The sequence below is a fragment of the Pistacia vera genome, unplaced genomic scaffold (genome assembly GCF_008641045.1).
Source record: "Pistacia vera cultivar Batoury unplaced genomic scaffold, PisVer_v2 Contig275, whole genome shotgun sequence".
Classification (NCBI taxonomy): Eukaryota; Viridiplantae; Streptophyta; class Magnoliopsida; order Sapindales; family Anacardiaceae; genus Pistacia; species Pistacia vera.
Window position 1 is genome coordinate 94,365 of NW_022196085.1, and position 72,089 is coordinate 166,453.

A 72,089-nucleotide genomic window follows, 5' to 3' on the forward strand; every position below is an offset into this window, starting at 1 on the left:
CATGTTGAGTTATGGGAGGACATTAAGTCGGCAGCTAAGAATCATCCATATATGGACTGCTTATGTCAATTAGCTCACAACAATCTGGGACGGCCTTACTCTTGGCGAGACGGGTTAGACTTTTACAAGACTAGAGTAGTGGTGCCACCCAACACACCATTGATTCACCAGTTGCTTACCGAATTCCATGATACAAGAATAGAGGTCACTCAGGTGTTTTACGCACGTTCAAGAGGCTAGCACAACAATTCTATTAGCCTTCCATGTATCGTACAGTCAAGGAATATGTTCAATCTTGTGAAGTTTGCCAAAGAAACAAAACTGATCATCTCTCTCTAGCAGGACTCCTCCAACCACTGCCTATCCCTTGTCAAGTATGGGATGATATTACTATGGATTTCATTGAAGGGTTGCCATCCTCCCATAGTCGAAATACCATTCTGGTGATTGTTGATCGCCTCAGCAAATACACACATTTTCTACCCTTATCTCATCCATTTACAGCAAAGGTGGTGGCGGAAAAGTTTGTTGAAGGCATTGTGAAACTACATGGAATGCCACGGTCTATTGTAAGTGATAGGGACCCTATTTTCATCAGCAAATTATGGCAGGAGTTTTTTAAACTGTCGGGTACACAACTCAAGATGAGTTCTGCCTACCATCCTCAAACGGATGGCCAGTCCGAAGTTGTCAACCGCTGTGTGGAACAATATCTACGCTGCTTCGTCTATCAACAACCACGTCAATGGAGTACATTTTTACCTTGGGCTGAGTTGTGGTACAATACTGCCTATCACTCTTCTACAGGCATGACCCCATTCCAAGCTCTTTACAGACGACGTCCTCCTATTATTCCATTGTATTCGATGGGATCTTCACCCGTTGATGAAGTTGATCATAGCCTAGCCACTAGAGATGCATTGTTGAACATCTCAAAGACAACTTGGCGGCAGCAAGGAATCGAATGAAGCAAATAGCAGATCGTGGCCGAAGGGATGTTACATTTCAAGAAGGCGACCTTGTTTTCCTCAAATTACAGCCTTATCGCCAACAATCAGTTTTTCGACGCGCTCATCAGAAGCTTGCAAGCAAATACTATGGCCCATATCCGATCGAGGAAAGAATGGGAGCCATCGCATATAAACTGAAGCTGCCCGACAGTGTGCGCTTGCACCCAGTTTTTCATGTATCGCTGCTCTGGAAAAAGCTTGGAGATGGTTCCGTGACCAGTTTAGCACTTCCGCCAATTTCAGATGCGGGTACACTTGTGATTGAGCCCGAAGCCATACTAGATACTCGCTGGGTGAAACGTGGGGCTAAGTTTAGTGAAGAAAGTTTAGTTAAGTGGCGTATGCTGGCTGCAGAAGACGCTACGTGGGAAAATACCGACGAGTTGCTGAAGCGGTTTCCAAACTAGGACCTTGAGGACAAGAGTCCACTGGGAGAAGGGAGTAATGATAAGACTTCGGATGGGCCGCGACGTTCGCAACGCAACATCAAAAGAAATCCAAAGTATCATGCATGAAAGAAATCCAAAATATCATGCATGAAGACATGTACGCATTCAGGTGGTTGTGGGATCATTTCATAGTCAAGCTTCTATTATTTAGGAGGGATTAACAACCACTTGCAGAACTAGTCATAAGTAGTGGTAGAAGAGATAAAAGCTGTTGCATTGATTTTCGCTTTCCCCTTTGTAATTTTTTTTTTTTTTGAATTTATTTCATTAGGGTGTTAAGGACCTTTAGCTTCGACAACATATGCTGAAAGTTTGTTAGATTTATTTGTATTTATTGATCGTGGACAGGAATAGAGGATATCAAATATTTTTAACGCAATTTCTTTGTGTGGTCTGTTCTCACCCGAAGAGAACACTGGTAATTAATTGCTGTAGTACACGAATCTTTGATTGGGACCTATCAGGACATTCTAATGAAAATATACAAAATGTTGAAGATTCAACTAAAGTCCTAAAAGTTGTAGACAAAAGAGGTGTTGAAGGTTCATTTGAAGCCTTAGAAGTTATGGGAGATCAAAGTTTTTTGGATATCTAACAAAATGAAGAAAGTAAAATGTCTTTATTGAAGATGAAGAAATCGTCAGATCACTAGAAGAGGATGGACCTTAGCTAGAGGTTAGGCATCCAAAATTGGGTGAATCGACGAAATTGGATGAGTCATATCCGATTTAGAATTTGGAGGTCGTTGAGATCATGAAGAGCAAGATCATGATTCTTGGAAAGGAGATCCCTAAGAACACAGTTGTGATACTTTTGCTCAAGGTTGAAGTAGAATAAGTTCAGAAAAAGTTCTACATGGTTCCAAGGAGAAGATCATGCGAGTGCCTTCAAGAAATAATTTCAACAATCAACAAGATATACTTTGGTGGTTATGGTTATGTCCGTACATGGATAATGTCCTAATGATCTCTAAAGTCTTAGTTTAAGGGAGGTTATTGGAGATTAAACTAAGCTTACTCGATTTTATTAAGATTGTCTAGTTTTGTTATTCTTGTTAAAGTAGGACTTGTTATAGTTTATGATAAATTTAGTATTAGGATTCCTAGTTTGAATAGAATTAGGGTTTGTCTCTTATATAAAGGAGTGTGTTTGTTAATTTGTATCGAGAAAGAATAAAATAATAAAAGTCTCCCTTGTGTTAGCTTGCGTTGTATCATGTTGTTAGTTTAATATTGTTTTATTTTCATATATAAAAGTTACTGAAGCTATCAAAGTTATAGAAGATTGGTTTATAGGAAGAAAAGAAAAAAAAAAAAAAAGCCAAAAACATAAGAAGAAAGCCAAAACCAATTGTTGAAGAAGTTTAAGAAAATGAAATTTAATCTTTCAAAATACAAAAAAGTAGGAGTGGAAAAAAAAAAAACCAAAAACTGAACCAAATTGAAAAATCAAACCGAAAATTCAGTTTTCAGTTTGAAAAATTCATAAACCGATTATTCGGTTTGATTTTCGATTTACTAAGTCTTTTTAAACCGGTAAACCGAAACCAGATTCTAAAAAAAAAAATAAATAAATAAAAACCCTACATATAATTATACTTAACTTCCTAGAGCCCACCGCCACTTTTCTCTTTCATCTTTCTTTTTCATCTTCTGTCTTCTCCTCCACTTTTCTCTTTCATCTTCTTCTCCTCCCTTTCTTCTTTTCACTTTTTTTCGTCTTTTTCTCCATCTCTTCTCCTTCAGTTTTATCTTTCTTTTCCATCTTACCTTCTCTTCCTTTTCTTCTCTCCCATTTTTCTCTTTCTTTTTCGTCTTTTTCTCCAATCTTCAAGTTTATTTGAATTTGTAAAGATTTAAGAAATTTGGATGGTTTAATTTGACTTCTTCGATGAAGAATAACTATATGGGTACTGGGTGGTTTATCACTTTTGGCCTTTCAGGTGTGTTTAATATTTTATTATTTGTATCAAAACTTATTGGTGTAAATTTAAATTTCTCCTAAATTTGGCTAGAATTTGAGAGTAGAAGTTCTGGTGGTCAGTGGCCAAACTTTCTTAGTCAATAGTCATTCGGATTTTGAAAACCGGTTAACCGGTGAACCGAACCGTGTATTTGGTTCGGTTTATAACGGTTAAATCATATAACTGATTCGGTTTTGATTCTAAATACCCCTATAAAATAGTTTAACATGTTTACTTGGTAACAAGTTTAAGACGTGAAAAATGAAGAAAAAAAATACTTAAACAAATACATCTTTAAAAATATAAAATAAATAATAGATAATATACAACATAATGCAAAAACATACTAGCCGGGTCTTCACGAGGAAGAGAATTCTCATTCTCAACTATTTCTTCGGGTGTCTCATTGTTCGATGGAGCTCTTGTATCCCTCACTATTTTATTAGTCAAAATTTAATTATAAATATAATGCTCGTACATAAACAAATTATTTTTCTTTTTATTGCACGAAAACAAAAGTAATTGTTAAAGAAGATTTAAGTGAAAGGATTTATAAAATTGCATCTTAAAAAGTATAAGATAAGATAACATTTAGTTTATAAGCACCACTTCTTGGGATACTATATAAAACAACACATCTTAAAAAAATATATATATATAAAATAAAGTAATATATAATTTACAAGATAATATAAAAACGTACCAGTTTCGTCTTTATGTGAAAGAAATGTCCCATTCTCAACTACTTCTTCGGATGATCCCTTTTTTGATGCAACTATTGCAGTCCTCCCTATTTCATTAGTCGAAAGCTCTTATGAATTAATCTTGTGCGCTTGTATAATACTAGATAAAAGCAATTGATTTTCTTTTGGTTGTAGTAAAAGAAAAGCATTTGTTAAAGAAGTACAAAAATATGGAAGGATGCACAAACATTTAATTTTTATAACACGAACTAGTATAAGATGTAATTTACGCGATAAGAAGTTTAAAGACGTAAAAATTAAAGAATACTAAAAAAAAATGCATCTTTAAATGTATAAAATGAAATACTAGGCTACAAGATAATATTAAACCCCACCAGCTTGGTCTTGAGGAGGAAATGTCTTCTTAATTTTCTCCTGAGCAAATGGTTCATCTTGTGATGCAATTGTTGTATCCCTCACTATTTCATTTGTCAATATTTTGTTACACTAATTATGCACTTATGTAATATAAAATATAATTATAAGATAATAATGAATCATACCATTTTGTTCTTCAAGAGATGTCACAAGCTTATCCTTCTTTTTGTGTAACTCATCATTTTCTAGTGGAATGTCAACCCTTACTTCATCAATCGGCATTTTTGTGGTAAACCCTGTAAGAAACTTCATGTAGGAATTTAATTTGATCAGACGACACAGTTCCAATGAAATTAGTCATGATTTCGTTGAAATTTTGTATCTCTTTTAGGAAATGTTGTTCAAAGAGGGTAGAGTTGATACATGGAACAAGAGTTTTACAAGGAATAGGAGTATGAATCTTATTAATTAGGAATAAAATGGAGATATATATATATATACACTACTCTTGTATCTTTTTTGTTAAAATTACTTCATATTTATGTTGATATAAACACAATTTATACCAAACTATGCCTTTTTGAGTAGTAATATATGTTGATGTTAACGGAAAATGGGTAATTATCGTTTTCAAATTTTTAGAGTTTTAAACTGTCTTTAGGACAAACTTCTGGTGAGAAAATGTAGTTAAGCCAAAAATAAAATTAAAAACCTTGACCCTTGCCGAGCACAATAACTTACAACATTCCCCCGCCGAGAAAAAAAATGGGTAACAGAACCCCGTCCCAACAATCCTCCTAACCCCAATCCATCCAACTCGGCATCATACAAATCTATAATAAATGACATATTAAAACAACGTGATATAATTACACACAAAAAAAAAAAAAAAAAAAAAAAAAAAAACTAACTAAACAACACTAACATCAACGGTAATCTAACACACCACCAAACTCAAGGCCACCGAAAACTTCCCCAATCAACCAACAAAACTATCTTACAGAAGATCAAAGACGCCCACTGAAAATCCCCTCCATACATCACAAATTCAAATTTTAACGACACATGCACTTACCTAACTTTATTTGTTAAAATTCACTACGCTAGTGCCAGTTCTTAAACAGATTGGCGTGAGGGAGGAATGGGGTTCGGTGGTCGTGCTTCTGTAGGGTTAAGATCTCCGCCACACCATTTTGTTTTTCAGAAAAAATATCATTTACCTGAAGCTTGTTAAGGAGTAGAATTCGGCGGAGAGGACTTGGAATTGCGGCTAAGAGGCGACAAGATGAGAGTCGTAGGTGGGATGGGGAAGAAAGAAAAATAGATAAAAAAAGTTGTAATTTTTCAATTTCAGAAAAGATAATGCTAACTCAAATTTCAAGATAAAAATGTCATTTTATTTTGTAATAGAAATTGTAACGGAATGTGACAGAAGGGCGGTATTTGATTAATTAATTTCCAAGGGTCTGTTTGATTTAATATTTTTCCATATTCTATTAATACTATTTCCAAAATACACATGTTTCCCTATTTTGAAAATACTATTATATTTTATTTAACCATTTTAAACCCCCTAAGTTTATTATTTAACTAAACACCTCCCAAAAATTTTTAAAAATTGACAAAAACACGCCTACCCACCCACATTTGCCAGATTTCAACCACTACCGCCAACAACCGAAATATGGTATAATGGTGTACACCGGCTGGATCTATCCGATAGTGCTCCAATCTATCATTTGTTGGCCAGATCCACGATGGATTTGGTCAGAAAAGGCAAGATCTACAACCAAAGATCTGGCCGTTGAAGGCCAAATCTTTGGCTGTAGCTGGTCTTCAACGATGGCCAAGATATGGCTGTCGTTGACGACCAAACATGGCCAGATATGGCCATCAACGACTAGATATGGCCCTAGATCTAGCATTTTCTAGCCAGATCCATGATGAATCTGGCTGGAAAAGGCCATCTTGACACACGACCAGCCAGATCCCATCGATCGTACGCCGATACTGTGACTCTGGCCACCCTCCAACGATGGTGGTCAGCTGCCTGTATTTAATGGGTGGGTGGGAGTGTTTTTATAATTTTTAATGTTTTTATTACATGGGTATTTAGTAAATTACCAAACTTAAGGAGTGTTTTTGTTAATTTTCAAATCCTACCTCGTTGTTCCCACCCAACCCTAAAAATATCAAAAATGTTATCTCAAACACTAAAACAAACGCACCTCAAAATGTTAGAGCTGGTTTTTGTATAAAACACCCAAAACTAGCATCCAGGTTTCACTTGTTAAAACCACAGGGATGGTTGTTGCAATTAAGCCCTTTCTAAAACTATTATTTTAAATTACACAAATTTCTTCTAAAACACAATATAACAATTTTAGGAAAAGATGAGTGTTTAAACATTTTAGATTTTCATTAAATTGCGAGTGAAAAAGGCATCACTCACTACGAGTTCAGGTTCTTACAATCAATAGTGTGTTTTGTTAACTTTTCGTTGAATATATACACTGTGAATTAGATTGAAAAAAAAAAAAAATTGATTGACTTCGAGTTGAAGTTTGACTTGTTATGTCAAGATTAGTGTAGATCTTACAGTTGACATCATCATTTAGTTTGATTTGCTTACAAATCTTAGCTTATTTTTCAATACCATATTGTCTACTATACTTCCAACATGGAAATAAGAATCACAATGTTAGCCGGAAAAAGCATAATTGAGTAATACATGACAATCCCGAAATAGTGATTAAAAAAATTAAGAACTGCGATAAAAGACTAACCTCTTTTGGGGTCTTTTAGGAGATAAATGTAGAAAGAAAGACAATAACTGAATTGACCGGAGGCCAGGAAAGACTGAAGTAACTTACACACACTTCCAAAGACAAGAGGATGGTATTTAACGACTTTCTGATGGCATTGACTGGTAGGAAATTTTACAGTTGAATTATAATATTACTTGACTCAAAATTGGTAGTCTTTATAAAAAAAAAATAAATAATAAATAAATAATAAATAATAAATAAATAAATAAATAAAAAGAAAAGAAAGAAAAGGAAAAGCAAGTGTTAACGGGAGAAAACTAATTCTTCCAACTCATGTATCAATATTGTAAGAGAGTTATATTAAATAATAACAGCGTTCACATGGAGTGAAAGGATAACTTAAATCATATCCATAGATTCTATACTAAATTATATTTAAATTTTTAGTTTGTATAAATATATAATACATTAGTTTTCTAGTTAAGAAAATGCTTAAAAGATGGTTAGGTTTGTCTCATCATGCTAGTAAGTGAGATTGAAAAACCTTCCCTGTTTAGTTCAAGGGAAGATGTTAGTAAAGACTAAAGAGTGAAAGTTAGTTGGTCAGAGAGTCAAAGGTTACTGGTCAAAGTTAGCTGCTGTTAGATTTGAGTACTATTTTGTTAGCTGGTGTTAGATTCTGTTACGCCTAACAGTCAGTTACTGTTCACACTATAAAATTGTTGTCACTGTACTGGAACTATTAAGCTTAATATCATCGAATTTTTCAGACTTTCTTCTCTTTACTTGAAACCTCATATGATATCAAAGCCATCGACAAACATCAAGGATGGTTGATTTTTCCCAAATTTCTCCTAATTAAAACTATTCTGGTCACAAATTGACCACTGAGTCAACTAATTTCGTAAATACTTTATCAATGTCTTCCTCATATTTTCTTATCATTTCCCCTAAATTAACTAGGGATAATTACAGATTCTAGAGGTCACAAGTATTATTCACTATTGGCTCTCATGATTTAGAGGAGCATCTCACTGGATTGGTTTCGTGTCCAGCTCCATTCATCAAAGTTCAAATTGAAGGTTCTGATGGAGCAACGGAAAAGAAACCTAATCCAGAATACAATCACTAGAAGAAGATTGACAAGATGTTGTTAAGTTGGCTTCTTGGATCCATATCTGAATCAATGTTCATTGTAGTTTCGAAGTGTCAATTCTTTGCTGACATGTGGATTGCGCTAGAAAAGGAACTTCTCACTCAATCAAGAACAAAAACTTTGCATGTTAAGAATTTGTTGCAAAATACTAAGAAGGATAAGCTTAGCATTCACGATTATTTTGTTAAAATGAAGGGATTCGCTGAAAGTCTGTCAACTAGTGGGATATTAGTTACTGATGAAGAGCTAATGAATTATATTCTTGATGGCTCGAGTTCNACATGGAGTGAAAGGATAACTTAAATCATATCCATAGATTCTATACTAAATTATATTTAAATTTTTAGTTTGTATAAATATATAATACATTAGTTTTCTAGTTAAGAAAATGCTTAAAAGATGGTTAGGTTTGTCTCATCATGCTAGTAAGTGAGATTGAAAAACCTTCCCTGTTTAGTTCAAGGGAAGATGTTAGTAAAGACTAAAGAGTGAAAGTTAGTTGGTCAGAGAGTCAAAGGTTACTGGTCAAAGTTAGCTGCTGTTAGATTTGAGTACTATTTTGTTAGCTGGTGTTAGATTCTGTTAAGCCTAACAGTCAGTTACTGTTCACACTATAAAAGTGTTGTCACTGTACTGGAACTATTAAGCTTAATATCATCGAATTTTTCAGACTTTCTTCTCTTAGTTTTTACTTGAAACCTCATATGGTATCAAAGCCATCGACAAACATCAAGGATGGTTGATTTTTCCCAAATTTTTCCTAATTAAAACAATTCTGGTCACAAATTGACCACTGAGTCAACTAATTTCGTAAATACTTTATCAATGTCTTCCTCATATTTTCTTATCATTTCCCCTAAATTAACTAGGGATAATTACAGATTCTAGAGGTCACAAGTATTATTCACTATTGGCTCTCATGATTTAGAGGAGCATCTCACTGGATTGGTTTCGTGTCCAGCTCCATTCATCAAAGTTCAAATTGAAGGTTCTGATGGAGCAACGGAAAAGAAACCTAATCCAGAATACAATCACTAGAAGAAGATTGACAAGATGTTGTTAAGTTGGCTTCTTGGATCCATATCTGAATCAATGTTCATTGTAGTTTCGAAGTGTCAATTCTTTGCTGACATGTGGATTGCGCTAGAAAAGGAACTTCTCACTCAATCAAGAACAAAAACTTTGCATGTTAAGAATTTGTTGCAAAATACTAAGAAGGATAAGCTTAGCATTCACGATTATTTTGTTAAAATGAAGGGATTCGCTGAAAGTCTGTCAACTAGTGGGATATTAGTTACTGATGAAGAGCTAATGAATTATATTCTTGATGGCTCGAGTTCCAAATATGATGCTGCTGTAGTAAACATTACTACAAGATTGGAGTCTAGGTTAGATCCACTTTCTATTCAAGACGCACATATTATCTTGCAAAAATATGAATTAAGGTTAGAAAAAGCTAATTTAGCAGTAAACTCAGTTGTTAGCACTAAGTTTCATGGAGGTTCGGTTCATCTTGCTAATCTCACAACTGATGTGATCAATAAGAAATACCAAAGTGAACAACCTTCGTTCAACACTAGACAGTCCCAATTTCAACCTATGCAGACTCTTGATTTTACATCTCATAACTTCAAACCTCACCAATCTGTCATTGCTTCTAATCAATTTATGAATTCCACACCACAAAGTTACCTTTATTCTGCACAATTCACTAGTGGCAAAGGAAGAGGTAGAAGAGCTGGAAGATGCAGGTTCATTTGTCAAGTTTGTGGTAAAACTGGACACCTTGCCTTCAATTGCTATCATAGGTTTGCTACAAGCTTTACAGGAGGAAACAACTCCTTATTTATTAGGAACAATTTTGTTCTAAATTATTCTAGAACACCAGAAACCCTTCAAGGATCACAATACTTTGCTCAGACCTCAACATAGTTTCCTTATAACCCCAATTTAAGCACTCAAATGCCTACTCAAGGTGGTTTTCCATCACCACTCTACTCTAACTCAGGAGCACAAAATCATACTCCAACTAGTTTTTCAACAAGATCTAATCCAACTTCAGGACAGTCTCATATAAACACTAGATCTCACTCATCTGTGCCTTGTGTTCACAATCAAGTGTTCCTGTCCCAAACTCAGTCACAACATTGCTCCAATCTTACTACCAACTACATTACTACACCACCCATAGTGCAGGATGCATCTTAGTACATGGACTCTAGAGCTACAGACCTTGTGACATTAGACTTATCTCAACTTACAGTAAATTCCAACTCCACTGGCAATGAGCAACTTTAGGTTGGAAATGGTGAGTTACTTCCTTATATCTCATACCGATTTCACTTCATTACCTTGTGATTCTAGATCACTTTACCTTAAGCATGTTTAAGTGCACCTTACATTGCTAAAAATTTGTTAAGCATTTCTAAGTTTACTAGAGACAATAGTGTAATTGTTGAGTCCTTTGCTGACCATTGTGTGATTAAGGACAAACAATCCAAATATGTTCTTTTTCAAGGAAGACTTAAGGCTAGTCTTTATCAACTTCAAATTCCAGTCACTCTTTCTACCTCAAACTNACATCTTCCATTGAAACGGTAGCCATGGATGGATCGAATCGGAGCACTTCCTAATTCAAGTTATTTTCAATAATAATTCATACCTGCATGCATGAATTCTTGGTAGTGAAAATAAAGATCCGAATATTAATTTATATGTGACTAGAAGTAATAAAAAGAAAAGAATTTGTGAAGCAGTAAGAAATGAATAATATCAAGAATTCCTGAGTTAGAGTCTTTTCTCGATTACTAATAAGAGTAGTCATTAAAACTTTTACCTGATTGATAATTGCAGAGTTCTGAGAGATTAGTTAAAGTGTGCATAATCTGACATGCAACCCTAATCATAAAAAAATAAATGAATAATATTGCTGCTACATATTAATAGTATCAAATGAATTAATTCTCCTTGGACACAATTTTCTTTTTGAAATTCAGCCTCAAAATATATGGAATCTATTGAAAGTCAAGAATTTGAGATGCTATGGCAGGATTTGACTTTTTGATTCATCCTCTGTCAATATCCAATTTTGAATTATCAATGGTAATCCTTGTTTCTCAAATGAAGATCCTTGAACAAACCATTGGTGGGCTTGGGTTAAGGCAGAGGCCGGTGGCAATGATGAACCCCATGGTCTAATCCACGTTCCAAATGGGCCTCCTGAGGCAAAAATGGAGTTTCATATAAATCAAGACCTACTCGGCATTTTCATTCTTCACAAACGCAATATTGTATGTAGGTTGTTTTATTTATTGTAAGTTATTGTTCTAACGAGGGCTGAAGCTACCAAATTTAAGCCAATGGTGATCATAAGTTATATGAATATTTTGCTTTTTCATTTTTATTAAACTTATAAATTTAAATCAATTTCTTTTACCTCGTGTGTGTGTGAATGGAGTTTGATCTCAAAAGAGTCTTATACAACTTTAGGGGTTTGAAGTAGCTTTATTAATAATATCAATTGCGTACTATAGTCTATAGTAATTGATAGTTATTTTCAAATTGATTTCATGAAAGACGATTCCGAATTATTGAAGGTAAAAGAATTATGAATTTATACAAGGGTTTATCAAAGAAAATATCAAATATTGATTCATAAGGTAACAAAATTTAAACTCAAGAAATATGAGATCTCTAAATTTGGATTCATGGAATAATTATGTATTCTTGTTTTGTAAAGTAAGAAGATTTGACATCCTACAAAGAGTTTCAACCTCCTGCATCTATATAATAATAATAATAAAAAGAACAAATTAATAAAAAACAAGAATCGAAAAAAAAAAAAATTTATTATCTTGAAAATATATGTCAAGAACCTCTCATCATTCTCGGATGGTAAGTTTTTAGTCACTAAGGTTATTTAACACAGGAGCCTGTGTTAGAGTCACAGGTAGGTACCTCACAATACATATTTGTTGCAATTGTGCCCAAATGTCTCAATTATTTTAAAAAAAAAAAAAACTATTTTTTTAATCACATTAGGTTGACATGATAGTAAAAGAGGAAAAGAGCTTTATAAGCTTCTGAGTTAAGTCCTCTAATTAATAGGGGTGGTTAATAGTGTTCTATCATACGACAGTTCTAAACCTCGGAGGATTAGTTAAAGTGTGAGTAAAGGAAAAAGAAAAAGAAAAAAGGAAAATATATGTCAAGAATGAATTATGAAGGTGTGACAGCTAAGGCTAAGCTCTCTGACAAAATAAAAATGTCAAGGATAAAACTCGACGCACTTAAGGATTTTATTCCTTTCAGCAATTATATCAAAGGTTAGAGAAGACAAGATGCTTCTTGGTATTTATTTTGAATTATTGGTTAATAAAGTCTATGATTTAGACAGATCACTACTGAAATAACTAATGGATTTTGAATTGTGGGTTCAAGTACATCCACATTAACACACAAAAGAAATAAAAAAAACAGAGGTCAATTTGCTGAGATAAGATCATACATGAAGACCAAATGAAATAAATTTAAAGTGATGTATGACCATTCACTAATACTTATCACTTGGTATATTGTGATCTTTTATGATTTCTGGACCAAATTACCTTACAGCTACTTATCATAGGGTAAATTTATATCATAGTTATGATTTACCTTAAAACATTAAGTTTATAGGATATTTAGTAGACCCTAAAATTAATTAAAGTACATGTAACCTAACCGAACACCCTGATCAGGAAAAAAATAAAAAAAGTTTAGTGGGTTAGTCAGTTGATACAGAGATAGTCACAATGAAATATATTAGCCATTTATTTATGAATCGGAAACATTAATTATAATTATTTGACACTATACCGAGGACAAACAACACTGCACCAGGTTTTGTTTTTTCTTAACATAAGCATGATGCTTGTAACATTTACAAGTGATTATTTTATTATACCTTTAACATTGGATATTCTTTGGGATAACCATTTATAGAAGTGGTCCAATATCCCATCATGGAAGAGGTGGAATGCTCTGCTCATGCCTAAAGAAATTATGAGGATCAACTTTGGTTTTCACTTTCATCAGTCTCTTGAAGTTACCTTTGAAATACTTCTCGCCCCACACTCTGGTGCGTTAAAATTTGTGTTACATTCTTATTCATTCCCAAATCAAAATCCCTGTAATTAACATACGCCCCTCTGGGGTTGTTTGAAACATATGGAGCCATGTAATCGTATAGCCTCCTAATCATTCAATATGCTTTGTGCATTCTTAATATCACCATTGCCAGCCAGACGAATAAGCGATTTCAAATATGTACCCTTTCTGGAGGGAAAGGAGTTTCGGATTCTGAATCCTGCTCATTATTCCACCGTACGGACTCCATAGCATTATGGGTTATCTTCTTCCACTAACCTTTTCCATGTCCCCCAAGAACTGTTTCACGAATGGGTTATTAACGTAGTCTGATTTTCCTTTGAAGTTCTGAGAATATTCTGTCGTTGAAGTAGAATTTCAGGAGTTGAGTTACTTGGGAAAAGGCCATTAGTAACCACAGACTGGATCCAGGTTGTTTCATTGCAATCTTGCCGTGCCAATCCCAGTTCAGGGAATTTTCCCGCAAAATTTGGAGAGGCTATCAGCACCAACAAGATATAGGCACTGTATGAGGTTGATAACAGTTCTCTTGCCATTTCCGCACCATGACCACTTGTATGAGAACTTAACAAAGAGCCTCATCAAGCGTAGTGCAATTGTTGCCATTTATAGAGGATCTTGTTGGCACCTTGTTCTAGGGTCCTTGCAACTGTAAAATTGTCACAGTTGATGGCACAGGAACCAATTTTATCTTCCATGAAGGATAATTCCAAAGCTTCTCCTCGCCTCCCCTAATTGCCCAAAATAGATCTTACCCGGCTGCTCGGTCAAGAACTCTGCCGCTTGCGTCCACAATTTTAGCATCGAGAACATGTCAGCACCAAGACCATATTTTCGTAACAAGAAACCATAAGCAACTCCAGTGATGTGCCCACACGCCTAAGCTCGTGCAAGCACCCGCAGGAAAAGCATGAATTTTGCTTTCTCCGCAATTCTGTAGTAGACTTCACCAATTGTTGCACCTGCCTCAACCCACGCTGGTATTATCAATATCGATGCTTATGGATCGAAGCTTGGAAAGGTATCAACAAGAAAGGTGTTTCAATTTCGATACATACGAGACACGCTCATAGTCATGGCCTCCGCTTCGAATTCTCATATGAATTCCAAAGTGTTTGGAGCAAATAACGGCTGCTTGGACATGGGATTCATTCAAAGGCGTGAAGATAAACTCAGGCTTTCGTACTGAAGGGCCTGTAAACCTGAGGTTTTGAGCGGTTGATAGAAGGACTGAAGAATAAGAAGAAGTGTGTTGAGACGTAAAGAATGGAAGAAGGGACAGAAAGCTCAGAAATGACAGAAAGGCAATGCAGAAAACTGCTGGAGTTGGAATTGAAATTGTAAATGAAAACAGGAGTGGAAGATATAAAAAAAGTAATAGCGTGAAGACTTCATTGTTGCAGTGTGTGTGAGGTGCTGAATAATAGTTGAGAGTAGAGTAATGGTATATATAATAAGAACCTGAGAAATTATATTCTAATAGTGAAGCAACAAAACTTCACAGATTGGATATTTGATTGATGACTATATTATGAACTTTAATTTGGAAATGGCACCAATTAGGTGATTATCTCATTCTCATCTACCATAATATATATGTAGACTGTGATATATAAAAATCAAATATGTAAGTAGTTGAAGTATAGGTAAGGATTATTTAAACAGAAATACTATGCATACTACTCATTTTTACTGGCGTGTGACGTGTGTTGAAAAATGGCTTTTAGCAAAATCACATGGGGTAGAAATGATAATGGAGAAAGGTTTAGGGACCTTATGTAATAGGCTAAGAAAAGGTTGTTTGTCCACATTGATGTAGGATTGAAAAGTGGGAAACTTTTGGGGCCTATATATAAGGACCCATATCATTGTTATTAAGCATCCCAAGTTGTAATCCATTATACTTTTTTGTTTAGAGTTCTTTCTTTAAGGACCATTTAGTTTGCAAGTTTTGTGTATCTCCCTTTGTTTTGGGGATTTGTGTATTACCCAAATATTTGTAATATGTTTGGAGATAGTGGAGCTTTCTTTTGCCAGCCCGAGGACGTAGGTGTTTAATACCGAACCTCGTTAATTCCTGGTATTCTTTATTTTTGCATTAATTTTGGCAATTTATTATGCTTTACTACTTGTATTATTATTTCAATAAGCTAGCGTTAGAGTTTATGTTTCGTTGCATAACAATTGGTATCAGAGCCTAGGTTTAGGACAGTGAGTAGCTATTGTATGGTTATATGCATGTCTAGGAAAATTCTGTCAAAAAGACGATAAAAGTCTAAGGAGACTGGATTTTAGTGGGGACCATTTGTGACCCTCCATTGTTTCCTGGGAATTTCCTGGTGCGTATTTAATCATTTCAGCACTTACTAACCTAGGGTATTGTTGATTTTAGTTAGCTATTGAATATAATAATTGTGGAGCTTGGTTATTGGGAACTTGTTTACCAAGCCAATTGAGTAAGGCATAAATGGCATCATTGTCCGAGGATTCATCGTCCGAGGCATCACCATCCGCGGCACCACCATCCGCACCAGTAAAGATGATAACGGTTTCAAATACAAAAATTGAGTTGAAAAATTGATGGCCAAAATAATTTTGGCTTGTGGTAGAGTGAGGTAATGGATAGCTTGTATCAGCAGGATCTAGATATCGTTCTGGAGGAGGAAAAACCAGAAGATGTCTATGAGAAAGACTAGGTGAGGTTGAATGTAAAAGCGTGCGGGATGATTCGCTGTGTCTTGTAGAGAGCAAAAATATCCTTCATGAAGAGACTCTGCCAATAAGTTATGGAAGGCACTGGAAAACAAATATATGAAAAGAAGTAATGAGAATCGACTCTATTTGATGAAAGATGTTTCGTCTTCAGTTGAGACCTGGTACGAATATCAGTAGCCATATTGATACATTTACAAGATAATTGCTGATTTGTTAAATTTGGATGAAACATTCAAAGATGAGCATAAGGCTATGTTGTTAATGGATCTCTTCCAGATGAGTTGGACTACTTAGTATTACATTCTTCATGGGAAAGAAAAAATTGTCCTTTGAAGAAGTTGTTCTGCTCTGTCCAATCATGAAATTGAAGAAGGATCAGAAGGAGAATAGAGATGAGTCAGCAGGAGTCTGTTGCAAGAGGGCGGAGTCAAAATCAGAGTCGTAAGAAGGAGAGAAGGGGAAGATCTCGTTCAAAGGGAAAAATCAATAGGGATCAATGTGCTTTTGTCGTGAGAAAGGGCATTGGAAGAAAGATTGTCCGAAGTTGCAAAAGAAAGAGGGCAAAGCTACTTCTGATGCATACGTTGTTGAGCGTGTAGAGGATGAGTCTGATTTCGTTTAGTTAGCCTACCATCCACTCCTGGATCAAAAGAGTGGATTATGGATTCGGTTGTACCTATCATATGTGTCCCACAAGGAGTGGTTCTTTAATTTTGAAGAACTTGATGGTGAGTTGTTTATATGGGCAATGATGATGCTTGTAAAACAACTGGGATAGGTTCAATTCGGTTGAATAATCATGATGGCTCAACTAGAACTCTGACAGATGTTCGGTATGTACGAAGTTGAAAAAGAATCTCATCCTTTGGGAGCCTTGGAATCTAAAGGCCTCACAGTGAATATGCGAGATGGAGATTCTAAAAGTTTCTTCAGGCGCTCTTGTGGTAATGAAAGGCACGAGGAGAAACAACTTGTATTACTATAATGGTAGTACAGTTATTGAAACGACAGCTGCAGTCGTGCAGAAGGATGCAGATTCAGAAATGCTCAAGCTGTGGCATATGCGTTTGGGGCATGCAGGTGAAAAAGCCTTACTTAGTGTTGGTGAATCAAGGCTTATTGAAAGGTGCAAAGACCTGTAAGCTGGACTTCTATGAGCATTGTGTTCTGGGAAAACAAGCAAGAGTGAAATTGGCACCGCAACCATAATACTAAGAGTATTTTGGATTATGTTCATTCTGATGTGTGGGGACTACCAAAACAACATCTTTGGGAGGTATGCACTATTTGTCACTTTTGTAGATGATTTTTCCAGAAGAGTTTGGGTGATGTGATAAAAACTAAAGATAATGTACTTGGTGTTTTCCTTAAATGGAAAAAGATGATTGAGACTCAGACTGGCAGAAAGATCAAGCAGTACGACAGATAATGGTGGGGAGTATCGTAGTGATCCGTTTTTGAAAGTTTGCCAAGATGAAGGAATAGTACGTCACTTTACAGTAAGAAATACACACAGCAGAATAGGGTGGCAGAACGATGAATCGAACTATACTGGAGAAAGTTCGATGTATGTTGTCCAATTCTGGGTTGGGCAAAGAGTTTGGGCTGAGGCAGTTATATATGCGTGTCATCTCATCAATCGTTTACCATCAACTGCAATTGAAGGCAAGACGCCGATTGAGGTATGGTCTGGAAAAACTCGTTTCTGATTATGACTCTTACGTGTTTTTGGTTCCACTGCTTATTATTGTGAAAGAGTCTAAGTTAGACCTAGAGCAAAGAAAGCAGTATTATGGGGATTACCTCAGGTGTGAAAGGATACCGTCTTTGGTGTCCAAGTTCGAAGAAAAATACTGTTTAGGGATGTGACATTTGATGAGTCTTCTATGTTAGAAAAGAAAACAGGAAGCCATATGAAGGTTTTCAGTACTCCGCAACAGGTGGAGCATACTCAGCAGCAGGTGGAGTTTGAAACAACATCAGTTAGCCCAGCTGGAAATGGAGATCCTATGATAGAGGAGTTCATTGGAGATGAAGAAGAGGATTCTCCCTAAGAACTCAACAAGAATCCATTGCTGTTAATAGGCCAAGACGAGAAATTCGCAAGCCTGCTCGTTTTGCTGATACGGTGGCCTATGCACTCCCAATTGAAGGGTGAAGTTCTTCCACTTATAATGAAGTAGCTAGCAGTTCCGAAAATGGTAAGTGGAGGAAAGCCATGAAAGAAGAGATGCAGTCTCTCATAAGAATGAAACTTGGGAGGTTGTTCAATTACCAAAGAATCAGAAGGCAATTGGATGCAAATGGGTATATGCAAAGAAAGAAGGATTTCCGAATTTGAAAGACATCCGATACAAGGCAAGGTTGGTGGCGAAAGGCTACGCTCAGAAGGAAGGAATAGATTTCAATGAGGTATTTTCTCCAGTTGTAAAGCATTCTTCATTAGAATTTTATTGGCCTTGGTTGCTCAGATGAATCTTGAACTTGTTAACTTGATGTGAAAACGCGTTTCTACATGGTGATTTGGAAGAGGAAATCTATAGACTCAGCCAGAAGGATTTAGGAGTATTGGGAAGGAAGATTGGGTTTGTAAATTGAAAAGATCGCTTTATGGTTTGAAAACATCTCTGAGGCAGTGGTACAAGCGATTTGATAGGTTTATGATGGGTCAGGAGTACACAAGAAGTAAATTTGACAACTGTGTGTATTTCAAAGGCTACAAGGTGATACTCTCATTATCTACTCTTATAGTTGATGATATGTTGATTGCTTCAAAGAATGTAGAAGAAATTGAGAAGTTAAAGGCTCAACTAAATCAAGAATTTGAGATGAAGGATTTAGGGGAAGCCAGAAGATTCTGGTATGGAGATATTGAGATAGAGGAAATGCAAGGTTTGTTTGACACAAAAGCAGTATCTAAAGAAGGTCTTACAACGTTTTGGTTAACTGAAAGTACAAAACCTGTAAGTACTCCACTTGCTCATATAAAGCTTAGTGCGTCATTATCTCAAGTACGCATGAAGAACGAGAGTATAGTCAAAGTTCCGTATTCAAAAGCGGTTGGTAGCTTGATGTATTCAATGGTGTGTACTAGGCCCGACATTTCACATGCAATTGGAATTGTGAGCAGGTATATGCATGATCCTGGTAAAGGATATTGGCAAGTGTGAAGTGGATTTTACGGTATATTATAGGTACTGTAACATTGGTTTGGTTTTTGAGCGGGATGAAAATCTTAGTCAATTTGCTGTTGCTATGTTGATTCTGATTATGCTGGTGATTTGGACAAGCGTCAGTCAACTACTGGATATGTATTTACTCTTGCTAGAGCTCCAGAAGTTGGAAATCTTCTTTGCAGTCTACAGTTGCTTTGTTCTACAGAGGCAGAATACATGGCAGTTACAGAGGCTGTGAAGGAAGCTATTTGGTTACAAGGGATTGGATGAATTGAAAATTAGTCAGAAGAAGATCACTATATTCTGACAGTCAGAGTGCTATTCACTTAGCAAAGAATCAGTATTCCACTTTCGCACACAAGCATATAGATGTTCGTTACCACTTTGTGTGGGAAATTATTTCTGAAGGAAGAATCTTATTAGAGAAGATGGGACTGCTGAGAATCCTGCAGATGTCTAACAAAAGTAGTGACAATGATCAAGTTCAATCATGTTTGAACTGATCAACATCCTGCGAGCTTGATTGTGCTTTTTGGCATATTGGAGGCGTTGCAAAATTTGACAGAAGAATACAAGACTGTGAAGGTTTGCTAATTCGCCAAGGTGGAGATTTGTTGAAAAAGGCTTTTAGCAAAATCACATGGGGTAGAAATGATAAGGAGAAAGGTTAGTGGACTTATATGTAATAGGCTAAGAAAAGGTTGTTTGTCCCACATTGATTAGGATTGAAAAGTGGGAAACTTTTGGGGCCTATATATAAGGACCCATATCATTGTTATTAAGCATCCCAAGTTGTAATTTCATTAGACTTCTTTTGTTTAGGGTTCTTTCTTTAATGACCCTTTAATTTGCAAGTTTTATTGTATCTCCCCTTTGTTTTGAGTATTTGTTGTATTGTCCAAATATTTGTAATATTGTTTGGAGATAGTGGAGCTTTCTTTTGCAGCGCCCAAGGACTGTAGGTTTTAATACCGAACCTCGTTAATTCCTGGTATTCTTTATTTTTGCATTTAATTTTGGCAATTTATTTATGCTTTACTACTTGTATTATTATATTCAATAAGCTAGCATTAGAGTTTATGTTTCCGTTGCATAACAACGTGGTGATGCCAATTCATCTGCCACGCCAGATAGTTTTTAAAAAAAAAATTCCCCCAAAAAAATTCCCGCTGACGAATTTCTCCTTCCCCCCTAAATCACCAACCACCACTACAGCACTGAAAATAAACTCCGGCACCACCTTTCACTTCACCGGCCTCCCTTGACCAAAACCCCTATCATCCGCACCAAAGATCACCCACCAATCGCCGGTCGCCGCTCATCTAGGGTTCGCCATCTTCAAACCAATTTTCGGTCGATTTCGACATCGGAAATCTACCCCAACGCCACCTTTCACCTCACTGGCCTCTCCTGACAAAAACCCCTATCATCTCCACCGAAGATCACCCACCAATGCAATGTTTGAACTTGTTTTCTAGGTTTGTGATTGTTTCAATTAACTGCTGTGTTTTTTTTTTCATTTTTCTTTTTGGTTTACAGCTCCATGGATCAGTTCTGTTCGTCAATTGAATCAATTCTTGGTTCCATCAAATGCTGGAACTTCTTTTGGAAAACAATGCTTTGTAAAACCAATTTGTGCAGAACTAAGGAGCGACTCGGGGGTTCCTCTTGCAGTTGGTGTGGTTATATGGATATGAATCATGGTAACTGTCTGTGGAAATCTTGAACCACCTTCTTGTCTACGCTTGAAAAATTTCTTTAGACAACATGAGATGCACATTTTGTGCTGCTGTAGCCATGTGTAGCATTTTTTCCTTGAAGCAGTTGTGGCAGAGATTAGTTGGCCGATGAAGTTTATTAAATGATGTTTCCTTAATTCCAAATTAGTGGTCGACAGTTTTTGAATATCTTAATATTTCTGTAAATGCTTTCTGTAAAGTTGATCACACATAACAGGACTTGAGAGAGCTTTTTAAGTAACATGTTATGTGTTTCAGGTGGTTTTTGAATGGTAATGGAGAACAACAAATTCATGGATCACGCACAGTAGAATTCCCCTGAAGAAATTCCATCACTCCTCCAGTTCTTATCATCAAATGAAGTTGAGAGCTTTGACATTGTTGGAGGAAAAAAAGGCTTAAATAATCAGAGTCAACCAAGTGAAATTAAACCTCTGAATTCATCAACTATGGTAAGAATACATTCTATTTTNACGAATAAGCGATTTCAAATATGTTACCCTTTCTGTGAGGGAAAGGAGTTTCGGATTCTGAAATCCTGCTCATTATTCCACCGTACGGACTCCATAGCATTATTGGGTTATCTTCTTCCAATAACCTTTTCCATAGTCCCCCAAGAACTGTTTCACGAATGGGTTCATTAACGTAGTCTGATTTTCCTTTGAAATAGTTTCTGAGAATATTCTGTCGTTGAAGTAGAATTTCAGGAGTTGAGTTACTTGGGAAAAGGCCATTAGTAACCACAGACTGGATCCAGGTTGTTTCATTGCAATCTTGCCGTGCCAATCCCAGTTCAGGGAATTTTTCCCGCAAAATTTGGAGGAGGCTATCAGCACCACCAAGATATAGAGCACTGTATGAGGTTGATACAGTTCTCTTGCCATTTCCGCCACCATTGACCACTTGTATGAGAACTCTAACAAAGAGATCCTCATCAAGCGTATGTGCAACTTGTTGCCATTTATAGAGGATCTTCGTGGCACCTTGTTCTAGGGTCCTTGCAACTGTAAAAATTGTCACAGTTGATGGCACAGGAACCAATTTTATCTTCCATGAAAGGATAATTCCAAAGCTTCCTCCTCCGCCTCCCCTAATTGCCCAAAATAGATCTTCACCCATGGCTGCTCGGTCAAGAACTCTGCCGCTTGCGTCTACAATTTTAGCATCGAGGACATTGTCAGCACCAAGACCATATTTTCGTAACAAGAAACCATAAGCACCTCCAGTGATGTGCCCACCAACGCCTAAGCTCGTGCAAGCACCCGCAGGAAAAGCATGAATTTTGCTTTTCTCCGCAATTCTGTAGTAGACTTCACCAATTGTTGCACCTGCCTCAACCCACGCGTTGTTATTATCAATATCGATGCTTATGGATCGAAGCTTGGAAAGGTCTACAACAATGAAAGGTGTTTCAATTTCTGATACATACGAGACCGCCTCATAGTCATGGCCTCGTCTTCGAATTCTCATATGAATTCCAAAGTGTTTGGAGCAAATAACGGCTGCTTGGACATGGGATTCATTCAAGGCGTGAAGTAAACTCAGGCTTTCGTACTGAAGGCCTGTAAACCTGAGGTTTTGAGCGGTTGATAGAAGGACTGAAGAATAAGAAGAGTGTTTGAGACGTAAAGAATGGAAGAAGGGACAGAAAGCTAGAAATGACAGAAAGGCAATGCAGAAAACTGTCTGGAGTTGGAATTGAAATGTAAATGAAAAAGGAGGGGAAGATATAAAAGAAAGTAATAGCGTGAAGACTTCATTGTTGCAGTGTGTGTAGGTGCTGAATAATAGTGAGAGTAGAGTAATGGTATATATAATAAGAACGAGAAAATTATATTCTAATAGTGAAGCAACATAACTTCACAGATTGGATATTTGATTGATGACATATTATGAACTTAATTTGGAAATGGCAACAATTAGGTGATTATCTCATTCTCATCTACCTATAATATATGTAGACTGGATATATAAAAATCAAATATGTAAGTAGTTGAAGTATAGGTAAGGATTATTAAACAGAAATCTATGCATACTACTCATTTTTACTGGCGTGTGACGGTGTGTGAAAAAAAGGCTTTTAGCAAAAAACATGGGGTAGAAATGATAATGGAGAAAGGTTTAGGGACCTATATGTAATAGGCTAAGAAAAGGTTGTTTGTCCCACATTGATTAGGATTGAAAAGTGGGAAACTTTTGGGGCCTATATATAAGGACCCATATCATTGTTATTAAGCATCCCAAGTTGTAATTCCATTATACTTTTTTGTTTAGAGTTCTTTCTTTAAGGACCATTTAGTTTGCAAGTTTTGTTGTATCTCCCCCTTGTTTTGGGTATTGTTGTATTACCCAAATATTTGTAATATGTTTGGAGATAGTGGAGCTTTCTTTGCAGCGCCCGAGGACTGTAGGTTTTAATACCGAACCTCGTTAATTCCTGGTATTCTTTATTTTTGCATTAATTTTGGCAATTTATTTATGCTTTACTACTTGTATTATTATATTCAAAAGCAGCGTTAGAGTTTATGTTTCCGTTGCATAACAATTGGTATCAGAGCCTAGGTTAGGACAGTGAGTAGCTATTGTATGGTTATATGCATGTCTAGGAAAATTCTGTCAAAAAGACGTAAAAGTCTAAGGAGACTGGATTTAAGTGGGACCATTTGTGACCCCTCCATGTTTCCTGGGAATTTCCTGGTGCGTATTTAATCAATTCAGCATACTATACCAGGGCTATGTTGATTTGTTAGTTAGCTATTGAATATAATAATTTGTGGAGCTTGGTTATTGGGAACTTGTTTACCAAGCCAATTGAGTAAGGCATAAATGGCATCATTGTCCGAGGATTCATCGTCCGAGGCATCACCATCGCGGGCACCACCATCCGCACCAGTAAAGATGATAACGGTTTCAAATACAAAAATTGATGTTGAAAAATTTGATGGCCAAAATAATTTTGGCTTGTGGTAGAGTGAGGTAATGGATAGCTTGTATCAGCAGGATCTAGATATAGTCTGGAGGAGGAAAAAACAGAAGATGTCTATGAGAAAGACTAGGTGAGGTTGAATGTAAAAGCGTGCGGGATGATTCGCTCGTGTCTTTGTAGAGAGCAAAAATACCATTCATGAAAGAGACTCTGCCAATAAGTTATGGAAGGCACGGAAAACAAATATATGAAAAGAAGTAATGAGAATCGACTCTATTTGATGAAAAGATTTCGTCTTCAGTTGAGACCTGGTACGAATATAGTAGCCATATTGATACATTTAACAGATTAATTGTGATTGTGTAAATTGGATGAAACATTCAAAGATGAGCATGGCTATGTTGTTAATTGGATCTCTTCCAGATGGTTGGACTATTTAGTATTACACTTCTTCATGGGAAAGAAAAATGTCCTGAAGAAGTTTGTTCTGCTCTGTCCAATCATGAAATTCGGAAGAAGGATCAGAAGGAGAATAGAGATGAGTCAGCAGGAGCTCTTGTGCAAGAGGGCGGAGTCCAATCAGAGTCGTAAGAAGGAGAGAAGGGGAAGATCTCGTTCAAAGGGAAAACTCAATAGGGATCAATGTGCCTTTTGTCGTGAGAAAGGGCATTGGAAGAAAGATTGTCCGAGTTGCAAAAGAAAGAGGGCAAAGTACTTCTGATGCATACGTTGTTGAGCGTGTAGAGGATGAGTCTGATTTCTGTTAGTTAGCCTACCATCCACCTCTGGATCAAAAGAGTGGATTATGGATTCAGGTTGTACCTATCATATGTGTCCCCACAAGGAGTGGTTCTTAATTTTGAAGAACTTGATGGTGGAGTTGTTATATGGGCAATGATGATGCTTGTAAAACAACTGGGATAGGTTCAATTCGGTTGAATAATCATGATGGCTCAACTAGAACTGACAGATGGTCGGTATGTACCGAAGTTGAAAAAGAATCTCATCTCTTTGGGAGCCTTGGAATCTAAAGGGTTCACAGTGAATGCGAGATGGAATTCTAAAGTTTCTTCAGGCGCTCTTGTGGTAATGAAAGGCACGAGGAGAAACAACTTGTATTACTATAATGGTAGTACAGTTATTGAAACGACAGCTGCAGTCGTCAGAAGGATGGATTCAGAAATGTCAGCTGTGGCATGCGTTTGGGGCATGCGGTGGAAAAAGCCTTACTAGTTGGGGAATCAAGGCTTATTGAAAGGTGCAAGACCTGTAAGCTGGACTTCTATGAGCATTGTGTTTGGGAAAACAAGCAAGAGTGAAAATCGAGCACCGCAACCATAATACTAAGAGTATTTTGGATTATGTATTCTGATGTGTGGGCCATACAAAACATCTTTGGGGTAGGTACTATTTTGTCACTTTTGTAGATGATTTTTCCAGAAGAGTTTGGGGTATGTGATAAAAACTAAAGATAATGTACTTGGTGTTTTCCTTAAATGGAAAAAGATGATTGAGACTCAGACTGGCAGAAAGATCAAGCAGCTACGTACAGATAATGGTGGGGAGTATGTAGTGATCCGTTTTTGAAAGTTTGCCAAGATGAAGGAATAGTACGTCAATTTACAGTAGAAATACACCACAGCGAATAGGGTGGCAGAACGCATGAATCGAACTATACTGGAGAAAGTTCGATGTATGTTGTCCAATTCTGGGTTGGGCAAGAGTTTTGGGCTGAGGCGTAGATATGCGTGTCATCTCATCAATCGTTTACCATCAACTGCAATTGAAGGCAAGACGCCGATTGAGGTATGGTCGGAAAACCTGTTTCTGATTATGACTCTTTACGTGTTTTTGTTCCACTGCTTATTATCATGTGAAAGAGTCTAAGTTAGATCCTAGAGCAAAGAAAGCAGTATTATGGGGATTACCTCAGGTGTGAAAGGATACCGTTCTTGGTGTCCAAGTTCGAAGAATACTGTTAGTAGGGATGTACATTTGATGAGTCTTCTATGTTAGAAAAGAAAACAGGAAGCCATATGAAGGTTTCAGTACTCCGCAACAGGTGGAGCATACTCAGCAGCAGGTGGAGTTTGAAACAACATCAGTTAGCCCAGCTGGAAATGAGACTCCTATGATAGAGGAGTTCATTGGAGATGAAGAAGAGGATTCTCCCTAAGAACCTCAACAAGAATCCTATGCTGTTAATAGGCCAAGACGAGAAATTCGCAAGCCTGCTCGTTTGCTGATACGGTGGCCTATGCACTCCAATTGAAGATGGTGAAGTTCCTTCACTTAAATGAAGTAGCTAGCAGTTCCGAAAATGGTAAGTGGAGGAAAGCCATGAAAGAAGAGATGCGTCTCTCCATAAGAATGAAACTTGGGAGGTTGTTCAATTACCAAAGAATCAGAAGGCAATTGGATGCAAATGGGTATATGCAAAGAAAGAAGGATTTCCGAATTTGAAAGACATCCGTACAAGGCAAGGTGGTGGCGAAAGGCTACGCTCAGAAGGAAGGAATAGATTTCAATGAGGTATTTCTCCAGTTGTAAAGCATTCTTCCATTAGAATTTTATTGGCCTGGTTGCTCAGATGAATCTTGAACTTGTTCAACTGATGTGAAAACCGCGTTTCTACATGGTGATTTGGAAGAGGAAATTATATGACTCAGCCAGAAGGATTTAGGAGTATTGGGAAGGAAGATGGGTTGTAAATTGAAAAGATCGCTTTAGGTTTGAAACAATCTCTGAGGCAGGGTACAAGCGATTTGATAGGTGATGGGTCAGGAGTACACAGAAGTAAATTTGACAACTGTGTGTATTTCAAAGGCTACAAGGTGATACTCTCATTTATCTACTCTTATATGTTGATGTATGTTGATTGCTTCAAAGAATGTAGAAGAAATTGAAAGTTAAAGGCTAACTAAACAAGAATTTGAGATGAAGGATTTAGGGAAGCCAAGAAGATTCTCGGTATGGAGATAATTAGAGATAGGGAAATGCAAGGTTTGTTTGACCAAAAGCATATCTAAGAAGGTCTCAACACGTTTTGGTATAACTGAAAGTACAAACCTGTAGTACTCACTTGCTCCTCATATAAAGCTTAGTGCGTCATTATCTCCAAGTACGCATGAAGAACGAGAGTATATGTCAAAGTTCGTATTCAAATGCGGTTGGTAGCTTGATGTATTCAATGGTGTGTACTAGGGCCGACATTTCACATGCAATTGGAATTGTGAGCAGGTATATGCATGATCCTGGTAAAGGATTGGCAAGCTGTGAAGTGGATTTTACGGTATTATAGGTACTGTAAACATTGGTTTGGTTTTTGAGCGGGATGAAAATCTTAGTCAATTGCTGTTGGCTATGTTGATTCTGATTATGCTGGTGATTTGGACAAGCGTCAGTCAACTAATGGATATGTATTACTTCTTGCTAGAGCTCAGTAAGTTGGAAATCTTCTTTGCAGTCTACGTTGCTTTGTCTACTACAGAGGCAGAATACATGGCAGTTACAGAGGCTGTGAAGGAAGCTATTTGGTTACAAGGGCTATTGGATGAATTGAAAATTAGTCAGAAGAAGATCACTATCTATTCTGACAGTCAGAGTGCTATTCAATTAGCAAAGAATCCAGTATTCCACTTTCGCACCAAGCATATAGATGTTCGTTACCACTTTGTGTGGGAAATTATTTCTGAAGGAAGAATCTTATTAGAGAAGATTGGGACTGCTGAGAATCCTGCAGATGTCTTAACAAAAGTAGTGACAATGATCAAGTCAATCACTGTTTGAACTTGATCAACATCCTGCGAGCTTGATTGTGCTTGGCATATGGAGGCGTTGCAAAATTGACAGAAGAATACAAGACTGTGAAGGTTTGCTAATGCCAAGGTGGAGATTTTGTGAAAAATGGCTTTTAGCAAATCACATGGGTAGAAATGATAATGGAGAAGGTTTGGGACTTATATGTAATAGGCTAAGAAAAGGTTGTTGTCCCACATTGATTAGGATTGAAAAGTGGGAAAATTTTGGGGCCTATATATAAGGACCCATCGTTATTAAGCTCCCAGTTGTAATTCATTAGACTTCTTTTGTTTGGGTTCTTTCTTTAATGACCTTTAATTTGTTGCGATATCTCCCTTTGTTTGAGTATTGGCAATAGATCGCACCAGACCTTTGATGTTGACGATAAGGGAGTTGGGGCAAGTGTACCAAATATTAGATGTACTACTTGAATGGTTGGGACAACAGATAGGAGGGAAGACACGTTGCTTGATGACATTGCACACGGCGCCCGAGCGGGACTGATTAGGTGAATTAATACGCACCTTCTTTACTATTGCCATTGGATGATTCTTTAAATTTTGCATGAGGAGTTTGGCAAAGATACAATAAACGCACGGTAGCGGGAGAGGCCAACATGTATCGGACCCGACGATACACCCGAATAGAGTGTATGTTTGATAAAAGAAAAAAGGTCCTATTCCCCGCGCAAGGACAGGCCAGGATAGCAGAAGACCAAAACAAAACAACAATAACAGCCAGACTGGGGAACAAAAAGAATACAGACCTCCGAGAAGAGGCGGGAGTAGCGGGCACAGCGCAGGACTTTATACAGAATCATTCAACCGGGCCTCCGTGAGACGCACACCGCACAAGAAAAGCCACCTACTCGCGGAGGTCGACCGACGCCAAAAGCCAAGGAGAGCAATAGGGTCGAACCGGCGTCATCTAGGAGGGGTTCACGGCACAGTGAAACGTAGGTCAACGGACCAAGTTCGAGGGTCGATCTTCGAAACATCAGGAAAGAGATGCTAACGACGCACCAGCAGGGACCAGAGCGATAAGCCCCCACCGGTTTCAACACCTGCACCGGCTAGGCCACTTCTACCTGTGTACGGAAATAAAACAACCCATCTCATCATCCACCCAGAGGAGACACGGCAAGCAAGAGGGCAACAGTGTTTAGAGCAAACCTGAGTTTAGCTAAGAGAGGTGAAGGGGTAGCTTGTGTTCTCGCAAGTGATGTATAAAGCGTGTTTGTTTTTTGTTATGCGGGCAGATCTATTATCAGACTTTTGCAACGGGAAGAGATGGACAAGCAGTGCCAATGGAAAGAATATCAGTCTGTCTACGGGGAGATTCGTGCAAAACTTGGAACATATCGCGCTATTTACACTTAGGTATCAATCCCAAGAAAGGAGCAGTGGAACATTCGATGTTGGGGAGGGGAACAGGAGACACAATGCTTGTGACCGACAACCACACATTACTGGCATGCAAGATCAAGAGCTATAGTGAGCGAAGGCAATCAAGTGGTAGCAACTGTCTAGTGGAATCGTGAAACCACCTGATCTTGTCTAACGCTTGAAAGAAGATTTTCTGTCTAGACAAACCCATCATGGATGCACATTGGTATGTGCAGCTGGCAGGTAGCTGTGGTATAGCAGTTTGTTCCTGAACGAGTGGGAGGGCTAGAGATAGTTGACCAGATGAAGTTTATTAAATGATGTTTCCTTAGTTCCAAATTAGTGGTCGACAGATTTTGAATATCTTAATATTTCTAATAAATGCTTTCGTGTAAAAGTTGATCACACATAACGGGACTTGAAAGAGTTTTTTAAGTAAACATGTTTGTGTTCAGGTGGGTTTTTGAAATGGTAATGGAGAACAAAAATTCATGGACACGCAAAGCAGAATTCCCCTGAAGAAATTCCATCACTCCTCCAGTTCTTATCAAATGAAGTTGAGGGCTTTGACATTGTTGGAGGAAAAAAAGGCTTAAATAATAGAGTCAACAAGTGAAGATTAAATGAATTCATCAACTATGGTAAGAAGAACTTATATTTGGTGCCTCTAGAAAAGAAGAGTGAACAGGCACTGCACAGTACAGTTGTTAGATAAGCAGTTACTAGAGGTTGTTGAATTAAACTGAAGTGTTGTGGTAGCTATTTCAAGTTTGCTATTTTTATTGTATTGTTATGGTGGTTGTTACACTTGCCATTTTTCCAGTAGACTGTTTTTAGTTTTTGTTAAATGCTTAAAAACCCAGTTTCTGGAATATTTTCTGAGGTGGGTTAATGACATAGTGCTATTTAATGGAGGGGAAAAGACCAAATTTATGTATTTCTATATATCATAATGTTTTCTGATTCATCTTTGATAGGTTACTGACACTGCTGATGTGCAAAGCCAGAGCAAAGAATCTCATCATCACAGGAAGGATTCTGTTTCTATTAGCATGCCATCTCTTCAGGTACAATTAAAATTATGAACCCTGCAAATGCGATTTCTAAAATAAATTGAAGTTGAAAAAATTACATATAACATGTGGAAAATAAGAAACAGGCAGTGACATTTAGTAGATTTCTTAAGAAAATGTTGAAAACCAAATCGAAAAGAAATTTTTTGGCTGAAGGTGGATTTGGTTCTGTGCACTGGGGTGTAATTAATTTACTGTAAATTTCTTAAAAAGTGTGTAAATAATTTACTCAAATTGTTTTTCATGTAAACAGTTTCTTTCTTAAGAAGAGTCTTGAATTGGTTTTGAAATTTGGACTGTATTTTGTATGGTTATAGTGTGCCTTGAATATTCTTTTTGTGGCCAAGCAAGTTAATAGCAGAATTGTATTGATTAATGCTTTTGACTGCAATAATTTCTGGAACCAGAAGTTCATTTCAGAACTTGTGAATTGATTGTCTGCTCATGGATACTTGTAAAAGATTGATGCTTTTCAATATTTTGTGTGATAGTGAATTGCATATATGCCACGGTTTTGATTACTATTTATTCATGAATTTATATGGGTTCTGAAGTATATTCGTTGATATATATAATTTGCAATATTGTTGAGTAATCTGGTATATCTTGGCTACAATGCTTTTTGGGTCACTTTTGTTGAGTTATAAGTTGGGTGCTAGTTGAAAGAAGTATTATATGTTATAATATGTTGAATTAGTCTTGGTTGATTAAGAAATCTCAATGGCATTCAGGTTGCAATTAGAGCTCCCACCACATTATGGCATTTGCTACACATACCATGCTGCACATAGCCGGGTAGAACATAATGAGATAGGTGACATAATAGAAGTACCAATGATGATGTCTTATAGTTCATTTTTCATGCATAAACATGACCTAATATCGTAAACTCACTTGTACATGATATCTCCACCAGGTGCCTGCTTCCTGCAAATCCAATCTGGAACTATTTTTTCAAGATGCTCAATCTGATCTTCAACCTCTCCTGCAAAGAAGAGAAAACCAATTCAGTAACTACCAAGTCATAAGAGTAGGATTTAAAGCGTGAACTACTACGACAACTCAATTAATACATACTTCTCTCAATGATATCGAAATTATTCATAATTATCTTGTGTACAAGTTCCTGTTTTGTGATTGAAGCACGGTTGACTGACTGAAAGATCTGGTGAATCACAGCAACCAGGTCAGCCAGACAAACAGATATTTGCTGGTCTACTGCTAAACCTGTTTGACTCATTTTGCAATCCCCAACATTTTCTATTTCATTATTTGTTCGATTTTCATGTAGGCAAAAGAGGCATTTGAATTTATGGTACAAGCTATGTCAAATTCTCTGAATGAATGGAGTCGGTTACAGCTGATGAAAGTAGCTGGTGTATTGGCGTGCATGTTTTTGATTATTCCATCAGCTGGTGCTGTTGATGCTCTCAAAACATGTACTTGCTTATTGAGGGAGTGCAGGTACTCCATCCTAAATGGCTAAACCGCTTCATGTATTTAGTAATTGACACCAACTTCAAAAGAGAACTAAACAAAACTAAATCTTATTTCAACCAACTTCATAACTAAACTTATTTAAACTTTGGAATCCTTATTCTATTTGCTTGTACTTTTGCAGATTAAATGTGGAGACTTGTTTGAAATAGAGTTGGAATGGTCTGCAAGTTAATTAATATTAGTTATTGAGTAAAGAGTAAAGCAGAAGTTGAGAGAGAGTTCTAAAATTTCAGAATTCTCATTAACTCAAATATGTTTCGAAGTGCTGGTGCTCATACTAAATGTTGTGGTTTGGCTTACGGGAGGAATGGATGGTGGGAATGGCAGCTTGATTGGCATATTTGTTTTGGAGTTTTTTTGAAACCAAAACCAAGGAATAAGCAAGCAAGCGCCTGCGCGCGCAAGCAGCTCCCAGCGCATGTGTGTCTCCTCCCAACGCCCCAAACCACCTTTCTTGGCCTTGCCCAACCTACATTTCACCAACCTAACACCACCAACACCCCTGCAACCACCTGCAGCCATTGCCCACCACACACTACCCCCTTTTTCTGTCCACTATAGTTCCTTCCCAGCCATCACCCATCACCCACCACCACACACTACCCCCCTTTACTGCAGTCTCTTCCCAGCCATCCCCCGCCACCACAGCTGCCCCCCACTGTACCCAAGCCACCATGCCCTCCCCGTGCCCCAACCACCTTTCTTGGCCTTGCCCAACCCAGATTTCACCAACCTAACACCCCCAACCCCCCTGCAACCACCCGCAGCCATCAAGAAAATCACATAAATTGATTGTTCAGAATCAAGAAGTCAGCTCATTGGACTCAACTTGTTTAAAGAGAACCATATTTTTGCAACTCACTGATGTAATTTATTGCTTCTAATTTAGTTTTTCAAATGCTTCTAATTGATTGTTCAGAATCAAGAAGTTAGTCAATGTTATGTTGTGGGGTCATGTTTTGTTTTGGTAAAAATATTGTACAAGAAATAGCTAATACCAGCAATTGTATTAATAAAGTATTTTTTTGCTTATAGTAAATCTTGCATCTTTTAAATTGATGCCTTGCATGTACAAAATATTATACAAGAACAAAATATATTGTTCATGATACAAGGGTAAGAAACTATGCATAATATATGATACAAGAACAAAATATTATCCAAGAACAGCATGATATCTTTAGCTTGGATTATAAACGAACAAAAATAAATTATATAATACAACTTTACGATATAACATCTTCAAACTGTCTATTCTTTTCACCATGGTCTTCACCTATTATTCTTCATTCACAAGTTTGAATCTGCTGGATACGGCCTATAAGCGACTGACCTTTCACTGCAATTCTGGAAAATATAAAAAAAAAAAAAAGCTGAAGAAATTAATTGTACACCAAAAAGAAAAGGGCATAAAATTAATGAATCATACCTGACTTAATATATGAACTCCTTTTTCACATCCTTGGAAGTTAATTGCATCTTGAAAAGGTTCATTTGCTTGCTTGGTTTCTTGGGAACCCCCATCATACAATCGATTTAGGGATGTCGCAACACACACTTTTTCATGAAATTTCTTTCGTTTAACTTTATGTACATTTTGATCGAGCTTCGATTACTTCCTTTTGAATGGAGGTCGACCTTTGCAACGAACAACTCGGGGAGTTAAAATTTTATTAGTTGCCTCTGTGGAAGTAGCATGAACACTATCAAAATTTGATCCACTGTGACATGACATGTCACCATGTCTATCAATCCTGCCAGCACGTTCATTTGATAATAATTTCTTCTTCATGTCAGTAATCATATGCATCACCATATTACTATCATCAATATTGGTTGAGGCTAAATCAGCCACCTCAGAAAATGAATTAGACAGCTGATCAAACCGTTCTCCTTTAGCAGTCGTGCTCCAGCTATTATAACTAACTCTAATCTTCGTGTGACATCTATATACATTTTTCCTCCACCTTCTTAAAATGAACTTTTCAGGTATATGATAAATCTCTTTATGAAGCAACACCGCTATTGCATGTCGACAAATAATCCCTCTAAACTCAAACAATCAACAGTTGCAACGAACATCACAACCACGGTCATCATAGCAAACCACAAAAAACACACTACGACATGTCTCCCCAACCATGACAACTTCCTTTACAATATATTCTATTTCAGATTCAGTGGCCCGGAAAGAAGATATCTCACAATGCAACTTAGCAGTAAGCTCTTGCTGAAACTCTTTGAATTTTGCGGTCGTGTATGCCTCCTGAAATTGTTTCTCCATTGGATAACCAATTATGCAAGGAATCCATGATTTCCATGATCTAAAATCAGCCTCCTTTTCTTTTTCTACTTTATCACACAGTGCGTTCTCATACTGTTCTACAAACTATTTCAAAGTGGTTTTAGAATTTACATACCCATCAAAGAATGCATGCATACTTTCACTCCGTTGAGTGGTAGACATACCTGTCCAAAAGGTGTCTTTTACAAACGTTGGCATCCAACATTGTCTTTCATTATACAGTCCAAGTAACCACTCATTGTTGTAAAGGTTGTATTTATCAATGAATCCAGTCCAATGTTGTTCGAACTCCTCACGTGTCAATGAATCATACACAGCATTTTGCAAAGCAAACTTAATATGTTTGTATTCGCTGTAACCCCTTAACTTTTCTGGCAATTTCTTCATTATATGCCACAAACACCATCTATGCCGTGTACCGGGAAACACAATCTCAATTGCATTTTGCATCGCCTTGTCTTGATCAGTGATTATTGCATTTGGAGCACAATTCCACATACATGCAAGCCAAGATTCAAAAAGCCAAACAAAAGTCTCCGTGTCCTCATGGGAGATTAACCCACAACCTAAGAGTGTTGAATGCCCATGATGGTCAACACCAACAAACGCCGCAAATGGCATATCATACTTGTTGGTCAAGTATGTAGTGTCAAATGTGACAACGTCGCCAAATTCCTTAAATGCAGTCCTACTTCTTGCATCCACCCATATAACATTATGTAATCGACCCTCCTCATCTAAATCCATCATGTAAAAGAAATTTGCATTATCTTTTTGCATCTTCAAAAAATATTTTTGGATTGCATAAGCGTCCCCAGCACCAAGTCGCATCCTCCTAACTTTTTCAATATAGTTCCTACAATTTTTTTGCAAGAAAGTCAAATTCTCAGGACCGCCTGCTTCAACTAACATGGAATTGAAATTTTTATTTGGCCTAATCCTGACTCTATCATTTACTGCAAGTCTCCTTTTTCACGTATGGTTGTATACCACGATTGCTCCTGAAATATCTAGTTTTCGTTGGGCTACTGAGCTCATGGTTATGATTCAACCCCACTAAACATATTTGCCATTTTCCATTACCACGTACGGCTGCACCAACCCGAGCCTTACAATCCGTCTTTGTCACTGGGTACAATTTAAAATTCATTTCGGATGTTACTACTCGACTTCCCAGTACAAGAACAAGCCAGTGTTGCGTTTGTCACCTCTCCATCATCTTCTTTCCTTAAGGATCTTATAATAACTTCAAACCCCATTCCATTCCCATAACTTCTATAGTATTGGAGAAGATTATCAAGTGAATCAAAAACCATCCCAGGCTTCGGCTCTCATTCCTCCTCTGCACTTCCTCTATCTTCAACTTCTTCAAATTGATTATCCTGATTCATTTATATTATAATACCCAGAATTAGAATATTATAAGATAACAAACATGATAGAAACAAAACCATCAATTTTTTTTTTTTTTTTTTTAAAACTACATTAACTTGTGCGTATACAAAAATTTATCATTTATCATACAAACATGGGTACTCATTGGTACATAATAATAACTTCGTTTCATTACAATGCTTACCCTTTCAGTATTAGAAACTGAAGCCTTTAACTGTTCATTTATCTCCTCCATTGTCTACTCCTGCATGTTATCAGCCTCTGTTTCTGCCTCCTCTGCAAAACCCTTAACAACTTAAATTCATTTTGAATGCAATGAACTAAACTAAACTTGTGTATTAATAATTAAGAAAAAACAATTAATAATTATAGTTAAATCAGGAAGATAATCTATTACATTTATGTAGAAAGTTCTATTTAACACTCATGTTTCAGTACACGGGTACTCTCTATGATTCCCATTTATCCACATGCAGCAACTATATGGAAAGACACAATAACCCAAACCATATAAGCTAGCACATCAAATCAAAGTAGTAACAACTAACCTCCTAGTTGTAAGAACTAAATGTTTTGTAAGATACCAAGGAACATCTCTCCTAGATGTATAACAAGAAACTAATTTTTAACAAGAAGGTAGAAAACAGGAAGAAACATCCTTATGAAATAAGGGGCAAAAAGACAAGTGCCTTTACAGCAGGATATTTGCTACGGTTAGCTAAATCTAAGGAAACAAAAATGGCAGAACAAAGATATTTCTTGTGTGCACTTGAAAATTGGGGAAAGTCCAAATGGTTACTTTAGCCATTATGATTATATGATTATGATAACTAATATAAAAGATTTCTAAGTTTCTTGTTGAAAGCTACATTATTAGTCCTCAAGAAAAAGGTTCCAGGCGCTACTAAAACCAGTCACCAAGTCATCCGATTTTCATCTTTTCTTCCCCAAATTGTGCAGTTCCCTTTCACCGTTTTACATTTGCACAAAATTTCCTCAATTTATTGGATTTACAAAGGTCCTTTTACTATAATATTGTTTATCATAAAATTTATACACACTTATACTTGGTTTTCAACTCAAAAGCACAAGCAAGTGTTGTGTTCCACTTCTCTCACCAGTAGCAAGTAAGTAAGAGAGACCATTGAGTGAGAAAGCTCTTACCACTCAAAAGGAACTCTCACTGGTCAGCAACAGAGACAAATGCGACGACGACAATGGATGTCACAGCCGGCAGTTCAATTGCTCAAATTCGGATGGGTGATTTGGGTTTTGAGTATGATTTAATTTGGGAGAAGATTTAGGCTATTAAGATTGGGATTTGAGAGACAAGATTTAGGTTATTAAGATTGGGATTTGGGAGAGAAGATTTTAATTTATTAAGATTGAGATTACAGAGGCAAAGTTTTTGGAGGCAAAAATCCATTATGTAAACCCAGCGCAAAATTTTTTCAGAATTTTTTTTTAAACTATCTAACGTGGCAAGTGACCGACATGGTAGATGAATTGGCACTGCCACGTCAAATGCCATGTCATGTTGTAGGTTTGTTAGTAAAAATCAGCAGTATGCATAGTATTTCTGTTATTTAAATGGATTGAGAAGGATAACATTTCAAACTCATTGAAATTAATAAAATACTCAATGCATAAATAGTATCCTCAAGATCTTTATTGGAGAAAAACATAAACAAGACTAGTCAAAATACACAATTAATTGAAATAACATCAATTATCACATCATTTTATAACTTCAACAACTATATAACATCAACAAAAATATCATATAAATTTAATTGCTTCACATATAAATTTATTATTTTTTTCTTCTAAATATTGGTAGATATTTTAATTTATGTATTTTTAAGTTTTGTTTAACTGTATTATGTTATTAGGGGTTTTAAGGATTTTTTTTAGCTTTAATTTTTTTTTAAAATTTTATTTAGTTATCTAAAATTTTATTTTAAAAATAATGATGGTAGGGATATACAGTATAAGTGAAGAGAATGAAATATTAACTTTTTAGAAATATATATAAAAAATTGGAATGATGGGCATCCGTGGAATTTATAGGGTGTTATATGAAAATATTTAATTTTAAAACTTTGAAACTAGGTGCCTTAAGAAATGGAGCTTTTTTAGTTCATTAGTGGGATACCAATGGCTCCACTCTAAAATCTTATATTGTGGCTATTAGCTAATATCTATTGCATATTATAGTAATTAGTAGTTATTTTCAAAAGGGATTTCATGAAAGACAATTCAAAATTACTAAAGGTGATACGCCTACAAGTTCTAAAACATTTGTAAACATAAGTAGACAAGGAATTATAAGTTCTAAAACACTTGCTAATTCGGTTGGATTGAAGAATTTCAATCCAAGTCTTAAAACACTTGGATTCTGGAATGCAATTGATGAAATTTAGCCCAAACAAGTTCCAAGGAGAGAGAGAGTCTAAACATTTCGGCACAAACCATTCCAAGCCCAAGCTCAACAAGGGAAACTCAAGCCCACCAAGAAAGAAGCCCAAGTGTTGAAGTTGTCTAATCCGGCCCAAGTTTCATTCCAAAGGGGAAGATCCACATGAACCCCTTATTGGATCCATTTGCAAGATTTTCAAGGCCCAAACTTTTACGCTCTTATTAGTAGACTTAATTAGGATCATTGATCAAGTTTTGATCTAATAATGTGAGCTATTTCAACTAAAGGAGTGATTAAAGATATAGATCATAGAATTAGGGAATCATGTCTCTTTTGCATGAAATAGACATGACCTTGCTTTTTGAATGAATGACTTGTAATATTAGTTAATTTTATTTCATTTTAATGTATTTGTCAATTACTTGTTTGTCCTTGTATTTGCCTATATAAAGACAACTATTTCTATTGTAACATTTAGTTTATGAAATATATTGAAATTTAATTTATCCATTTGATAGAACTTGTTTTTTTTTGAGTGTGCATTCTTTATCAAATTCTTGACAAGAGGATTTTGTGGTGAATCAATTCAAGTTGGTGGAGTAATCCTTTATGCTTAAAGTGTTTCTATTGTCTTGGTCCGAAAATTGCAAGTAAGTGACTTTAACTCCAATATTTGTGTTGGCTGATTTAGTTTGGATTTGTGTTGTGTTGTGTTGGAATTGGATCAGAAGGTAAAAGAATTATGAATTTATACAAGGGTTTATCAAAGATAAAATCAAATATTGATTCATAAGGTAACAAAATTCAAATTCAAGAAATATGAGATCTCTATATTTTGATTCATGGAATAATTATGTTTTCGTAGAGTAAGAAGATTTTGACATCCTCCAGAAGAGTTTCAACCACCTGCAGAATGATAATAATAATAATAATAATAATAATAATTAAATAATGAAACAAGAGTAGGAAGGCATTACGAAAGAAACAAAACTTGTCCCGAACATATATGTCAACAATGAATTTTGAAGGTGTGACAGCTAAGCTCTCTGAAAAAAAAAAAAAAAAAAATCTGTCAAGAAAAGCCGACGCATTTCCAGCAAATATATCAAAGTATTCAAGGTTAGACAAGACAAGATTGCTTCTTGATATTGTTTTGAATTAGAGGAACCTATATATTCCCACACAAGGTTCAGTGAAATCCTGAATTAGTACCCTTAGTTTCAAAAATTCTAGATTCCGACCTTTAAATGGACATTTTTTTAATAAATTGTTAAAGGTTAAATTGGTCATTTCAAAATAAATTAAAAGGTCAAAATAACCCACAAATGTCAAATTTGCGACCTATATTTTTGGGCGACTCCTCTTCTTCTCGGCCAGTTTTTGGGCGATTTTGTCATCAGAAATCTACGCCAACACCACCATTCGATCATTAATTAACTTATCTTCAAAACCCATATCACCACGTCGCCAGATCACTCACCATTTATCGGAAAAGCCCACTGCTTTTTTGCACAAATAACAACTTTTCACCAAAATTTTTGTAGGCAGGCTCACGTTAGCCAGAAACAACTCATGTTAGCATTGTCAAAGCCAACGGTTTTTTTGGCTTTTTCGACCAATCTCGACCTCCAAAATAATTTTTGTGACCACCATTGGACTCCCCACAACCTCTTTTACAAAGACCATAACACCACTTGTCATCATCACTCAACGTTTCCGACCACCCCTCTTGCCTCCTTGGAAAGTTGGGTAACTTCCCAACTTTTTTATTTACTGATTGGTGAGCAACCAGGCCCAACCATTTAAATCGCTTGCATCTTTGTTTGTTGTTATTTGTGGTGGTGTGTTTTTTGACAGTTGTCGACATCCCGATTGTCTAATTTTGGAGCCTAAAATCTTGCCCACCACTTGCTCATTGAAAATCCCAAGCCACTTACCTGCTTGCATCCAGCGCGCATGCCAGCGCGACTAGAAAAACGGCTGCAAAGTGACCATTTGCACAAAACAACTGTGGGCTTTTCTGGCAAACGGTGGATGATCAAGCAACATGGTGATATGGGTTTTGAATAGGCATGGCAATGTTCTCTGGAATTTCGGGGACCCGTCCCACCTCACCCCATATGGGGTGGGGAAGCCTCGGTTTTTTCAGGGATTGGGGCGGGGGTGGGGGCATTTGAATCAAAGTCACTTGGGGTGGGTGATGTCTTTCCCCTGCCCGTATATATATATATAATATATAATATATATATATATTATATATAACTTTTCACTAATACCCCTATATTATCTATTAATACACATTGTCCTACCTATATAACACACATTTCCCAATTCCTTACCATAAGCAATGAACAAGAGCAAACCCAATCCTATTATGCAAAACTAAATATGTTTAAATAGTAATTTAAGTGTTTGTCATGTATATATATATATACTTTTCACTAATACCCCTATATTTTATCTAATTACACAATTATCCTACCTATATAAACACATATTTTCCCAATTTCCTTACCTAAGCAAATGAACAAGAGAAACCCATATCCTTATTTATGCAAAATAAATATGTTTAAAAGTAATAAGTGTTTGTCATGTGGCGAGAATTAACGATTGTGTTGGTAATGCTCATATTAATTTATATGTAAAATTAATAGGGCGAGGGATGGTCAACAATCCCCTGTGGCGCAGGGAAGGAGAATTCTGTCATCCCCATAACGGGATGGGGTGGGGAGTGATTTTGACAATGAGGATGGGTACGGTGAATGAGATCCCCGCCTCGCCCTGCCAGCCCGCCCCATTGCCATGCCTAGTTTTGAAGAGAAGATGATGAGGGATCGAACGGTGGTGGTGGTGTAGATTTCCAATGACAAAAAGCCTGGAAACTGGCCGAGAAGAAAGGGAGGTGCCCAAAAATGCAAGGCGCAAATTGAGATGTGGGGTTATTTTGACTTTTTAATTTAATTTGAAATGACCAATTTAACATTTAACTATTAAAAAAAAAAAAAAAAAAAAGGGTATTCATTTAAAGGTGTGATCTTGAATTTATTAAACCAAGGGTATTAAATTGGAATCCGCTAAACCTTGGGTGGGATATGTCGTTTACTCTTTGAATTATTAGGCTAACCGAGTCATATGATTTAGACAGATAACTTGTTAGAGTAATGCAATGGATTTTAACTTGTGGGTTCAAGCCGAAATGATCATTTAACACGCCAAAAGAAAGAAAAAAAGTCAAATTTGTTGAGATAAGATCATACATGAAGAAGAAATAAATTATCATGCTTTATTTATTATGCCTTTAACATTGGCTATTCTCTGGGTTAACGATTTAATACAATTAATCACGAATGGTCCAACATCCAATCATGGAAGAGGTGGAATGCTCTGTCAGCCTAAAGAAATTATGAGGATCAACTTTGGTTTTCACTCTCACCAGTCTTGAAGTTATCTTTGAAAACTTCTCGCCCCACTCTCTGGCTTCGTTGAAATTTGTGTTACTTTTCTTGTTCATCCAGATCAAAATCCCTGTAATTAACATACGCACCTCTGGGGTTCTTTGAAACATATGGAGCCAGTATTCGTATAGCCTCCTAATCCATTCAATATGCTTTGATGCATTCCTGTATCACCATCTTGCCAGCACCAAATAAGAGATTCGAATATGTACCCTTTCTGTGAGGGAAAGGAGTTTCAGATCTGAAATCCTGCTCATTATTCCATACGGACTCCATAGCATTATTGGGTTACCTTCTTCCAATCACCTTTCCATAGCCCTCAGAACTGTTTCAGAAGGGTCTTTAACGTAGTTGATTTTCCTTTGAAATAGTTTCTGAAATATTCTGTCGTTGAAGTAGAATTTCAGGAGTCGAGTTACTTGGGAAAAGGCCTATAACCACAGACTGGATCCAGGTGTTTCATTGCAATCTTGCCGTGTCAATCCCAGTTCAGGGAATTTTTCCTGCATAATTTGAAGGAGGCTATCAGCACCACCAAGATATAGAGCACCGTATGAGGTTGATACAGTTCTCTTGCCATTTGGCACCATGGCCACTGTATGAGAACTTAACAAAGAGATCCTCATCCAGCGTATGTGCAACTTGTTGCCATTTATAGAGGATCTTCGTGGCACCTCTTCTAGGGCCTTGCAACTGTAAAAATTGTCACAGTTGATGGCACAGGAACCAATTTTATCTTCCATGAAGGATAATTCCAAAGCTTCCTCCCCCGTCCACTAATTGCCAAAATAGATCTTCACCCATGGCTGCTCGGTCAAGAACTCTGCGCGTGCGTCTACAATTTTAGCATCGAGGACATTGTCAGCCACAAGACCATATTTTCTAACAAGAAACCATAAGCACCTCCAGTGATGTGCCCACCAACGCCAAGCTCGTGCAAGCACCCGCAGGAAAACATGAATTTTGCTCTTCTCCGCATTGAGTAACTTCACCAATTGTTGCACCTGCCTCAACCCCGCGCTGATTATCAATATCGATGCTTATGGATCGAAGCTTGGAAAGGTCTACAACTATGAAAGTGTTTCATTTTCTGATACATAAGAGACCCCCTCATAGTCATGGCCTCCGCTCGGTTACATATGAATTCGAAGTGTTTGGAGCAAATAACGGCTGCTTGGACATGGGATTCATTCAAAGGCGTGAGATAAACTCTGGTTTGGGACTGAAGGCCCTGTAAACCTGAGGTTTTGAGCAGTTGATTAGAATGATGAGAATATGAAGAAGGGTTTGAGACGTAAAGAATGGAGGAAGGGACAGAAAGCTCAGTTTGGCAGGAGAGAGGCATGCAGAAAACTTTCTTGAATTTGAATTGAAATTGTCATGAAGAAGCTAATAACATCACTGAAAGAAGAAAAGAAAGTAATGCATGAAGCTATCATTTTTCAGTTGTTGCTTCTGTTCAACCATTCAGAAGTGAGTTTTGGCTGTAGACGACTGTGTATATATAAATTTTAAGAATAAACATACTCATTAAAGTATAAAATTTCAAAACTCGCAGTGTCTCACCGTGCCTGCTTTCTGAAAAACAATTGAATGGAGTCGTGATTCTGAAGATATATTTGGGATTTTCAATTGAAGTGCTAAAATAAGTGAAGACAACTGTTTGTTACCTACTGCATGAACTGGTGTCGAAGATGCTCATAATCGAAACTCGAAGATGTAATCGAACTCAAGATGTCACTCAGCAACAATTGTTAGGGACTTTTTTGGGCCAAGGAATCCTTATATATATAATTAGAATAAAAGAAACTTATTTAATAAAATTTTATGATATAAATTATCTTTATATTAAATATATATTTTATTTTAAGTTCTTATTTTTTATAAATACTCTCGACCTTACTATTATCTCATAAATCTTAATTTTCTTTATATTATTCAAATTTTCTTAGAAATAAATGATAGTTTAATGGAATAAAAAGTTTTGTAATGGTATATCAATCAAGTAATACAAAATTTAAGTTTTTAATTGCTTCACATATAAAATATTTTTTTTCTTAAAGTATTGAGAGCTATTTTAATCTTATATTCTTTAGTGTTGTAAATATATTATGTTCTTAGGATTTTGTAAGAAATTTTTATTTAGCTTTACTTGGGCTTGTTTTGATTTAAAAGGATACGAAAATTATTCTTGTAGAACAAGTTACAGGATTTCAATCCCCTTACTAAATGTATCCTTTAAGAGCTCGCCAAGAAGATTATACTTGAACCTGCAAATAAAAAATACTAAAAAAATTGTGGTATACTTGAAACATTAGGGTATAAGGTGTTAATGGTCCCGAAGATTATTGAGGTGTACGTTAAATGGTTTAAACACCACCTTATTAAAAAAAGATAAAAATAACAATTTGCCTTTGGAGGTCAAGAGCATGGATAAAACTTTAGCTTAAAGTTTTGAAGCAAAAATATGGAAGAAGAAGAATAATAAAAATTTCGACCATAATTATATCCTTACTTAAAATTGAAGATGGGTGGTTAAAGATAAAAGTAGTGGAGGTTAAAAATCATTTCTCAATTTGGAAACGTATTTACGAGTATTTTCTTGGGCCAAAGTGGGGATCGCTGAATTCCTGCAGGGACCTGATCCCCGATTTAAAAAATAAAAATTATTCTCTTTTATTTTAATATTTTATAGTGTCAAATTTGAAAGTGTATTTTATTTAATATTTAGTATATGGAGAATTCAAACCACATCAAAAATATTATCATTCTACTTTCAAAGAAGTATTAGCAGTAAAAAATGTCATTGAAAGGTTTGAATTCCATCTTGTTGGACATCACTTCTTTGTCGAAACGGATATAGAGTCTTTTGATCAAATGCTCCGATTCAACAAGAAAAAGGTTCAACATTAACAACTACTTCGATGCGCAGAATAGTTCAACAAATATTCTTTCACCGTTCAACACATCAAAGGTCACATCAATACCATTGCAGATTATCTATTTTGGCCTAAAACTAAACAAGTCAGTTTCATGTACCTTAGATCCAAACCACTTCCCTGTTTCATGTTCCAACCATTAACCCAGTCTAGTTCATGTTCATCATCTTCTTCACCAAACCATATTCCAGACGTACCTCTTGAATTTGATGACCTTGTTTGAACTCGTACCATTGATGAAAATGCTACCATCCTCATGTTTTCTTATCAGATTCAATGCATTGAAAAATGTGGGCAATCCATGTATGATATGTTAGGTGTCCATCTAGATTACCCCTTTTCAAAAATCTTTTGTTTACGTCCAAGACTAGATATCTTATTTCTAGAAGAATTATTATGGTTCTTTTGGTATATGTTACACTAGTACCACATTGCCATTCAATTCTCTGTCCATCATATGTTGAAAATAATTTCCTAATACCAGTCATTCCCAACCTTTGAGTTACACTCTTTGACGACTTTTCTCAAATGGTTCAAAATCCTAGAAAAATTGAAATTTGTGTTTGCTCATCAGCTTACTCGATACAAATGTCCTATGTCCACTAAAATGACATGGTTTATCATGTTTTTTCATAGATATCATTCCATCAGATTTGATGGCCTATATTTTTCACAGCATCAAATCACATTTCATCGGCCTTATCCATATGATCTCGTCCATAATACGCCTACAAAAACAACTAGTGGTTCTAAAATACAAAAGATTTGACTTCTAAACTAGTAGTTGATGAAGTCTATTACAAAATTGCCGAGAAGAGCAATATTCATGCCTTTCTGGCCGGTGCTTGCACATGCGTAGGCATTGGTGGGCACATCATTGGTGGTGCTTATGGTTTTTGTATGGGCAAAAATTTGTAGTAAGGCCTTGATAGGCCCATTAACTAATGGTTCTGTGCCAAGGCCCAACTTCGCTTCCAAAGCTCATCATACAAACTGGCTCTATTTCAGAGTACACAAAATTACGGCCCCATGTTCACGACACAACTCCAGTTGGCCTCATACCAGTCCCATTCCTTGGAAGGCCCACTCTACGAGCCAGTCCACTTCGTGAGCTAGGCTACTCTACGTGCCAGACTTCTTTACAATCTGGGTTGTTCTATTCATAAAAATCCATCCACGAGTCAAGACCAGCCCTCATGACGATTCTAGGTCTCATGAGGACTCTTCAGTCCTTATGACTCGAAATCCCATGCGAATAAAGACTTCGAGTTCTACACGATTCATACAAACTCCTAGTCTTATGTGAATTCTAACTCCTACTTCTAAAAGGACTCGGATCACTTTGGCTCCCTATAAATTCAGAGCTCAAGCCTCTCAGAATTCATTCACATACAATCCCTCTTCTTGCTTTCCTTGTTCGTGTTCTCTCAAGAACCACCTATCATCGCCGTGGAGTCGAGTTCTGACCACTCTATGTTGATAGTCGCTCCACGCTCACAGTAAACCCCATATTGCCTCACTAAATTTCCCTCACAACTGTGCCAAGTCTTCACATTCACTCTTTCATTTCTCTGTCTGCAGGTCTGCAAGATTGTCAGTGGTCTCTTCGCCACAGGATCATCCTCACGAGACTCGCCGTAGATTCTGACCTTCTATAGTTTCCTGTTAAGAAAATATGATCTTGGTGCCACAATGTCCTCGATGCCAAAATTGTGGATGCAAGCGGCAGAGTTCTTGACCGAGCAGCCATGGGTGAAGATCTATTTTGGGCAATAAGAGGAGGTGGAGAAGGAAGCTTTGGAATTATTGTTTCATGGGAGATAAAACTGGTTCAAGTGCCAGCAAACTGTGACAATGTTTACAGTTGCAAGGACTTTCGAAAAAGGTGCAACAAAGATCCCCATAAATGGCAGAAAGTTGCACATACGCTTGATGAGGATCTCTTTCTTAGAGTTCTCATACAACTGGACAATGGTGGCCGAAATGGCGAGAGAGCTGTGTTAACCACATACAGTGCTCTATATCTTGGTGATGCTGATTGTCTTCTTCAAATAATGAAAGAGAGATTCCCTGAGCTGGGTTTGGGCCGAAAAGATTGCAATGAAACGACCTGGATCCTGTCTGTGGTTACTAATGCCTTTTCCCAAGTAACTCCACAACTGAAATTCTACTTCACCGAAAGAATTTATTCAGAAACTATTTCAAAGGCAAATCAGACTACGTTAAACAATCCATACCTGAAACAGTTCTTGAGGGGCTATAGAATAACCCAACATTGCTATGGAGTCCGTATGGTGGAATAATGAGCAGCATTTCAGAATCTGAAACTCCATTCCCTCACAGAAAGGGAAACATCTTTGAAATCTCTTATTTGGCTGGATGGCAAGATGGTGATATTAAGAATATTGAGTGGATTAGGAAGCCATACGACTACTTGACTCCTTATGTATCAAAGAACCCCAGAGGTGAATATGTTAATTACAGGAATTTTGATTTGGGCATCAACAAGAAGAGTAACACAAGTTTCAACAAGGCCAGAGTGTGGGGCGAGAATTATTTCAATGGTAACTTCGAGAGATTGGTGAGAGTGAAAACCCAAGCCGATCCTGATAATTTCTTCAGGCATGAACAGAGCATTCCACCTCCTCCTTCAATTGGACCAATTCGTGATTGAAAATTCGTATTAAATTGTCAACGTAATAGATGTGCAATATTAAATGGATTATATAATAATCACTTGTAAATGTTACAGGCATGATGTTTATGTAATAAAAAGAACCCCTGTTGCAGTGTTGTAAAAAAAAAAAAAAAAAAATCTAATTTTATGTTTCCACATCGGTTATGAGGATTAATTTATAAAATTTTGGGTAAAGTTGTGTAATACAGTGAAGTTAACATGTTTAGTGGGTCATAATTCTGTAGGAATAGAACTCACAACCTTACCAACTATATCAATAGTCGAATCTGTCCAAATTAATGAAAGTATAATTAATGACCATCCAATTGTTGAGTGGGCAATTAAGACTCTTTGATGTATTACTCAAAAAGTCTTGAGTTCGATTTACCACAGTCCTTAATAAAGGTGATCACTAGAGGCTTTATCCAATCATTAACTTCAAGGCTCTGAAAAATTAGTTGAAGTACGTGCAAATTGGCCCAAACACTTATAAGGTCCGTTTGTTTTATTATTTTGAATAGGATTTTGGGAATAATATTGGATAGTTAAATAAAGTGAGTATTACGAGGTAAAATTTAAAAATTAACAAAAAAAAAAAAACCACTAAGTTTGTTAATTTAACTAAACACCCCGATATATATAAATTTTATAAAATGACAAAAACACCCCCACCCACCCACAGTGCCAGATTCTGACCACCACCTTCGAAATCTGGCCGAATGCAGACCGGTTGGATCCGGAGGGTAGGGCGTCGATATGGCCTTTTCTGGTCAGATCCACCACGGATCTGACAGGTTAAAGGCCAGATCTATGGCCAAATCTAGTTGTTGACGGCCGCAAAAGTCTAGATCCCAAATCGATGACTTGCTGGCCAGTTCTGATCATTTGTAGGCCGTTGTAATAGATTCCGGCTACCACCGACGGTGGTTGTCGGAATCTGGTAACTATGGGTGGGTGGGGATGTTTTAGTTAATTTTTAAACTTTTTTTTGGGTATTTAATGAAATTAATAAACTTAAGGGGTCTAAAAGTAATTAAAAAAATATATTAATATTTCCTAAATAATTAAACAAACAAATATTTTGGGAATAGGATTGGGGATATGGATAAGAATATTAAACCAAACGTACCCTAATTATTCAAAGTGATAAAACTAATTTCCTTTCTTTATGCATCAAATTTTAAAAAGGACATACATCAAGGTCAAAAAGAGAGATTGAATTATCTCGTCCCCAATTAATACATTAGAAAATCTCAAGTGCATAAACATAGGAGATTGTTACCCCAATTATTAAATGGGATTACTATACAAGTAATTATTCCTAAAAATAATTAGAGAAAATATGCGATTAAGTATTATTAAATGGAAATAAACGCCTATACTACAAAAGCAAGTCGTCATTGTTGCCCCTTTTTAAATTTGATGCATAAATGGAAATAAACGTCTATCTCATTTGTCTTCGCTCTTAATTATCTTATCTTAAACTAATTTGACCCACTTCTTTATTTTCTGGATTTTTTTTTTCTTTTTGGTGTGATGTAGATTTACTTGAACCCACGGTTTGAAAATCCATATCCTTACTCGAAGTTTTATTTATTTATTTATTAATTATTAGTCTAAATCACATCTATGATTGTATTCTCCTAATAATTCAAAACAATATAAAAACTAATCAATTATGTTGGGTGATAAAATTAGGGCTGTGCAAAAAAAACCGGTAACCGAATCGAACCGAACCCGGATTTTTGGGTACCCAAAAATTCAACTCGGTTTCGGATAGTTTTTATAAGATACCCGAATTTTCGGTTCGGGTATCGGTTATTTAATTTTAGAAAACCGGGTACTCGGTATCTGGTTTTTATTAAAAAAAAAAAAAAAAAAAAGACGTCAGACTAAAACCCAAAAAGAATCCCCAAATCTGAAAATTTCAGATGCCCTAAAACTAAAACCCGTCACTCTCCAGTCTCCACTCCCACTGCGTAAACTTCCAGTCTCAGTCTTCCACTCTTTGTCAGTTCGTCTCTTCACTCTCTTCCAGTACTCAAGTCCTGCAAGACCTGCACACAGCCGCACTCAAACTCGTCTCTCACTCTCAAATTCAGATTCTCGCCGTACACAGTCATTAGAAGTTTTGTGCTAATTTCTTGAGTCTGTATATTAATGGCAGTCTGTTAAGTTGTGAAGCCTGCTCTTGTTTGATTGTTATGTTTAGTTGTTGAGTTGGTGCTGATGCAGAGTTGATTAGCTGAAGTTGCAATTGAAAATGCAAAGTTGTTAAACTGAGAAATGCAGTTTGCAGTTTGTATATTAATGGCAGTCTGTTAAGTTGTGAAGCCTGCTCTTGTTTGATTGTTATAGTTATGCAGTTTGTTGTTGCTAATGCAGAGTTGACTAGCTGAAGTTGCAACTGAAATTGTAGAACTAAACATGAGTTGTTGCCAGTATTGATTGGTTGCAGTTGCAATTAAAACTGCAGAACTGAAAATGAGTTGTTGCCTTAAGTAGCTGAGCAAGTTCTTGAGTAGTTGAGCAAGTTTTTTTTTTTAGAGTTTGTGCATCGGTTGACTGAAGGGATTAAAGGAGAACAGAGGTAATAGAAAAAGGAAGAGAGTTTGAGAATTTGAAAGGGGATGTTGGTTAAAGAAGTCAATGAATTTGAGAAGAAGTGAAGAACTGCTGGTTAGGAGTTAAAATTAAAACTGCTGGAAAATTCGGGTAACAAAATCGGATACCCGGTTTGTGACCCGAATTTTCGGGTACCCGCAAAATCGGGTATTCTAAAACCGGTTCGGTTAGCGGGTACATTTTTGGAGGTACCCGGTTTTTGGACAAAATCGGAGCGGGTACCCGGTTTTGCACAGCTCTAGATAAAATCATGTAGACTAAATCAACGCCATGTGTTTTCAAAGTGCCCTATCAACGTGTGTTAACTCCTAAGAAGACAACTTCTTTAAGAAGCCAGCCGTCCCTCAAAAGTCACATGTCAATCTGCATGTGAAGATCTTCACTTTTAAGGCTGTACGTCTTCCTTCAAGCTACATTAAATTTGTATATGGATTACTTTACCTGTAAGCCAATTAATACAATGTCACATATTAAGTTTTATGTAAATTATTTCACACTTAAGATAACCCTAGAACATTGTAAATCTCACCTCAAATCAACGATCCAAAAACTCATTTTGTCAATAGTTATAGAACAGTTATCTCTCTTTAACAAATATTTTTTTGTAAACACATTAATAAGATAACAGTGAACATAGAAATTGTGACTTGCATCTGAACTACTTTGAAAATTGTTCTTGCTTACTCTTTTATTTACTGTTACCTAGTTCATTTATTTTTTCACATTACTCTCCTTGTTATCCACATGTTCAGCATCATACTACATTTCTCGGTCTTCCATGGATCCTTTGCGCAATCTTATTCAAAGGCTTGTGTACCTCTCATTGGTGTGAAAAACTGCATCAACATATTCAAACCTGTAATTTGGAAAATTAAACCGGTCTATACTTTATCAACATGGAAAATACTATAGCTAAATAATTTGATTATTTGTTTGAAAGAAACCAAATTCTTAGTTCGTCGTTATTCTCTTGGAGATGTCTGTGAATAATTGAAGGCCCGATGACTTTTAATGTAAATGAGGAACCAAAGTATACAGGGTCTTGTTGGATATTATGAATTGTATAAGCCTAAAAATGGCCATGACTGAACATATTTTGTAAGAAAAATGCTATCCTTACAAAGATTTATACAAAGAAGGCTACAAAGTGAAGGAAAAAACAAAGAAAAAACGGAAAAAGAGAAAGAGAGAAAGAGAGAAATCATGAAGATCAAGGATATGGGTTGTCTTTGTATGCCCCCTTTGTATTTATCTTTGTAAGACTAGTACTTCTCATTTTGTAATGAACAAAGTACTATTGTTCTTGTTTTATGGTTCTTTGAAACCTTCCCGGTTATGTGGAGATTTGCAATGATATATACTAGACAGAAGGATAGTTGCAATGATTATAATTTTATTAATTTTGCTACTACAATGGATGAAAACAACTTTGACATTTGGTATTATTTAAATTAATTACTTAATTATTACGAATTTAATCAATAAAGGGCTCCAATACATATCATCTCTAGCCTCCCAATGGAAGAGGTGGAATGCTCTGCTCATGCCTGAAGAAATTACCAGAATCAACTTTGGTCTTCACTCTTACTAGTCTCTTGAAGTTACCTTTGAAATATTTCTCACCCCACGCTCTAGCCTCAATGAAACTTGTGTTACTCTTCTTGTTCATGCCCAAATCAAGATCCCTGTAATTCACATATGCAGCTCTGGGAGACTTTGAAACATAAGGAGCCATGTACTCATATAACTCCCTCATCCATTCTACATGTTTTTTCTCATTCTGATCTCCATCTTGCCAACCAGTCGTGTAAAAGATTTCGAATATGTTTCCCTTTCTGTGAGGGAAAGGAATTTCAGATTCTGAAATCTTGCTCATCATTCCACCATATGGACTTAACACCATTGTTGGATTCTCTTCTTCCAGAAATTTTTTCCATATTCCCTCGAGCACGGTTTCAGGAATTGGTTCTTTAACAAAGTCTGATTTGGCTTTGAAATAATTCTTATATATATTCTGTCGCTGAAGTAAAATTTGAGGGGGTGAAGCTATTGGGTAAAGTCCCTGGTAAATCATAGACTTGATCCAGGTTGTTTCAATGCAATCTTTTCGCGTCAAACCCAATTCAGGAAACCTCTCCTGCATTACTTGAAGGAGTCGACCAGCGCCACCAAGATACAGGGCGGTGTATGTGTTTAGTACAATTTTGTTTCCATTTTGACTTGAATTGGCCACTTGAAAGAAAACTCTAAGGAAGAGGAAGAGATCTTCATCGAGCGTATGTGCAACTTGTTGCCATCTATAGAACAATTTTGTGGCTCCTTGTTCTCTAGTTTTGTTAAGTGTAAAAACTGTAACTGTCGGTGGCACAGGAACCAATTTTATCTTCCATGAGAGTATGATTCCAAAGCTTCCTCCTCCACCTCCTCTTATTGCCCAAAATAGATCTTCCCCCATGACTGCTCGATCAAGAATTCTTCCGTGCACATCAACAATTCGAGCATCGAGGACATTATCAGCACTAAGACCGTATTTTCTCATCATAAAACCAATAGAACCTCCTGTGATGAGCCCACCAATGCCTAAGCTTGTGCAAGAACTAGCAGGAAAGCCGTGGATATTGCTTTTCTCTGCAATTCTGTAGTAGACTTCACCAGTTGTTGCACCAGACTGAACCCAAGCACTTTTATCATCAATATCCATGGTTATAGATCGAAGTTTGGAAATGTCTACTACAATGAAAGGTGTTTCAATTTCGGATACATAAGAGAGCCCCTCAAAGTCATGGCCTCCGCTTCGGACTCTCATATGAATTCCAAGCTTTTTGGAGCATATAACGGCTGCTTGGACATGGGATTCTTCCAAAGGGGTGAAGATAAACTCAGGCTTGGGTAGAGAAGGGTCTGTAAACCTCAGGTTTTGAGCAGTAGATAGAAGGATCGAAGAAAATGAAGAAGTGTTTCTGGTGTAAAAAGTGGAGGAAGGAATGGAAAGCTGAGAGTTGACAGAGAGGCATTGCACAAAATTCTGCTGAACTGAAATCGAAATTGTTGATGAAGAAGCTGATAACAGGACTGCAAACAAAAAAAGAACGTATTTGCATGAAGACATCATTTTCTTTTTTAGGGCTTCTGGTGGTTCAAGAATTAATATAAACAACGCTGTCCTAATATAATCACCATTGATTACTGTTGGGACAATTAATTATAATTTTAATATGCTTAATTATGCTGAATTTGAAATTTTGGCTATATATGAATGAAATTATTGTTTGCACAAAAATCTTAATTATGTTAAATTAGTTTTACAATTTATGACTTACCTGTTGTTAAACTTGTTTCTTCGCCACCTACAGGAAAAAAAAATGATAAAGCAAACCATTGTTGGACCTGGCTCTTTGTATATCTTACATAAATAATTTGGTTGTCGTCAATCGTCATGACTGTTCTTACATATAAATATCTTTACGTGTTAGACAGCTGCCCGGCAGGAGTAAAGAAGAAGACAAAACTCAAAAGGCATTGGAATGGTGGACCTCGGTGTTTCTCAGTCTTTACATACAATTATTGTACTTCCCGTCTGCCACAACCACAATTAAATACTATCTTTCAACTTTGGTCACATCCATTATTGTGTTAATTCGTTGTCTTCCCCAACGATGAATGTTTGCAATTTTTTTCTTAAATCTGTTGTAATTGAAATGGGTTAATTTCATACTTTAGTGGAGGCTACGGATTTTGTGGGGAAGATAGCTGCAGAAGCATATTGTTATTTGTGAAAACTTTGCCATTGTTTCAAGCATACATGCATATGGGAAAATAGTAAGTTATAAGTTTTGTTGAAATGCGAAGTCACTTTCACATGGTTTGCAGGCAATTAGCTCACAAACTTTGACAAATGAGTTTACTAACTGTTATGCCTAAATGATATGCTGATGTCATTTTCACCAATCAAAACTTAGCAGACTTCTCCACCAATTAGATCTCAGCATGCATCTTCACCGATTAGGATTCATCAAGCACTTGAAAACAAAACTATATTAACTGTTTGATCCTTAAACCGGCTTAGAATGATATTTTGTGCAAACAAATGCTAGAAGTGTTCAAAAAAATACAGAAACCAAACCAAACTGGTAACTGAACCAAATTTCCAGTCATTAGAAAAACCAGTTCGGTTTCAGTTCAAAGAAGTTAAAAAACCGAATTTTTAGTTCGGTTACCGATTTGGGAGAATATGGGAAACGATTAACCGAAACCGATTTTACTAACCGGTTTATTATGAAAAATATTAAATAAAAAAAATCCAGTTTATTATAAAAATATTAAATTAAAAAAATATATAGAATATTAAATTAAAACCGGCTTTCCCCTTAACCATTTCGGTTTCGGTTCATGAAAATTCCTAAACCAAAAAACCAGTTCGGTTAACGGGTTTTGAACACCCATAAAAAATGCCGCAATTTCATTAAATTTAAAGATATAGGTGAAACCTCTCAATGAATCAGAATGAAGGAATATCTTTACCAAATTGGAGGCAACTTGCAAAAGCACTCATTACATTGAGCTAAAAAAAAGTATAAATAAGCAGCTCTACTCCTCAAAAAATAGATTATTCACACATTTATTCTACATAAAAAATAACAAAGACATATTACTAGAAAGAGATTGGCTTATCATTCTCTTAGAACACTACAATCTTGTAACCTTGAGTGATCGCTCTCTTTGTTTGTTTCATTATCAGTTAAATAGAAAGTCATTAATACAATCACAGTGGACGTAGGACTTGCTTATAACATCCAAACAAGTCTCTAAATCTCTCTTGTCAACTTGTTATTTACATATTAACAAACAAATATTATTACTGCACCATAAACACTCTCCATAATCATCTCACGTGTAATTTCATAGCACTTTGCACGTGCATAATCATTGATGTCAAAATCATGCATCAACACTAACATGCATGGTAATGAATTTTGAGTAAGAAATGGTGGGCTAGGTAACTTAAGGGTGACAAGAGATTATGACAAAAATATGTAAATATATTAAATGGCTACAATGATTGAACTTGAAAATGTGAATGTAGTAAAAATACTATTGATTTGGAGATCATGGTTTCTTATAAATATCATGGTCCATTTCTCCAAAAAGCATCACAACATCACTAACACCTACTAGCTATACTCTCCCAAAGTGTCTTTCCTCATTGTGAGAAAAAGTGTTATAGTGCTTTCCTATTCATTAGAGAGAGGTTTTGTACATCTTATTTATTGTCTTAATAAAACGCTTATAGTCTTTACCCATAGATGTTTTCCTTATAATCAATTGAGGGTTTTACCATGTAAATCTTTTGTCTGTTAGTTTTATCATTAATTATCATTCTCATGCTTCATTCTCTTATTTCATATTTATTATGCTGGTAGTTGGGTTTTCCAATCTCCTAAGAGTAGTATCAGCGCATTGGTTTCTAGTATGGTTCACAAGCAGACAATATTGTTCACAAGTGCAATATTATTTACTAATATTGTTCTCTATGGTGTTTGTGTTCGTTACAAAGGTGGCGGCAAAATATGAATTAGAAAAGTTCAACAACATCGACTCTATGCTATGGAATATAAAGATAATGGCAATCTTGAGAAAGGAAATTGTTTGCAAGGAATTCAAGGGATACCACAAAGTTTGACTGATTGGTGAAAAGTGGGAGAAGATAGAAGCCAATGCTATTGCCAATTTACATTTGGCAATAGTAGACAAGTGTATTGTTACGATTAGGGCCTAATTATCAATGTATATCTACCAATCTCACACACACACAATCAAGAATGAACACACAAGAGTCTTTACTGTGGTTCACCTATCCAAGATTTGGATAAACTACGTCCATGTTGAGCTCCATAATATTGAGGCTCACTACACTAACTTTGAAGATTTACACAGTATAATACACTTCTTAATCAAGACTAGCCCTCTTTTCTCTCAACCTGAAAACTCTACTGTAACCCTTTAAACCTAAGAGAAAAACTACCCAAGATTCTCCAACTCAGAAGGAAACACAACCTAATTCACCTTGCGATTCTACCGATCACAACAAGAGATTACAATTTTGAGACCTAACGAGATAAACCCTAACAGAGAGCAAAAGATGATTCACACAACAGAGATGAAGAAGACTCCTTTATAATAAGAGCGATTGCCTACTTATATACCGTTGACCTGGATGGAGAATTGCAACCGTTGGATCAGTTTCAAAGCAACGATCAAGATTGAATGAGTTATGGATCAAAACGACAGCGCATAACTTGAACTCAGATAGCACCGTTTTTTAGCTTCATAATTAATAATCTCCACCTTGAAGCCAACAAACTCCTTCAGGGTATCCTTACATTAGTGCAGCAAGTGACTCAGTATACATTACCTTATGTGTAACAAGTCCAAGCAATGCTTGAACTTGGCAATAATCACTACTTTTGTCCCCATGTCAGTTGGATTCTCCTCAATTGGTACCTTCTTCAGATCCAACCAGGGGCAGATCTAGCATACTTGAGAGTAGGCATGGGCCTACCCTCAGATTTTGAAAAAAATTTGCCAATATTTATAATTAATGATTTTTATATCAAAAAGGTACAATACATATAGCCCACAAGCCACAATCAAACTAAAACTAAAAACTAATATGGTAATGGCATAATGCAGAGGTTCACCCATCATAAATATTGCGAGACCCACTAGTTATTAGTATAAATATATTATATATATGTCATATGCGGCCAATCTCTATAAAATCACAATTTTTTATCCCTAATTTTATTAGGGAGTGCGCCTCTCTTTCTCTTTGTCTTATTGGCTTGGTTGAAGTTATAACTTTTGAAGGCTATTTTCTGCTTTATCAGTTTTAGGTATGTTATATTACTTATTTTAATTTAGTTTATTCTAGGGTTAAATCATATTTGTTTTTATGGAGGTTTTTTATTCTGATGAAAAAAAGTATAAATCTTGTGAGTTTGTTTGATTTTGTAATTGTTTGAATATTAATTTGTGATTTTAGATATCACAAATACATTTACAAGATTAATTTTTTATATAATTAGAGGATGACTTGATTTGCACCAATCATTAATATATTAATAATGATATTTTTATTATTTTAGAATGTGATTAGTTGACTAAGTATGCTCTAATAGTAATTAAATTAAATCTAGTTGATCTATGCCAATAATTTAAATAAGTCAAAAAATTGATTAGCAAATTATATAAGTTTTTAAATTTCACTAAAATGATTTTAAATATAAGAAAATTAACACAATAAAATGATTAATTAATTGCTAAAATAATATTTTAATTAGATCTAATTGTTACATCTAAAAACGTGATAAGTCAGTCCTTGTAATTTTATTAATTAAAATTTCATCGGTCTTTCTTTGCATGTATCATATTATCTTTTTTTTATTTGATAGCTATGATATCCAATTATTTCAAGAGATTAAAGAAAATTCCAGCAGAAATTGTTGGTGGAGACTCTATTGATATTGAGGTTAATCAAATCCCATTAGAAGAAGAAACCCCACATTAGCAACAACAACACCAAGTAAAAGAAGCTCAACCTTCGGTCAGGATGTTCAATTTAGATGAGCTTGAAACTGATCCAGGATTGAGGATACCAATTAACAAGATTTGTTGTACTGACAAGCAAAAGGAGGAAGTTCGAAGAGCATACTTATTGAAAGGTCCTTCCCAACCTAAAGATCATAACTTTCCTTTCACTCTTTTCGGAGATAAAAAGCGTAGGTTAACACTAGAGTGGTACAAAGAAGGTCCAAGTTGGATAGAATATAGTATGGCAAAAGATTGCATCTTTTGTTTAAATTGTTATCTTTTCAAAACTGATTATGGTGACCAAGCAGGTGGTGAAGTTTTTGTGAGTAAGGGATTTAATAATTGGAAAGATAAAGCGAAAGTGAAAAAACATGTTGGAGATCATTCTAGTACTCATAACCAATGTCATGCTAAGTGTGTTGATTTGATAAACCAAAGGCAACACATCGATGTAAATCTTGCTTGTTTGTTTAAAAAGGCCAAATTGGACTATCGCATTCGCTTGAATGCATCAATTGATTGCATTAGATTTCTTTTACATCAAGGATTGGCATTTCGTGGTCATGATGAGTCGATTGAATATGAAAATCAAAGTAACTTTATGGAATTATTGAAGTTTCTATCCAATCATAATGACGACATAAAAAAAGTTGTGCTGGAAAATGCTCCGAAAAACCATCAAATGACGGCCCCCAACATCCAAAGGGAATTAACTAGTGTTTGTGCTCATTTGATGACCAAGAAAATTATTGCAGAAATTGTGAGAGATATCTTTACTAGTTGATGAATCTCGTGATGTGGCAGTGAAAGAATAAATGGCCATTGTTTTTCGCTATGTGGACAACAGAAGTTGTGTTATTGAGCGTTTTATCGGGGTTGTGCATGTTAAGAATACTTCTGCAAAGTCTTTGAAAATTGCAATAGATGCTTTTTTTGTAAAGCATGGATTGAGTTTGACAAGTTTACGGGGGCAAGGTTACGATGGAGCAAGCAATATGAGAGGTGAGTTCAATGGTTTGAAAACTTTGATATTGAGAGAAAATAAATTTGCTTTCTACATTCATTGTTTCTCTCATCAACTCCAACTGGCGCTGGTCAAAGTTGTAAGTAACCATTCAGCATTAGGTGAATTTTTTCAATCTCTTTCTATGTTATCAAACACCATAGCGGCATCTTGTAAGTGCAGAGATCTTCTACATGATAAACAATATGAAAATGTAATATCTTTGATTTCTAATGGTGATCTTCATATGGGACGAGGTTTGAATCAGGAATGCACTATTAAACGACCAGGAGATACACGTTGGGGTTCACACATAGGGACAATTCATAGTGTCATAAATTTATTTTCTTCTGTTGTTGATGTGCTTAGGGTGATTGAGATTGAAGGAGACGATTGGCAAAACAAAAGTCAAGCAAGGAGTTTATTACGAGTCATGGAGAATTTTGAATTCGTCTTTTTGTTATTCTTAATGAAAAGAGTATTGGGAATCACAAATGAACTGTCACAAGCATTACAAAGAAAAGATCATGATCTTCTTAATGCCATACAATTTGTACAAATTTCGAAGCGTTGATTGCATAAAATGAGAAATGAAGACACTTGCTTCGACATATTGTTAAGAGAAGCTTCTGATATGTGCAAAGTTAATGACATACCAATCTTGGGGAATATGGAAGATAACTTTAGGAGGACAAAACGAGGGATTGCACCAATTACGAATAAACATCATTTTAAGGTGGAATTGATGTATACAGTTTTGGATAACATTCAAGAAGAACTCAATAATCGTTTTGATGAAGTAAATATGAGGTTGCTTTAATATATGTCATCTCTTGATCTAGGTAACTCTTTTGTTGCATTTAACAAAGATAGATTACTTGAATTTGCAAAGTTCTATCCTTCCGATTTTCCTCAACACGATATTTGGTTGCTCGATGATCAACTTGAAAACTATTATGAGGATGTTAGCACCAATGCCAATTTCACTCATGTCGAAGGGATTGCCGACCTTGCTAAAAAAATGGTTGAGTTTAAGAAGGATGTTGCTTACAACAAAGTTTTCTTGCTTATTAAATTAGCATTGGTTTTGCCTGTGGCTATTGCAACAGTTGAAAGGGTGTTCTCTACAATGAATCTTGTGAAAAATAGTTTGCGTAATCGAATGGGAGACGACTGGATGAACAATTGCTTGGTGGTTTACATTGAAAAGGAAGTTTTTGCTACAATTGAAAATGAAGATATCATTGAACACTTTCAAAATATATCGAAGCGGAAAATCGTGTTAAATTGAAGATCTTCAGGTATACCTTTCTAACTTGCTTTCATATTTAAACAATCAATATTCATATATTTAAATCTTCAGGTATACCATTCTAACTTGATTTTTTGGTCAATACGCAGAGGATGTGTGGATCTTTAATCTAGACGGTTGAGTTTTGTTATTAACGTCTGGATTTGGAGACTGGAGTTATACAACATGAAGTTTGACTGCTTCTCTGGTGATTTTAATCTATCTCTTTGTAAACTTTTATGTATTTTACTTGTGTTAGAGTTGTGATTGACCTCTAAATTTGTGTGGAATATTTTTGGTGGATTGTGGTTGCTGTAAACTCTTTTGCTTAAGGTTTAGTGGTTTTTTAAAAGTTTTCACTAGTTGTTTGGCAAACAATGGTGGAGCTATGGAGGCCCCTCTTGGGCAAAAATCCTGGCTCCGCCACTGGATCCAACTATCCTCTTGAGATGAGATCTCTAACAAAATGGAACCTTACATCTACAAGCTTGGTTCTCTCATGGTACACCAGATTCTTACTTGAGTGTATGGCACTTTAACTGCCAGAATATACAGTCACAAGTCCATCCAGTAGCTTGGCTTCTTTCAAGATCCCTTGAAGCCATAAAGCTTCTTTGAATGCATCAGTTATAACCATGTATTCTGCTTTTGTTGTGGACAATGAACCAATGGTTGTAGTTGTGATTTCTAGCTTACACAATTCCCCCCAAGTGTGAAGCAGTAAGCTGTTGTGGACTTCCTTGTATCTCTGCCTCCTAGAAAATCAGAGTCTACATACCTAACTAGACCAAGTGTATCATTCCTTTTACAATAATCCAACCCAACATGCACAGAGCTATTAATATATCTCAACAACCATTTTAGTGCAACCAATGCTCAATTCTAGGATTTGACATATATCTACTTAACAAAGATATTGCAAATGACAGGTCAGACCTAGTACATATCATAGCATAAATGATTGAGTCTATTGCATTAGAATAAGGAATGTTCTCCATTTTTATCATTTCAGCCTCTGTCTTAGGACACTGCAGTTTACTAAGAACAAAATGGCTTGCTAATGGCATGGTAACTAATTTAGAATCAGACATTCCAAACTTAGAGGTCAATTTCTGTAAGTATGACATTTGGTGAAGTTTTAGTTGGTTAAGTTTTCTATTTCTCTTTATCACCATTCTGAGTATCTTCTTTACACAGCCTAAGTCTTTCATATCAAATTCAACACTTAATTTTGCTTTTAAGTCATCTATTTTGGACTTAGACTTACTAATTAACAACATGTCATCAACATACAAAAGTAAATATATAGGCATGTTATTAGTGAATGAAAGTAAAAAGAGTTGTCATATTTACTCCTAGTAAACCCAATCCTAACAATGAAGGAGTCAAACCTCTTATACCACTGTCTAGGGGACTGTTTATGACCATACAAGGATTTATGCAACAAACACACATGGTCAGGAAGATTTTTATCTCTAAAACCAGTAGGTTGACTCATGAAGATTTCCTCTTCTAACTCACCATGTAAGAAGGCAGTTTTAACATCTAACTATTCTAACTCTAAGTCAAGGTGTGCAACAATTGATAACATTAACCTAATTGTCTTAAACTTAATTATTGGAGAGAAAATCTCATTAAAATCAATACCCGCTCTCTGTGTGTAGCCGTTTGCTACTAATCTAGCCTTTTAACTCAGAGGATTAGACTAACTTGTACCTTCTTCTAGTTTGAACAACCATCTGCACTCCACAAGCTTTTTGGTCTCTAGGTTTTTGGACCAATGACCAGGTTTCATTCACCTTCAAAGATTACATTTCTTCTTTTATGGTAGCAAGCCACTTCTTGCTATCCTTAAAGCTCATGGCTTCTATATAAGTATCAGGTTCAGTTTTCTGTACCTCTACTCTATCAATCAAGGCAGTCTAGATCAAATCTGCATAGCTGTATCTGGCAGGAGTTCTAATTTGTCTTTTAACTTTATCCCTTGCCAGCTGATATTGTGTAAGTTCATCTTGTTGAGCCTCCTCAACATTCTCTATCAGTTCATCTTCAGTACCTTGGTCAAGATCAGCTACAAGTGGTTCCTCTATTAGTTTAGTTTCTTCATTTGGATTGGTTAGTTCAGTGTATCTTGCTGGCTCCACCTCAATTTGAGTAGTCACCTTGATTTTGGTCCACAAACTCACTACTAGAGGTGCTTGTATTGATGTTAGTAGTTTTGCACGGAAATATACTTTGCTAATTATGACTCTGACCCCCTGTGCATCTTTTTCACAGCCTATATCCTTTGGTCCCTTCTTGGTATCCCAAGAATACACATCTAAGAAACCTAGGTTCTAATTTCCCATCACTTGTGTGTGCATAAGTAGCACACCCAAACACCTTCAAGTGATTAAGGCTTGGCTTTCTACTAGATCATTTCTCTTCTGGACATTTGAACTCTATAGCACTAGAGGGACTTCTATTAACTAGGTAGGCAACAATGGTTAAAGCTTCTCCCCAAAAGGTTTTAGGCAGTCCTAAAGTAAATAGGAGGCACCTCACATTTTCTAACAGTGTTCTGTTCGTCCTCTCAGCAACACCATTTTTCTGAAGAGTTCTTCTAATTGTCCTATGCCTTAGAATCCCATGGTTATACAGTATTTATCAAATTTAGAGTTGCAAAACTCCAGTCCATTATCTGTCATAAAGGCCTTAACTTTCTTATCAATTTGGTTCTCTATCAAAATCTTCTAGTTTTTAAACTTAGTTAAAACTTCATCCTTAGACTTAAGGAGGTATATACATACCTTCCTACTATAGTCATCTACAATGGATAAGAAGTAACTATTCCCACCATGTGACCTAAACCTGTCAGGACCTCACAAGTCAGCATGCAAATATTCAAAATAGTTAGTGGCCAGATGAGTTCCTTTTGGAAACTCAATTTGTGTTACTTACCCAAAATGCAAGTTTTACAAAATTCTAAGTCAAAAACAGTATCATTACCAAAATAACTCTATTGTTTGAGAGTACTCATTCCTTTCTAGCCCATATGGCCCATTCTCAAGCGCCATTTTTGTGCCACATACATGTTAGTAGAGAAAAGTGCAGTATTAAAAACATCATGATAATAGTGTCCACATAGTATGTACAAACCATTCTTTTTAGTTCCCTGAAGCAATATGTTGTTATCTTTGTACACTACTATACACCCATTTTGTGCCTTATAACAGCAACCAGCCTCATCAAGAGTTCCTAAAGAGATCAGGTTTCGTTTTAGTTCAGGTATATATCTAACCTTAGTTAGCATTATTACCTTACCATTAATCAGCTTAATTGTTACATTACCAATTACTTGGACCTTACAAGAGTGATTATTCCCCATGAACACAGTTTCATGCTCATCCCTCTTAAAGTTTTGAAACCAGTCTCTATTTGGACTCATATAAAAGGAACATCCTGAATCTAATACTCATTCTTTAACACTAGTAGAATTAGACAATATAAGAGCTTTAGAGAGCTCAATGCTATTACTAGCACAAGCTAGATTGCTTTCAATATTAGCCTGTTTATGTTTCTTAATCCACTCATAGTAGTTCTTCTTAAGATGCCCAGTTTTATTACAATAAAAGCATTTCCTTGTTTCTCCCTTCGACCTACTATTTCCCTTTCCCTTTTTCTTGTTCTTAGAACCTCTTCCTACCTCCTTTCCTAATTAACCAGAATCTATCCTACTATTTACAAACAAGTTGTTTCCATTCCTTTTTTGGATTTTTAATTCTAGCTCCCTAGATTTCAACCCAGCAATTATTAGATCAACACTAGGGACAGTCCCACTATACTATAAGACATTTTTTTACCATTAAATAGCACTCAGGCAATGAATTTAGTAGAATCATGGCTAGGTTGGAGTCACATAATTCTCGATCAGTACCTTTCAGTATCAGTGTCATTTTCAAAAATTCATCTAGCTTATATGAAAACAAAGAACCTTTTAAAAAAGCAAGGTTAGGTGCAGATTGTAAAGCATACAAGGTTTCGAGTTTACCCCACAAAGCGATTGGAGTTTCCATACCATCTACCTTCCTTAGCACACTGTCAGACAAGTTCATGATGATGAGATTATACGCATCCTCATCAACCTCCGATTTCTTTTTCAGCTTTTCTTCTGGCCATTTCGTAGCATCTTTCTCTAGCGTAATACCCACCTTGTTGTGTGGCATGAGAGCTTTCATCTTCTTCTTCCAACTGTTGAAGTCAATCTTCCCATCATACTAGGAGATTTCCATATGTGTAGTACTCATGATGTGGCTAAAAATCGAAATTGATTTCTAATTTTGAACCCTAGAGATCGAAATTAATTTCTGATTCTTACAAATTGATAGATGAATCGATGATTTAGGAACCCTAGACTACCCAGGAGCTATCAAATCAAAAAAACCCCAATTTTGACAAACCCTAGATTTCAAGAAATTGCCAAATCAAGAAACACTAGAAATTCGGCAAACCCTAAAACTCTAGCTCTGATACCACTCTTATGATGGGCCTAATTATCAATCTTTTGCTACCAATCTCACACACACACAATCAAGAACGAACACATAAGAGTCTTTACCGTGGTTCACCTATCCAAGATTTGGATAGATTGTGTCCACATTGAGCTCCAAAATACTGAGGCTCACTGCACTAACTTTGAAGATTTACAGAGTACAATTCACTTCTCAATCAAGACTAACCTTCTTTTCTCTCAACTTGAAAACTCTATTGTAACCCTTTAAACCTAAGAGAAAAACTACCCAAGATTCTCTAACTCAGAAGGAAACACAACCTTCACCTTATGATTCTACCAATCACAACAAGAAATTACAATTTTGAGACTTAACGAGATAAACCATAACAGAGAGCAAAAGATGATTCACACAACAGAGATGAAGAAGATTCTTTTACAATAAGAGCGATTGCCTACTTATATACCTGATAAGAGCTTGAAAATACACATTTAGTTAGTGGTTTCTTGGGGATTAATTATGGGAAATTAGGCTTAATTTGGTAAAGTTGCTTAATATTTTCATAATTGTCTTTTACGGGATCATAGGTGTTTTTGAGTGTTTTTAAGGTTACTAGTGCTTAAATGTTATGGTCGAATGAAGAATCATGTTTGCAATGGAATGAGTGACGAGTGGAAATAAACGGATCAAGAATCGGAGTTGAATTGAAGAAGTTATGGAAGTTGAAGTAAAGAGAAGATTCTAGATTACGTTCCTGCTTGCGCATGCCTTGGTATTTTGATAATATCTTGAGCTGTAAAATTTGGATTAAGACGATTCTTGGACCGTGCGAAAGCTGATTCAAAGGGATACATTTCATATGTTTACAACTTTTCCAAATTCTATCGTTATCGAGTTCAAAAATCAATATCTTTGAAGAATAGTAGAATGATGAGGGAAAAGGGCAGCAGCTACTGTGCCACGGCACACTTTTTCCAGTAGCTACAGTGCCGCAGCATAGTCACGGAAGTCACTAGTTTGTTATCCGTTTTTAGTCAGGAGAATAGGGTTAAGGGTTCCAAATCAAATAAAATTAAGGAAAAACAAACCCTAACCCTTGTGGGATATAAATAGAAGTCTTTTAGCATTAAAAGGGGGATTCTTTGGTGAGAAGAAAGGGAGAAAAATCTGGAGAGAAGAGAAGTAACAGAAATTCTGGAGCTTTGATTCACAATATAGAGAAGTTTTCCTTATTCTTTTCTTGTAAACTCATGATGAATGTTTTAATAAAGATGATTGTTTCTTTCATGTTTCTTATGAACTAATTTTATTCTCTAGGGCTAAGATGTAGCCCAATCTCTTAATTATGTATTGATCTTTGATTGTTAATTTTTATTAAGAAGTCTTCCTAAGTTTTACTATTATTCCTAATGCTTTTGATTCTTAAGTGCCCAAGAATTGAATGAACCAATAGACTAAGTTGAGATCGAGAGATGATACTTAGTTGGTCTACAGTAGTAAAACCATAGGTTGAGCGAAACGCTAGAGATAAGTTATCGCGACTTGTGAGGTTTTGGTAAACTCCATAGAGCGTAATGATCTCCAATTGCTTAAATCTGATTAGAGATAATTCAGGTTAGTAATTAGGGGTTAATTTGATAATTGTTCGAGAGAAAGTTATTGGAAATTTAGGGAGTTTGACCTGTAGGAAGATCTTAATAAAATTAGCATAAGAGATCAATACATATGAATAAGAGTTGGTGTGAAGTTTATGCCCTAGGTTTAGTCATCTTGTTTTTACCCAAAGGTTTATTTTAATTGTTCTCTGTTTAGTTTTCTTTTTAATTTCAATTGTTAATTTTATTTAATTTAGATTCTTCTTTCATAAAATTTGGATTGATCAAATAGTAATAGGATGGTTAAATTGGTAATTGATAATAGTAATTCCCTTGGGTTCGATATCCGTATTTATATACTTTATTACTTGCACGATTTCGTACACTTGCGAAAATCAACGACAATACCATCGACCTAAATGGAGAATTGCAGCTGTTGGATCATATTCAAAGCAATGATCAAGATTGAAGGAGCTATGGATCAAAACGAAAGTGCACAACTTGAACTCAAACGACACCGTTTTTAAGCTTAATAATTAACATGTATTATCGAGCATCTCAGAAATAAAGACGACAAAGGAGATTTGGGATACTTTGACAAATCTGTACAAAACCAAGTCTTTGCACAATAAAATATTCTTAAAAAGAAGGCTTTACACTGTTTAATGATTGAATCCACTTCAATCACCGATCATATCAACACTTTAAAAACTCTATATTCTCAGCTCCAATTTCCTAATGGAACAAGCTCCTCCACCTCCTCTTATTGCCCAGAATAGATCATCCCCTATGGCTGCGGATCAAGAACTCTACCTCTAGCGTCAATAATTTGGGCATCAAGGACATTGTCAACAACAAGACCATATTTTCTTAACAACATACTATAAGCACCTCTTATGATGTGCCCACCAATGCCTAAGCTTGTGCAGGAACCTGTAGCAAAAGCATGATTGTTGCTTTTCTGTGAAATCCTGTAGTAGACTTCACCAATAGTTGCACCAGGTTGAACTTGAGCACCGTTATCATCAATATCAATTCTTATGTGTCAGAATTGAGAGGGCAAGAGAGGTAATTGAAGAGAGTCGAAGTATGCTCAAGAGATATATTCGAGAGGGTAGAAGAGACAATTGAAGAGAGTTGGAGTATGCTGTAGAGATATATTGAGAACAAATAATTGTATTATATTGAATTGTATCAAATTGTGTTTTTCATGTATTCATACCACTTATTTGTACAAATGTACAGTGACTGTGTAAGGAAAAATAATCTCACATAATGTTTGCAATCTTCATGGGTAAGGAAATAGAATATCAACATTCCATATTTGCGCGTCAATATTATGGATCGAAGTTTTGCAAGGTCTACAATAATAAAAGGTGCTTCAAAGATAATAATTTTTACTAATTTTGCTACTACAATGGATGAAAACAACTTTGACATTTGGTATTATTTAAATTAAATACTTAATTAATACGAATTTAATCAATAAAGGGCTCCAATACATATCATCTCTAGCCTTCCAATGGAAGAGGTGGAATGCTCTGCTCATGCCTGAAGAAATTACCAGGATCAACTTTGGTCTTCACTCTTACTAGTCTCTTGAAGTTACCTTTGAAATATTTCTCACCCCACGCTCTATCCTCAATGAAACTTGTGTTACTCTTCTTGTTCATGCCCAAATCAAGATCCCTGTAATTCACATATGCGGCTCTGGGAGACTTTGAAACATAAGGAGCCATGTACTCATATAACTCCCTCATCCATTCCACGTGTTTTTTCTCATTCTTATCTCCATCTTGCCAACCAGTCTGTTGGAAAAATGGCTCATTTAGCAAATCACATGGGGGTAGAAGTGATAATGGAAAAAGGTTTAGGGACTTATATGTGATAGGCCAAAATGTTAGTTTGTCCCACGTTGCTTGGGAATGAAAAGTGGGAAACTTTTGGGGCCTATATATAAGGACCTAAATCATTGTTATTGTATCCCAAGATGTAATTCTATTATACTTCTTTTGTTTAGGGTTCTTTCTTTAAGGACCCTTTAGTTTGCAAGTTTTGTTGTATCTCGCCTTTGTTTTGGGTATTTGTTGTATTGCCCAAAAGTTTGTAATATTGTTTGGAGATAGTGGAGTTTTCTTTTGCAGCGCCCGAGGACGTAGGTTTCAATACCGAACCTCGTTAATTCCTGGTATTCTTTATTTTTGCATTTAATTTTGGTTATTTATTTATGCTTTACTACTTGTTATTATTATATTCAATAGCTAGCGTTAGAGTTTATGTTTCCGTTGCATAACACAGTCGTGTAAAAGATTTCGAATATGTTTCCCTCTCTGTGAGGGAAAGGAATTTCAGATTCTGAAATCTTGCTCATCATTCCACCATATGGACTTAACACCATTGTTGGATTCTCTTCTTCCAGAAACCTTTTCAATATTCCATCGAGCACGGTTTCAGGAATGGGTTCTTTAACAAAGTCTGATTTGGATTTGAAATAATTCTTATATATATTCTGTCGCTGAAGTAAAATTTGAGGGGGTGAAGCTATTGGGTAAAGTCCCTGGTAAATCATAGACTTGATCCAGGTTGTTTCAATGCAATCTTTTCCCCAATTCAGGAAACCTCTCCTGCATTACTTGATGGAGTCGACCAGCGCCACCAAGATACAGGGCGGTGAATGTGTTTAGTACAATTTTGTTTCCATTTTGACTTGAATTGGCCACTTGAAAGAAAACTCTAAGGAAGAGATCTTCATCGAGCGTATGTGCAACTTGTTGCCATCTATAGAACAATTTTGTGGTTCCTTGTTCTATAGTTTTGTTAAGTGTAAAAACTGTAACTGTTGGTGGCACAGGAACCAATTTTATCTTCCATGAGACTATGATTCCAAAGCTTCCTCCTCCACCTCCTCTTATTGCCCAAAATAGATCTTCCCCGATGATTGCTCGATCAAGAATTCTTCCGTGCACATCAATAATTCGAGCATCGAGGGCATTATCAGCGCTAAGACCGTATTTTCTCATCATAAAACCAATAGAACCTCCTGTGATGAGCCCACCAATGCCTAAGCTTGTGCAAGAACTAGCAGGAAAGCCGTGGATATTGCTTTTCTCTGCTATTCTGTAGTAGACTTCACCAGTTGTTGCACCAGATTGAACCCAAGCACTGTTATCATCAATATCTATGATTATAGATCGAAGTTTGGAAATGTCTACTATAATGAAAGGTGTTTCAATTTCGGATACATAAGAGAGCCCCTCAAAATCATGGCCTCCGCTTCGGACTCTTATATGAATTCTAAGCTTTTTGGAGCATGTAACGGCTGCTTGGACATGGGATTCTTCCAAAGGGGTGAAGATAAACTCAGGCTTGGGTAGTGAAGGGTCTGTAAACCTCAGGTTTTGAGCAGTAGATAGAAGGATCGAAGAAAATGAAGAAGTGTTTCCGGTGTAAAAAGCGGAGGAAGGAATGGAAAGCTGAGAGTTGACAGAGAGGCAGTGCACAAAATTCTGTTGAACTGAACTCGAAATTGTTGATGAAGAAGCTGATAACAGGACTGCAAATAACAAAAGAATGTATTTACATGAAGACATCATTTTCTTTTTTAGGATTTCCGGTGGTTCAAGAATTAATAGTTGAAATATGGTAAGTATAGAGGCTATGGCTTTTGAGGAGTAACCATTTAATTATTGGGCTAAATCCATCCTAAAGAGTCACATGTGTTTTTGAACTTTTGGTAGAAAGTCTAAATAGCTTGAGATTATTGTCAATTGATAACAATTTTCAAAGATTCAGCCACCAGACCTGACCCTGTAATTTTTTTCTTAAATCTGTTGTAATTGAAGGGAAATTCCTACATTACTCAATTTCACAAACAACTAATTCTTTTTTAAATAACAATAAGAAATAATTACTTAAAAGACCTTTTTTTTTTTAAGTCAAATAGAAGAATGTATGACTGACAAATATTAATCAAAAAAAGAACTCAACTTTTGTCCATTTTCTTAGTTTGAATACTGGAAAGAGCTTAGAAGATAAAATTTGACCGACGAGACATTTATTCAAAAAGAAGTACGAAGTTTGAAAAGAATAAATATTCATTGAATGGTTATTAAATGAAAATTAGAAATCATCAATTATTCAATGTAAATCAGTAAATGGGAACTCAAATCTTTAAAGGTAATAGCTTTGAGAGTTGAGGCAGCCCTGGAAATGGGTTAGTTTCACACTTTAGCAGAGGCTACGGATTTTGTGAGGAAGATAGCTGCAGAAGCACATAGTTATTTGTGAAAACTTTGCCATTGTCTCAAACATATATGCGTACGGGAATCTTATTTTGAGTTGGAAGGAAACTTTACAAAGACAAAAGACAAAGAGACATTGTGTGACCTCTTTCCTTGTGACTGGATGATAAATTTTTTATGCAGTGAAATAAGTTATATCCAGAAGATCTTATGTTCAAGTCGTAAGGTAAATAGCTACCATATTTATGTAATTACCTTGATTTATTATATTTATAAGGTGTTTCGTGGCCTTGAAGATTATGAAGGTTTCAATATGAGTCTGGATATATACTTCAGATACCAAAAACAAAACAAAAAGCAAAAAAAAAAAGAAAAAAAAAAAAAAAGACTATTCGTGTCAAAACATAATCTGGCTGTATGTTGATTAAATTAAATGACGGGGTTCTTTCCTTTGATTTTGGTTTTCTTTAGTCAATGATTATGAATTAACAGCCCCCAACAGGAGAAATGAAGACGTATGCATCTGTACACCTTTAGGCTTAGTGGATTGACATCTTGGGATGATGATGCATAGATTTTGTCCACAGCCGAAATATTATACCATTATATTATGCCTATTTTTCAACTTTTTCAAAAGGAAGTGGAGCCTAACTAACAGCATAATGTCATCTATATTCTCTTTTATCTCTTCCAAAATTTTCTGTTATACAGGCACTAATGAATTATATTAATATGATGCAGAGGTTGTTTATCCATTTGGATTAGAATGTTGAAAAAGTATATGGAAAATAGTTGGTCAAGTTTGTCTTGTTATAATTCAAAGCTTAAAGAGGTCCTCCTTTATTTAATACTGCTATGAAAGAAGTATGTTAAGTCTTTATCACCCAGATCCAGTCCATATGTTTTATCTTATTCTAATCTCATATTCATTTTTTTTTTTTTTTTAGATAACCGGAATATTCGAACCAGTTTACACTCACCTCAATTAATCATTGAGATCTATTGAATAGGTGGCCTACAAGCTCAAAAGACTAGGTAAGTCAGAATGTAATAGGTGGCCTGAAAGTTCAAACATAAAAACTTAATAAAGGGAATAAACCTCCTTAACCGTTAGACCAACCTCTTGAGGTTAAATTCGTTTATTTCTTTCTTCTCTCTTTTTTTTTTCTTTGTTTTCACGCAGTATATTCTTTTTATTCTTCCTTCTATTATTCTATGTTACTTCCGGCTCTTGAGGAAAAGCCTTTAACATAAGGCTTTATCCATGATTCCATTCCTGCCGCCACCAAGCAAGTTTGGAATCAATTTGCATAGAGTAAACGACTTTTTCCCACCCAAGGTTTGGCCTAATTACACTTTTCCATTCAAAAAGTTTTAAAATATAATTTTATTACCCACGACACATATCTGTTAGTAATTTTTGTTATGAAGAAGGGCAAATTGGTCAAACATCCATTATAAGTAAGGGTAGAATAGTCTCTTCATGTCTCTTCTTCTATCCTTCGCCACCTCTCTTCTCCTTCTCTCCTTCCCCCACCGCAGATGGAGAAAAGAGTCTGAAACTGAATCTTTACCTCAAAGTCAAACTCTATTTCCTCGCAATCTATATCAAATTGGAACTCATAATCTCCCATATCTGCCTTAGGTGAAAACACTTCTCTCTCAATCGCCTTGCATCGATACAAATAATCTCCAGTTCACTAGGTTCCTCTTCCCCGGCACGAAATTCCCTATTCATCATCTCACCAATTTCAGCAAGACAGAGACCTTATTCAACAGCTTCCTTTAGGAAAATTGTGAACCTGCAGACAATCCTCTCGGGTCATTGGGAGCTCCCTTCGCAGCATTTCAGAGTCACGAACAGGATCAAGTTTTCTAATGTAATCAAGTTCATCATCTGAAAATGGAATCGAAGCCTGAGGCCAATGGATCCACTCAAAATAGTGATCCTCCAAAGTTTCTGGCAAGCTTAGGCCATGGTCAATTGGAATGAGCTCCACCTGACCAAAGTTCCCAACACCATCAAGCTTCCTCAATAAAAGGTTTCCCGCATGTCTATCAGTGTTAAAAATTCTAACATCTAATATCCCTATGCGGTGCACCACAGAAACTAGGAAGCTTGATGTCCCATGATCACTTGCATCAAAATTATGCTTTATGAATTACTGGAAAGATGCAATCTTACTAACCAGAA

At 36.1% G+C, this 72,089-nt stretch overlaps 4 protein-coding genes and 2 pseudogenes across 4 annotated transcripts; 2 read left to right on the forward strand and 4 right to left on the reverse strand.

Annotated features, from left to right (window-relative positions):
- Positions 1-21,650: 21,650 nt before the first annotated feature.
- Positions 21,651-24,054, reverse strand: LOC116133778 (berberine bridge enzyme-like 13). The gene is made up of 2 exons (XM_031419466.1): positions 23,989-24,054; positions 21,651-22,871 (listed from the first exon to the last, which is right to left on the reverse strand). Exons 1-2 carry the CDS (start codon positions 24,052-24,054, stop codon positions 21,651-21,653), a joined length of 1,287 nt encoding a protein of 428 aa, XP_031275326.1.
- Positions 24,055-33,932: 9,878 nt separating this feature from the next.
- On the reverse strand, positions 33,933-35,087 carry LOC116133779 (protein FAR1-RELATED SEQUENCE 5-like). The gene is made up of 2 exons (XM_031419467.1): positions 34,340-35,087; positions 33,933-34,252 (listed from the first exon to the last, which is right to left on the reverse strand). The coding sequence occupies exons 1-2, from the start codon at positions 35,085-35,087 to the stop codon at positions 33,933-33,935; spliced, it is 1,068 nt and encodes a 355-aa protein (XP_031275327.1).
- A 10,091-nt stretch (positions 35,088-45,178) lies between these two features.
- On the forward strand, positions 45,179-47,057 carry LOC116133781 (annotated as a pseudogene).
- Positions 47,058-51,192: 4,135 nt separating this feature from the next.
- On the reverse strand, positions 51,193-52,797 carry LOC116133786 (berberine bridge enzyme-like 13). The gene has a single exon (XM_031419472.1). The coding sequence runs from the start codon at positions 52,795-52,797 to the stop codon at positions 51,193-51,195; it is 1,605 nt and encodes a 534-aa protein (XP_031275332.1).
- Positions 52,798-58,090: 5,293 nt separating this feature from the next.
- Positions 58,091-59,569, forward strand: LOC116133782. The gene is made up of 2 exons (XM_031419468.1): positions 58,091-58,277; positions 59,121-59,569. Exons 1-2 carry the CDS (start codon positions 58,091-58,093, stop codon positions 59,567-59,569), a joined length of 636 nt encoding a protein of 211 aa, XP_031275328.1.
- Positions 59,570-67,165: 7,596 nt separating this feature from the next.
- On the reverse strand, positions 67,166-69,247 carry LOC116133788 (annotated as a pseudogene).
- Positions 69,248-72,089: the final 2,842 nt, after the last annotated feature.

What these genes read in the sequence shown, in the direction of transcription:
- LOC116133779 (XM_031419467.1), bottom strand. Translation starts at nt 35,087, where the DNA reads ATGTTAGTTGAAGCAGGCGGTCCTGAGAATTTGACTTTCTTGCAAAAA. An exon ending in AAAAGACACCTTTTGGACAG is followed by an intron (nt 34,253 to 34,339) that starts GTATGTCTACCA and finishes AATAGTTTGTAG; the next exon opens with AACAGTATGAGAACGCACTG.
- LOC116133786 (XM_031419472.1), bottom strand. Translation starts at nt 52,797, where the DNA reads ATGATGTCTTCATGCAAATACGTTCTTTTTTTGTTTGCAGTCCTGTTA.
- LOC116133782 (XM_031419468.1), top strand. Translation starts at nt 58,091, where the DNA reads ATGGCCATTGTTTTTCGCTATGTGGACAACAGAAGTTGTGTTATTGAG. An exon ending in TGGAGCAAGCAATATGAGAG is followed by an intron (nt 58,278 to 59,120) that starts GTGAGTTCAATG and finishes CTCTTGATCTAG; the next exon opens with GTAACTCTTTTGTTGCATTT.